Source organism: Salvelinus namaycush, chromosome 10 (assembly GCF_016432855.1).
Source record: "Salvelinus namaycush isolate Seneca chromosome 10, SaNama_1.0, whole genome shotgun sequence".
In the NCBI taxonomy this organism is placed as follows: domain Eukaryota; kingdom Metazoa; phylum Chordata; class Actinopteri; order Salmoniformes; family Salmonidae; genus Salvelinus; species Salvelinus namaycush.
Genome location: NC_052316.1, coordinates 17461024 through 17533112, shown reverse-complemented (window position 1 = coordinate 17533112; position 72089 = coordinate 17461024). Strand labels below are relative to the sequence as shown.

Genomic DNA, 72089 nt, shown 5'->3' with positions numbered 1-72089 from the left:
TCATTCATTACTAATTTGTAAAAATTTCAAAAACTAAATTCCACTTCGACATTGTGGGATATTGTGTGTAGGACAGTGACACAAAATCTTAATTTGATTAATTTTAAATTCAGGATCTAACACAACAAGATGTGGAAAAAGTCAAGGGTTGTGAATACTTTCTGAAGGCACTGTCCACTTGTATAATTCACTTAGCTGGGGCTTTGTTGAGAAACTGTGTATCCTCTATGGGCATTATACAGAATCCATGTTAGCGCATCTAAATGCCACGGCTGTCCGGTTGGATCTGTCCCTACTGTCTCGAGCAGAGCAGGAGGGCAGGAGATCCAGTGGGTTAACCACTACTAATACAGGGCTTTGCTGGCCTAGTGGCCAGAGCCAAGTTTAGCTGTGTTTTAAGCCAGGGATAAGTGACAGGCAGTATCTGACTGGGGCAGGTGTGATGATGATGTTACTGACCCAGTAAGCTCCAGCCACTATCCACCCTCTTACTGACACCCACAGGGACTGGAGAACCACAGACCAAAACAGTGCAACCTATTTCCCATGTGGTTGTCTTGCATGGTAGTTACTATGTTGCCTTGTTGAATACAGACACAGCCAGGTATCAAGGCTATTTCTCATGGTGGTCTCAATGTGTTTGTATTATTGCTGCAATTCATTTTCCAGCCCCTCGCCTTCCTCTTCCTTTTCTGTAGACTTCAGCATTATCGCTACTGAAATTCACCTCCACCTTTATTTGCTGGGTCAGCCGTTTCCCGCTAAAATTGTAGGTGATGGATGTTTCATGCTGTTGTGTGAATGTAAAGCTGCAGTCATGTTTTAGATACATAATTGAAACAAAATAATATACATGTCTGCAGTGAGGATATCCATGTCAAAATGGAAATGTGGGGAAAATCCTTTTTTTTTCTCTCTCTCCCCATTTACTCCACAGTAAATCACAGATGTGCATGTACTGTATGCGCATGTCTACACATACCCTCGTTACCAAATCATACGGATGTTAGAGTATTTTCTAATTAATTGGCATTACTTAATTATGTGCCCTTGCAGGGAAATCATCTCTAAATGAGAAATAATTTACTTATCAAGCTATGAGATGATTGATGAGTCCACATGGCGCCTCCATGCTGTTGCCAACCACTCAGACTTTAATACACTTACTCAATGGATAACACTGGCGTACGCTAGCCTACATTTACACATGAATGGGAAATCACAACAAGCTCTGAGGAAGGCAACACATACACACCACCCCCTCTGAAGCATCAACCACATATTTTACCTGTTAAGTTTCCCGAGGTGTGAAAGTTTTGTGACGCAATAACTTGTTCATCTCTTCCACACTCACTTTACATAATCCAAAATGTGTGTGCCATGTGTCCTTGCTATGGGGGCATAATGCTGCTGTCATAAGGTTGGGCCATTTGTGCATGCCTTTGACCCTCAATTGCAGGCTAGGGACTGTCTCACAAGAGCAAGCTTGACGTTATCCCAGTGTCATACACACAGAGTAGAGGAGAGAAGGTGTATTGATCTGCAGCTGCTACATGTGGACTGCTGGCAGAGAGTTGTGGTTATGTGCATGTGTAGGAATGGCCTATCTGAAGGTATTTAGGGGTTGAACAGTATATTTTGCTCTCACTGTCTTCACAAATGTAAAACTACAATTAAAATAATAAGCTACAACAAAATAGCATCTAATTGCATGCAAACCCTCATTATGAATATAAGAACATAGTCAGTATAACCTGCAGCCATTCATCCTCCCTGTGCTCCAGTTGCACTAGAAATTCAGTAATGATAGAGCTTTGCTGTTGGTAAACGGTGTGTGCAATCACATCCACACAAAGAGAGACGGTCTCCCAGTAGGGATCTGTATTTACACCAGTAAACATGTCCCCCGCCCACATAGTGCCCTCCTTCAGCGTGTAGGCCTGCGGGTACATCTAGCTAGCGTTGTCTGTCTCCCTCCACAGCACTGCCTGCTCTGCCAGTACTGGATCCACAGACCTCCCTTCCGTTCTCTCTGCAGGCTACCAGTCTCTGTGGATGCTGCAGGTTGCATAGACTCCACTATCTCCGCACAGACTATCCTCTCTATCTTCTCTCTCTTCCAGCACTCATTTCATTCAGCTTTCGATCCACCTCCCACTCTCCATATATATTTTCCTCTTTCCTTCGTCTTCCATCTTTCCCATTTTCTCTCGCATATCATCTCTCTCTCCTAGTCTCTATGGAGGCTACAGGGTACACCTACTCTTCACTCCCTCCCTCCCCCTCACAGACCACAGGGTCTCCAGCATCAGCTCAGGCCAGTGTGAGTCACCACCTCCATGTCCGGGCCCAGGGGCACAGGAGGCTCTGGAGCCCTCTCTTTCACACATCGCCACCATGTGACGCACACACACACACACACTCACCCTCCACTGGCACGTTTGTCACCATGACTCTGCACACCATTCTCCATGGTGACGTCATGCAGTATTCTGCAGCAGAGGTGCAGCAGAGGAAGTCACAGATGTGTGAACTGGGAGCATTTGAGAGTCAAGGAGCTATAGACATGCATTTAATCATAAGTCATCATTCATCACCAGGTCCAGAGCACCTACAGGGGAGGTTTGTGGTTGAGCAGACACAAATGTGTTCAGTATAATATGAGTTCATGCATGAGGCAGGGGACAACGGCAATTCACAGGTGTGGGATACTGCACCTCTCTGCTCTAAACATTTGAATGGTTGTCTTGGCACACATGTGTCTCTCTGACCTGATAATGACCTTCTTTCTCATAGTGAGAATCATCTCCTCCAACACTGCCTGATGTGGCAGTGTTGGACTATCACATAAACACTAGTGGATAACAGCATTCACCCAGCTCCCCAGTCCTGTGAGTGTGTTGCTGTGTGCCGCTGCAGGTCGGCGCGGTCCGCAGGGCGTGAGAGAGCAGCAGGATTTCTCAGCCCAAGTCACAGCTGCAGTGAGGCCGCAAAAGCGGTTTACCACCCCAGCACAGCAGCACCGTCCCTAGGGTAGACATATAGATGAGCACAGCAGTACCGTCCCTAGGGTAGACATATAGATGAGCACAGCAGTACCGTCCCTAGGGTAGACATACAGATGTGCACAGCAGCACCGTCCCTAGGGTAGACATACAGATGAGCACAGCAGCACCGTCCCTAGGGTAGACATATAGATGAGCACAGCAGCACCGTCCCTAGGGTAGACATACAGATGTGCACAGCAGCACCGTCCCTAGGGTAGACATACAGATGTGCACAGCAGCACCGTCCCTAGGGTAGACATACAGATGAGCACAGCAGCACCGTCCCTAGGGTAGACATACAGATGAGCACAGCAGCACCGTCCCTAGGGTAGACATACAGATGATCACAGCAGTCTCACTGTTTTGGCTAACGTGCGCACACACACACGGGCACATACAAATTCCAGTGCATCTTAATATAAAAGCTGCACTTATCTGTGATTACAGGGGCATCTGGGTGCAATACACCATCATTCATACCCACCACTTTTGATGTCTGGTTAGCAGAATTTCCATTTAGGCTATTTCTGATGTTTTTTGTGCACTAGGTCTATCTGTCTTATACAGTCCCATGAGTTTTCTCAGTTTATTAAACACTCCTCTCACACCAGTCTCTCATCTTTTTCTCTCAGTCTTTTGTATTTGGTGTGGGAGGATGTTTTTGAGTGAGTGTACTTAAAGTTGCTCAAGGCCAGTAGATGGACTATTACAAAATAATGAGTGGGTGGGCATGAACATACCGCAAGCATCTGTATGTGCTTGTTGACTGAATTGATTAGAAACCTTCACTCAAGGTGAAATGTGCTTGTATGCCCATTAATTATTAGCACCCTTGATAAAGATGTGCAAAAAGGACTGTATAAAATAAAATGATACAAATACTGAGCTGTATTGTATGCCCCCCAAAAATTGAAATTATTATTTTATAATAATGCAGAGAAAGAGATGTAGGGTAAGGATAAAGTTCAAAATTATTGCCACCCATTTTCAGTACTCCAGCATCCTACCCTTGCGAGGATAAACACACTGAGCCTTTTTCTTAAATGTTTTAACACATTGGGAGGGATCATAGACCATTCCTCCATACATAATCTTTCAAGATCCTTGATATCCTTTGTCTGTGCTTATGGACGGCCCTCTTCAATTTAAACCACAGGTTGTAAATGGGTTTCATGTCCGGAGACTGAGATGAACATTTCCAGTGTCAGCCTCCTGGCAGAGGCAACCAGGTTTTTGGCTAAAATGTCATGGTACTTGATAAAGTTTATGATACCACTGACCTTAAAAAGGGTCACAGGACCAGTGGAAGCAAAATAGCCCCATCAAAGATGCATCGCCATATTTTAATGTAATTGAGGTACTGTCTTGCATATGCTTCCGTTCTTCGACGCCAAACCCTCCACTGGTGTGCGTGGCCAAAGAGCTATTTTTGCAACTCAGTGAAGTGTATTCATGGATGCCAAGAGAAGCAAGGCTTCTCCCAAAAATGTATTATAAGAACATAAAAAGAAAATGTATCCTTCATGTCTGTGTTTCATAAATTTCCTTCAATTTGCACAAGGCTGAATGTACTGTATCTGATGCTGTATGGTCATAAAGAGTATGATATTGTTGCTGCCCGTAGTATTGAATGCAAGGGAAGCCAGCAAGCATTTGTCCTCCCTTGATGAAAAAGAATAGCCAATCAGCGTTGAGCTAAACTGAGTGAGCTCAGCTGTGAATGGTCCTGGCACACCAAAAAAAGTGTCAAGGATGCCAGTTTGGATTTGGCTTCAGACCAATCATATCACAAGCCAAACGTCATTATCGACAGAAAAAAACTTGAATTGTTACATCTCGTTGTGTTGTTGTCCTCCAGTGGCTAGCTAGCTAAAATTAGCCCTTTCCTAAATTAGCCATGGATGGAAATAAGGGTTTGGACTTGTGATTTTACTTAATTCTCCATACTGGCCAATGATTATAATGGTAATTCTGATCCAACCATAAATTCATACATTGCCCTAAGAGGATGGAAGTTTAACATGTAGATAGATCTGGTATGCTAATCTTAACTAGCTGGCCTGGCGCATCGTTTCCCACGAAAGGAAGATATGCTAGCAAGAAAGTATTTTAGCCATGCAGCCTAGGCCAAAAAACTAAAAGTGTGTACTGTATGTCAGAGTCATAGACCGTTTAGGCAAAATAAAAGAGGAGGATGGCATTAGCATTTCTCTACAAATAGGGTGAGGCAACAATTGTTTTGCACACACACACACACCACACACAAATCAGTGCTATGGGCAGGCACATCATATTTTGCTTACGTTAATTGGACTAAATAGTTGTTGGTATCTTTTAGTTGTTAGACTAAGCATAGGTGATCAGATGATGTTGAAGTTGAAATGGTGCTGGAATAGTGGAGGCAGCTCCTCTTTTCTTTGCGACTTGCGGTAACTCTCCGTAGTTCTAAATCAATAGTTGTTTAGTAGTAAAAAAATGTTGTAAACATTACCTTCCTTGACCATGCTGTAGGTCATGTAACTGTTTGTTACAGGCAATATGCTTTGTGGACTTCACAGGACAGATTTGCTCTCCGGTTTTGTAATGATACAAAGGGGTGGTTGAATTTATTCTGCCACTGTGTCTTTTTATTGTCTCTGCTTTAGGCCTATATATCGCGGTGTCAAGGCATATGAGCTAACAGATTATAGAGCAAACATCGCAATTATCACCACACAGGTTATAATATGCCTTTTTTTCTGGATTGGCTTCCCCGGGTGATTTTACCCACGCATGGCTACTGCGCACACTTGCTTGGTATAGGAGTGAAAATGGGCTTCCATAAAGTTGGTGCATAGTTCTAATGCATACAACAAACGTTTAACATGATGGCTGTGACAAGTGTATGGTGAGTAGCTAGCTAGCTAGCCATGATACTGTGATGTAACTAGCTAAATACACGTCCTCTCCCTAATGTGTAATGTCATAGAGAGGAAGATTTGCATAGCTAACGTTGCACCTGACGATAAGGTTTGATAGTATGTCACTTTAGCCAGCTTGCTGAGAAGATCCCTATTCTAGCTAATGAATGCTAGCCAATTCATTTCAACTCGGACAAAGATATTGTTAACTTAACCGGATTTGCAAGGTAGGTAACTAGCTACTTTTATGAGAACAGGCATGCTGTTTGGGTTAGCACTTGATCTCGATAACTCAGGTCATGGCGGCATTCTGCCTTTACTGTAACGGAACTGGGAATCATGATCAAGGGCTAGGTTAGTTAGCACTAGCTAGCATTCGTGGTATTTGTCTGCTACAAGTGTTAAAACAACATGCCTGTTCTCATAAAATAGGTGTATTTTCTATGGCAAAAATACATGAACGGTGATACTTGTCTATCCTGAGTACCAGTATTTTTAGCTAACATGTCAACAAGCATTCAGCAACGTAACATTACACCGCTGGTTACATATGTTACTTTCAAGACAACTGTGAACAAGTAAGTGGCCAGGCTCCAGTCCTACTTCAGGATGTTCGGATTTGATCTGGTCATAGGTCAAAATACTATCACTTGTCTGTCCTGGCATTCACCTAACAACCACTGATAATGTAATCAGTGCTGTCTGTATCAACTCTACCCTGTTTTTCTACAGATGGAGGACAGGAGAGATGGTTTGTCAAGGAGTCCCCAGACTAAAAGACAGGCTGATACAGCTGGAGGACAGGAGAGATGGTTTGTCAAGGAGTCCCCGGACTAAAAGACAGGCTGATACAGCTGGAGGACAGGAGAGATGGTTTGTCAAGGAGTCCCCGGACTAAAAGACAGGCTGATACAGCTGGAGGACAGGAGAGATGGTTTGTCAAGGAGTCCCCAGACTAAAAGACAGGCTGATACAGCTGGAGGACAGGAGAGATGGTTTGTCAAGGAGTCCCCAGACTAAAAGACAGGCTGATACAGCTGGAGGACAGGAGAGATGGTTTGTCAAGGAGTCCCCTGAATAAAAGACAGGCTGATACAGCTGGAGGACAGGAGAGATGGTTTGTCAAGGAGTCCCCGGACTAAAAGACAGGCTGATACAGCTGGAGGACAGGAGAGATGGTTTGTCAAGGAGTCCCCTGAATAAAAGACAGGCTGATACAGCTGGAGGACAGGAGAGATGGTTTGTCAAGGAGTCCCCGGACTAAAAGACAGGCTGATACAGCTGGAGGACAGGAGAGATGGTTTGTCAAGGAGTCCCCGGACTAAAAGACAGGCTGATACAGCTGGAGGACAGGAGAGATGGTTTGTCAAGGAGTCCCCGGACTAAAAGACAGGCTGATACAGCTGGAGGACAGGAGAGATGGTTTGTCAAGGAGTCCCCGGACTAAAAGACAGGCTGATACAGCTGGAGGACAGGAGAGATGGTTTGTCAAGGAGTCCCCGGACTAAAAGACAGGCTGATACAGCTGGAGGACAGGAGAGATGGTTTGTCAAGGAGTCCCCGGACTAAAAGACAGGCTGATACAGCTGGAGGACAGGAGAGATGGTTTGTCAAGGAGTCCCCAGACTAAAAGACAGGCTGATACAGCTGGAGGACAGGAGAGATGGTTTGTCAAGGAGTCCCCTGAATAAAAGACAGGCTGATACAGATGTCTGAACTGAGAGAGACCTTGCACTCAGCTTTAAAATTATATAGATCCATAGATGGGACTTCATCACCCACTGGAGACTGGAAGACAGAACCTCACCCAGAGAGCTGTGCATGTCAGTGTGTAGTTAGACAGCCAAACCCATAGAATAGACCTTAGAAATAGAATGTCATGTTCGTTCTGGGACAGTTGAAGTTGTACCAAAGATGTTTGTGCTCCTTGTTCTATCTGTGGTTCTTTTCATTTGCTCGGTGAAGTGTAGGCATATTGTCTTTATAAGCATATCAATATAATAGCCTATTTACAGTAGAAAATGTTTTGTCTTTGTAACACAAACACACCCATGGATTTTTGTTGTTGATAAATGTATCTACACATAACCCTGATAAGTCAGAATTGTAATAATTATTTTTCGCAAAATGAGTGCACTGGGCCTTTTATTAGTTCTGTATGAGCGGACAAAAATAGCCGTCAGGAGCACTGGGAGAAAATATTCTCTCATACCCCATTCATTGTAGTCATTGTGATCTGTAGAGTTGCTAATTTCTTGAGTTTTTTTCGTGTCAATTAACTCGTGACATTCCTGGATTACTCATCATATTACTAGTCAGATGTAATCAACAAATATGATAGACAGTAGAAAAAATGTTAAGGGTACGAGACTGTCCATATCTGGATGTGTTGGCAAAATCACTACAAGTGGGGAAAGGTTGCCCATTGTCACAGTTCCAAGACCAGTCAGAAACGCCCAGCTAACCCTACGTCAATGATGCCGGTGGATCTGAAAACTGAACTTAGATCTGCGTTAGCAATGATATCCTTTACCACCGTCATCTTACGACAGATATCTCAAACCTATTCAACAAAACAATACATCATTTTGAAGTTTCTTTACAGAGAATTTCTTAGTTACGTGATTGTATTATTAGGAGTTTTGAAGTTGAAGCTGCTGTATTTATGAAGTTTGACAATGATTACGAAAACTAGCATAGTTCAGCTAGCCTGCTAGTTTAGCCAGGGAAAACCGTGGAAAACTAGCTTGGATCTAGAGCATATGTGCGCCAGCTGGGTAATTCAGGAGTCGGATTGTAGTTTTTATGCCCTGATATCAGTAGCTGCCGGTGAAAAGTTTGATTGGAAAACTCAGAGACTGAAACATATAAATCAGATGACTTATATTTAAGGACAGAAAATCGATATACAATCCCGAAATCAGCAGTACTGTCAATAGTAAAACAAAGCTTAAAACGATGTTTGAGTGAACCCTGAATACAGAACATTTGTGGTGAATTCACTTCCAGACACGGTAGACACCTCCTCACCACTCTATTGAGGAGCATGTACAGGACAAAAGAGGAAAGGCCCACCCCCCCACTTGTACCATGTCATGAGGATACCTGGACCTCCTATTGAGATGTACCTTTTGTTAAGTAAATCAGGTGAAAGAAGTAGACTGGAGTGCGAAATTTAAACTCTGTTAGGGATCAGTTGTAAATCCTCAGTCCATAAAACAGCAGAACAATATAGGAGATTTTAACAGATAAAAATATGATAATATTATAATGTAGGCTGAAATATGATTATGAACATGTAGGTGGGCAACTACATTCCAAAACTTTAAGTAGAAGTGGTGCTAGTACAGAAAAGCAATATCACCTCTTCCATATTATCATTGGGTGGTTCCTTACATAATATAACTGTGTTTGCATTTGCTACATTTTGCATAGAGATTCTCCATCAGTGCACATGAAGTGCTCTCTCTAAGTGACAATAAAGGGACAATAAGTCAGCCAGCAGTAGAGGGTGAAATTGGGTACAGTCTGTGTTCACCTGAATATGACACTCCTGCAATGCCTCAGGCTCCAATTTACTCTGTGATTAAACAGCATGGCTTAAGTATAAAATATCTGTGTGAAATGCCTGAAGGTAAAGCAAAGTTATCTCCTCATTCTCAGCTTCAGAGCTTACTGGGGGGGGGCTTCGTGGATGAGCTAAACCCTTGACTCCTGTTCTCTAGACTTTTGAGAGGATCCCTAAGCAGTTTATTGACCATCCGAGTAAGTTGTGAAGCTAAACAGCCAGTGAAGTGGAGCGGCAGCAACAGTGCATAATGAGTTCCACTGAACCGCAGCAGCCATAGCGGCAGTAGCTCTCCCTTACACACACATTTACTCGCATGCTCCCGTAGTGAAAGAGCACACCGCCACCAGTCCAGGCTTTCACTGTGGCAGAGCTCCATCCTCCCCTAGACACAAAGCCCTGTGCCTACTGGGATCCAGGGGCTGGGTCTGGAACACAAAGAACAGAGAGAGGAGAGAGACTTCAGTTGCCTTTTTATCTGCAGAGGAAGAGGGAGTTAGTAGATGCTCGATAGATAGGGAGGTAGCGCGGTGGGAGAAGGGGAACGAAGTGATTTGCAGTCAAGCTCAGCTGCTGATGCTACAAGCTGGAGGCTCACTGACTGCTATAGGAAGCTGGAGTAGCAACATCACAGTACAGCACACACACACTCTCCGGACGGACAGACTGCGGAACCAGAGACGCACAGACATATACACGCTGAGTGAGGAACAGGTTTGCGAATGTGGATGGACCACCAGTCAAGTTCCAGTCCTGGGTAAGCCAACTTCCTCTGATACACAAGCCACACACACACAGGCATGCACCCAGTATAGACACCGAACAGAGAGAACTAAGAATGGGTACTCTGACACTGACACCCACCTGTAATTGACTGAAGGCATAAAAGCATTATTTAATTAGGTTCTCAAACCACAGATTAGGTCATAGATACGTGAATGGATACTGTCTCTTCATCCTGTTTTGACTCCCTGCCTTGTGGACTTTTGTGCAGTTTCCTATCACATCAGTGTCATCCCAACCCTTCTGTTATTTCTCTCAGAGGCTCTGTTTGTTGTTTCTACATCAGCCTCAGGTCAAATTAGGTTTGGGGGTTATGGAGTCATAACAGATAATCAAATCACATTTTATTGGTCACATACACATATTTAGCAGATGTTATTGTGGGTGTAGAGAAATGCTTGTGTTCCTAGCTCCAGCAGTGGAGTAGTATCTAACAATTCACAACAATACACACTAATCTAAAAGAATGGAATTAAGAAATATATAAATATTAGATTGAGCAATGTCGGAGTGGCATTGCCTAGAATACAGTAGAATAGAATACAGTATATACATATGAGATGAGAAAAGCAGTATGTGAACATTATGAAAGGGACTAGTGTTCCATTATTAAAGTAGCTAGTGATTCCAAGTCTATGTGTATAGGGCAGCAGCCTCTAAGGTGCAAGGTTGAGTAACTGGGTGGAAGCCGGCTAGTGATAGCAATAGATTGTCTAGCTCCTTTGAAAACAGACATCCGATCGTGTTTTCTCTGTAGGTGGGTATTCTCTCCTTGTCCCTAAAACGTGTCTTCTTTGTTTGCTTCCTCCGTGCCGCCCTGCTCGGCCTGTGTCTTTGCTCATCCTCACACAATTAGATCTTAATTACCAGGACATGGGGCTGAGAGAAGGTTGCACCCCAGGATCGATCCTGCAGGCGTATCACGGTGAGGGGGACGTGTTGTCTGACTCCCTGTCCTGCCACAGTCAGACTGACTGGCTTAGTGGGACTGACTGACTGTGGATCTCCTCTAGGGCTTCCAGCCTCCCTAGACACGCAGACCGAGAGAGAGAGAGAGACAGGCAGGCAGACAGACAGACAAGCGAAACAATAACTGCTGGTGGAACTCAGTTCAGTTCTCCTATCCAATTCGCCTGCCTATATGCCTGAAGTTATTTCTGATGATGCCTGTCTTTATTGGTTTTCCTGATGTTTTTTACGTGATAGATAAGATGAGATGAGATTATACTTGGTCTATTATGTGATATTGGATGGGATATTGGATGGGATATTGGTTCTTCAGAAACAGAAGGGCACTGGTAGCTATTGGACTTATACAGCTCAGTCAATTGTGTTTAACAGCACCTAGCCACAGTATAACCCTGTCCATCCATAACTGTCCATCCATAAATGTCCTAATGAATGTTTATGGCAATCAGAATGCATCAGAGTGCAATGTATCCATTATGCCTACGGCCCTTTGCCATCTCCTGCTGTTGCATATAAAGCTGTCCACTGTGCTCAAATGTGACATTACATCTCCTCAGCACTGGCAGTGCCGAGCTTCATTGTGTTCCATCATGGCTTTACGAGGCCAGTAAAACCCATGCATCCCCTGTCATCAGGCCACCTCCCGGGTGGCGCAGTGGTCTAGGGCACTGCATCGCAGTGCTAGCTGCGCCACCAGAGTCTCTGGGTTCACACCCAGGCTCTGTCGCAGCCGGCCGCAACCGGGAGGTCCGTGGGGCGACGCACAATTGGCATAGCGTCGTCCGGGTTAGGGAGGGTTTGGCCGGTAGGGATATCCTTGTCTCAGTATGTAAATGTAATAAAAATGTATGCACTCTACTGTAAGGATAAGAGCGTGTATGCACTCTACTGTCTGGATAAGAGCGTCTGCTAAATGACTAAAATGTAAATGTAAAATGCTTAGTGCACTGCTACTATCACAGTCTGCCGTAGAGAATGAGGGAACAAGTAGAGGTGTGGTGGAGGACAACCCAGGGGCTACTAGTGGCATGTCAGTGGCCACAGTGAAAATGTCCAGCTGGACAGTTCACTCTTGAAATATACCTCCCACTCACTCAGTTGCATAATGAATGTTCAGAATGACCTGTCCTTGCCAAACTGCAGCGCTGTCCCTTGGCAACATCAATCGTACCTTAAGAACATCAAACCTGGATCACAGCTTATAGAAGTAATTGAAGAGACAGATTGACAACATTGAAAAGAGCCTGTCTTACACGTTTGTGTGAGGGCTTTCATTTACTACATTGCCTTGTTATGAAGGTGTAATACGTACAATAGAGGTATAGTGATTGGAATTAGCACCATTATGTAACTTGATTCAGTATTGTACTATGATGTCTACCTGCTGGTGACCAAAGCTAATAAGTAAGATTATTCTGCAATAATAGGCAATATTCCTCAGTTCAATCAGAGGTGGACCTATCATCAATCCTATCATCATATCACACCTATCCAATTGTTTCCCCGGTCCCCTTGTTGAGCGGAGCCCTTGAACCCGCCATGTAGTTACATTTGGCATCTGAGCTAATGAGTTTGCCTGTATCCCCTTTGTAGCACCCAGAGCATCTGCCAGTGCAGATACTGAAATAGCAGGGCAGAACAGAGGAGAGGCGGAAACAGGGATTTGTATTACTTTGTATGTCTTTTGGGTTTCGGCATGAAAGAGAATGAACAAGTCATGTCTATACAAGGGTGCTGAGAGAGAACACTCTCATTAGTAGCGGTATGTGTGCTGTAGCTGGTTATCATTTCTATATGCTATTTCTGTAGCATGGTCAATGTGATCTGCCACAGCCTGGAATCTATTGAGGAGTGAACAAGTCATTTTGTTCAGGTTTTTAGTTGTTGGTTTTCCATCACATTTCATATCAATTATTGATCAACAATATATTTGCTATCGTTTTTCTAAAAGGCACTCAAGTATTTTTTCACATCGTCCACTTCCCAAACAGCCCTATAAAACACTTAGATCCTGTTATTTTCAGAAGGTCAACAAAATGGCAGAAGATAGAGGTATGAGGCTTGCAGTTAAAAACATGAACCTTTAGGTGTAACTGAGTGTGGCCGCAGAGCCGCTAAATCACCTAGTGGGCAGTTTTACGAGGAGGGGGCTGTGAGTTTATATACTTGTCAGTCTCCACCTCATTTGATTTGATGTATTTTCTGGGCCTGGCAGCTCCACTTGAAATAGTGTAACTTTCTGGCCATAAAACAGATCTCTCTCCAGTATGGTACATGAGTGGGTTGTGAGGGCAGCAAGGTGAGTTATACAGGCTCTATACTACAGTAGCTGTATCACTCATAGGCCATAGCCTCTCTGGCATTCCTGTTTTATCACACCTATTTGCTTGGGCCTTTGGGGACGATGGTTCAGGTTCCTCTCTCTCTCTGTGTGGACCTATTGTTTGGGTCAGCTCTTTAATTATGTAATTAGATTAATAATCATGTAGTCATCAAACAAGCCACAAGCTGGTTGTACCAATGTGCCATAATGTGATTGATGTGAGTCCACATGGTGTTTGATTACCCCGCCCAGGGTCTGCCCACCACTTGCCAGCAGGTGGCTTTAATTTGATTGATTTATAAGTGTTTGCCCAAAATAGCTGTTATATTGTATAAATGTTCCCACACACAGCCCCGACCCTGGCTATAAGTCATAATAGAACCCTATTGTCTTGTGTAACCAGCGTTAAACCGATTGCTGCTCTGTGCAAATGGGAGTATTTAACATTAGATTGATCAATCGGTTTTCACATGGAGCATTTAACGCACGTTAGTTAGTAGTTTACAGGGCTGACTGAGCTTGGAACTGGCAACGTTCAGCAGGGGAGTGAGTGACAGGTGAAGATGGGTGATCAGTCACATTGTGCTGGAGCTCAGTCATCCACCCGCACTCTCCTCAATCAGCCTCTCTGTCTATTGCAGGGGATCATGGTATCAGTTCAGAAGCATGCTATATTTTAGCTGTTCAGCATGAAATAATAATGTGTCAGTTCATCAAATCATCTTATGAGGAGGCAGAGGATACAGCAGCAGAAGGAGAGCAGAGCAGAGCAGACACTGCTATCCAGCAGCAGGGTGTCGGGTAAATTATATTTGATTTCTGAGAGCTGTGGCAAAGTGTGGCAGCGAGGGGAGCTAATGATGAAAACTGTAAACCCAGTTGTTTCCTTCATTATGCAGGGTTAATGTGTATGTGATGTGAAGAGCCGAAGGCAAGAGGAAGAGAAGAAAGGCGGCCTCCTCCTCTCCCAAAGCATCCCAGGATTTGGAGTGTATTTTTAGGTCATTTGCTACTCTTTAAAAAAAAAACATTTGCAGGGGAAGGGACCTATTCCATTTTTATCTGGATGTTTGGAACGAAGATATTGAATGTCTGTACATGTTGGTGACAGTTGATGGTGAGATCTTTCAGCTTCACTGTCAGAGCAAGTTTGATCAGAAATACAGTGATGAGAATCCAGGCTTTGAACTACTTGAAAGATATGGTTAGGATTTTTCTTTGTATTGAGGCCTGCAATGGAATCTATGAAATGCTGTGCACACACTGCATATTTATGTCAACTCACATGAGAATTTGAGTTCACTGGCTGCTTATACATTAGCTTTATTGTCATTTAGCACACTCTTATCCAGAGCAATTTATAGGAGCAAATAGTTTTAAGTGCCTTGCTCAAGGGCACATGGGCATATTTTTCATCTAACCGGCTCGGGGATATTCGAACCAGCAACCTTTTGATCCCTGGCCCAACACCCTTAACTGCTAGCTTAACTGCCGTATACAGACAGAGTGAGGGGAATACTTTGTTGGTGAGTGTGTGTGTATGTGTCGCCTCTCAGAGCTTTTTCGAGCAGGGCTGAAGAACATTTGGTTTGCATTGTGGGTGTGTTTCTGGATGGCATTCACTGTTCTCTCTATTTGACAGGTATACTCATCTCTCTGCACTGGGTTGCTACAGGTTAAGAGGACGGCGCGCCTTTGGTTCATGAATTCATCATGGGAGTTAAAATGGATGCAACAGCATCGATGCCTCTCTCCACTCCAGCATGTATTTGGCTGAAATGAATTATTCAGCTTTCTTAGAAATAAATACACAACCATCACAGATTCACAGATTGGCCAGTTGTATGGCAGTAAACTGTCAGAACCGATCTCCCTCTCCAATCCTCTATCTAGCATGTCTTCCCTGCCCCTCTCCCTGTCTCATCGCTCGCTCTCATCTCAGACCAATCAATCTCTCATACTTCAGATGAGGAGCGGCCTTTCTTCCTTCATGGTGTGGTGAAGGCTGATTGGTGGATGTGTCTGGGTTAACATTGTCTAAGGGGCCTATTATCTGTGTGTCGGCACGGAGTTTGTTGTTTGTTTGTGTGCTTGGCTGTGCTGTTTCTTTGAGACTAACTGCCTGCATGCGTTTATACAGCATGCTGTTTTATCCCAGCTCCAGTGAAGCCAGTGAGTTCCTGTGTGGTGTCAGAAGAGATCTGCGTTTGATGTGCAGCACCCAATTACCCAGGGACCTCATTGTACAGAGCAGACCATGGCATGCTGCCTACCCAAGCCTGTGGGAAGCTATGAAGTGAATATGGGACCTTTATGTTAGCATCTGCCCAAATCCAGGGTCAGTAAAATTACAATTAATTCTGATTTCAATTGACAGGTTTAGTGTGACTCAATATTGTTGATTATCATGACGCTAGACATGCTACAGACTGTCGCCATTGTAATTTGAGACTCAATTGTTGGCCTTTTGGTGGCATTTTCTATAAGGCAAATAATCAATAATTCATGATCTATATTGTAGATTCAAATGACATGTGATTGTAAAAACGTATGATACATCTCACATAGTACTATTCCTGTTGGGAGGCCGGCCCAGCTTGCAGGGGTAGGAATCACATACTGGGAGAGAGAGCAAGCAGCTGAGTCCTCCTTCCCCTCCTCTTAAGTCCCTCTTCATCCCTCTCTCCTTCCCTTTCTCCCATAAGCTCTAAAAAAGAGCAGCTGAGTCCCCTGCTATCTTTCCCTCCTCTCCAATCCTTCCACATTCCTCCCCTCTCTTTTTTCATTCTAAGCTTTCATCAGGGAGAACTCAGAACCTCTGCCATTTGCACGGTTCAGTGTGAACTGACTTTAGCAAGGCCACTGCACAGTGGGGTAGGATTTCTTTAACGCTGAGATTTACACCGGAGAGACAGGAGAGAGCACCTGTCAAATACCCATCCAATCACACACGTCTGCACTCTCCGCAACGCCTCAACTTCGGCAAAACCCTTTTTTCTGCTCTCTCTTCTTCCCTAGTTCTGTCAAATTGTATAATCCCTCATCACCTTCCCTGAAACCCTCTCTCTCCTCTACTCTGTTTCTTGTGATTAGTTTTTTTTTTCAAATTCTTTCCTTCGTCAGGAAATAATGTTTTTTTCACTTCCTCTTCATCAATTTGTAATTTCTGCCATATCATCCTGCAGACCTCTTTTTATCCTTAACTGTAATTTAAATTATTCTCCCCTGCTTTTGACTTTCCTTCATCAACTGTTTACTCTTCATGGTCACTCGGTCTCTCCACACCTCTATTTTCTTCCCTCTCTCTCCCTCTGTAACAAGAGGCTGTCAGATCGTGTTAGATTGATTTCTCTGTACACATGGCTCTGTAGTTTGTCCCGAAAAAAGTTTCTCCCAAGTGTATGTGACGCCTACTCCCGTTGTCTGCTACACTGACTCTGAAGTTATGGCTAGCCCCAAGTCGTTATATTTTTTTATTGTGCTTTATGCCATTTGCCTCATGACTCCTGCGTGCTTTGTTGACTATGAACTTGCTTGTTTACCCAACTGTGGGACAGACTATGTTCGTTCCCACACTCGGAACTCTGACTCTCTATTGGTTACACGGACTCTTGTCTCCCATCCTATTCTAACCACCTCTCGCCGGTTTTGTATTCATGTTACCTGATGAAATCGCGTTACAATATGATCTTGTTGCCACCTAATGCACATTCAGATGAGGACAGCTCTCCCTGTCCTCTGCCGTGCCCTGATTGTATTAATGCTGCTGATATCTAGAAATGTGCATGTACACCCTGGACCATCTACTGTTGCTAGCCCCAATTCTGACTCTGATATCTGCTTCACTGATTTATGCCCTCATAAAAGCCTTGGTTTTCTGCACGTTAACACTAGAAGCTTATTACCTAAAATGTATCAATTGAAAGCTTGGGTTCACAGCTCCAATCCAGATGTGTTGGTCATTACTGAGACGTGGTTAAGAAAGAGTGTTTTGAACACTGATGTTAGCCTTTATGGTTTTAACCTTTTTCGGCTAGACAGATGTTCCAAAGGTGGTTGAGTGACAATCTTTACCAAGGAACACCTTCAGTGCTTGGTTGCTAGGTGTCCTAAACTGGGACATGCTTAAACCACCTGACCAAGTCCTAAAGCAATGGGACTCCCTAAATCTTTCTCAGATTATTACCAATCCCACAAGGTATGACTCCAAACACCCAGAAAATACCCAGAAAAGGCTACTCTCCTTAATGTTATCCTCACAAATAATCCTGATAGATATCAGTCAGGTGTTTTCTGTAATGACCTTAGGGATCACTGTTTTACAGCCTATGTTTGTAATGGCTGCTCAGTGAAACGACCTGCCCTGATTCATAGACGCTTGCTAAAACACTTGAATGAGCAAGCCTTCCTTCATGTTGAAGATGCTTGGCCCTTCTTTTGAACTATTTTCAGTGGTATTGTTAACAAACATGCCCCCATAAAGAAAATGAGAATTAAAAACCGGTTCAGCCCCTGGTTCGACCCTGATCTGACAGAGTTACTCCACCTCAAGAATTCCATTTGGCAAAAGGCTCGGCATACTCAGCCTGACTGGCTCTCGTTCAGGCAAATGAGAAATATGTGTACACAGGCTATGCGGAAGGTCAAAGTTAGTTACTTTATTAAGGAACACCCTCTCTCTGGGTCTAATCCCAAGAAGTTCTGGAAAATGGTTAAATACCTGGAGAATAAACCCTCCTCCTCACAGCTGCCCATGTCCTTTTATTTTGATGATGTGGTTGTTATTGACAAGGAGCGTATGTCTGAGCTCTTTAATCACCACTTCATTAAGTCAGAATTCCTATTTGACTCAGCCATGCCTCCTTGTCCGTCCAACATTTCCTTATCTCCCACCCCTTCTAATACGACTAGCCCTGATGCTCCTCCCTCTTTTCCCCCCGCCCCGCTACAAAGTTTCTCCGTGCAGGTGGTCACTGAGTCAGAGGTACTAAAGGAGCTCTTTAAACCTGACCACAAAAACAATCTGGGTCAGATGGTTTAGACCCTTTCTTCTTTAAGGTTGATGCCCCTATCATCGCCAAGCCTATCTCTGACCTTTTTAACCTGTCTCTCCTCTCTGGGGAGGTTCCCATTGCTTGGAGGGCAGTCCCGGTGCATCTTTTATTTAAAGCTGATTCTAACTGTTAAAGGCCAATTTCTATTTTGCCCTGTTGGAAAACAAAAAAAAAAGTGTTGGAAAACTTGTCAATAATCGGCTACACGTGCCTCTCCCTAATGTCAATATGTCTTGTCTATTGCTGTTTTGGTTTTAATTTTTGTCTTATTTCACTGTAGAGCCTCCAGCCCTGCTAAATATGCCTTAGCTAGCCCTTTTGTTCCACCCCCACACATTCGGTGACCGCACCTGGCTTAAATGGTGCCTCTAGAGACAAAACCTCTCTCATCGTCACTCAATGCCTAGGCTTACCTCCACTGTACTCACATCCTACCTTACCCTTGCCTGTACATTATGCCTTGAATCTATTCTTCCGCGCCCAGAAACCTGCTCATTTTACTTTCTGTTCCGAACGCACTAGACAACCAGTTCTTTTAGCCTTTAGCCGTATTCTTATCCTACTCCTCCTCTGTTCCTCTGGTGATCTAGAGGTTAACCCAGGCCCTGCAGCCCCCAGTATCACTCCCATTCCCCAGGCGCTCTCATTTGATGCATGTTAACATTAGAAGCCTCCTCCCTAAATTTATTTTATTCACTGCTTTAGCACACCAACCCGGATGTCCTAGCCATGTCTGAATCCTAGCTTAGGAAGGCCACCAAAAATCCTATAAATATCTATAAAAAAAATTGACAAGATAGAACTGTCAAAGGGGGCGGAGTTGCAATCTACTGCAGAGATAGCCTGCAGAGTTCTGTCATACTATCCAGGTCTGTGCCCAAACAATTCGAGCTTCTACTTTTAAAAATCCATCTTTCCAGAAACAAGTCTCTGACCGTTGCTGCTTGTTATAGACCCCCTTCAGCCGCCAGTTGTGCCCTGGACACCATATGTGAATTGATCGCCCCCCATCTATCTTCAGAGTTTATATGGTTAGGTGACCTAAACTGGGACATGCTTAACACCCCGGCCGTTCTACAATCTAACCTAGATGCCCTCAATCTCACACAAATTATCAAGGAACCTACCAGGTACAACCCTAAATCCGTAACCATGTGGGCACCCTCTTAGATATCATCCTGACCAACTTTCCCTCTAAATACACCTCTGCTGTCTTTAACCAGAATATCAGCGATCACTGCCGCATTGTCTGCGTGCGTAATGGGTCTGCGGTCAACCGACCACCCCTCATCACTTTCAAACGCTCCCTAAAACACTTCAGCGAGCAGGCCTTTCTAATCGACCTGGTCCGGGTATCCTGGAAGGATATTGACCTCATCCCGTCAGTAGAGGATGCCTGTTTGCTCTTCAAAATGCTTTCCTCTCCATCTTAAATAAGCATGCCCCATTCAAAAAATGTAGAACTAAGAACAGATATAGCCCTTGGTTCACCCCAGACTTGACTGCCCTTGACCAGCACAAAAACATCCTGTGGCGTTCTGCATTAGCATCGAATAGCCCCTGCGATATGCAACTTTTCAGGGAAGTCAGGAACCAATATACTTAGTCAGTTAGGAAAGCTAAGGCTAGCTTTTTCAAACAGATATTTGCTTCCTGTAGCACTAATTCCAAATGCACTGAGGATAGGAAACACTGTCACCACCGATAAATCTACGATAATCGATCATTTCAATAAGCATTTTTCCACGGCTGGCCATGCTTTCCACCTGGCTACCCCTACCCCGGGCCAACATCTCAGCACCCCCTGCAGCAACCCCCCCCCCCCCCCCCCCCCCCGCTTCTCCTTCACCCAAATCCAGACAGCTGATGTTCTGAAAGGGCTGCAAAATCTGGATCCCTACAAATCAGCTGGGCTAGACAATCTGTCAATCACTGCATTCTTATCGGCAGACTCAATAGCCTTGGCTTCTCAAATGACTGCCTCGCCTGGTTCACCAACTACTTCTCAGAGTTCAGTGTGTCAAATCGGAGGGCCTGTTGTCCAGACCTCTGGCAATCTCTATGGGAGTGCCACAGGGTTCAATTCTCGGGCCGACTCTTTTCTCTGTATATATCAATGATGTCGCTCTTGCTGCTGGTGATTCTCTGATCCACCTCTACGCAGATGACACCATTCTGTATACATCTGGCCCTTCTTTGGACACTGTGCAAACAAACCTCCAAACGAGCTTCAACGCCATACAACACTCCTTCCGTGGCCTCCAACTGCTTTTAAATGCTAGTAAAACTAAGTGCATGCTCTTCAACCGATTGCTGCCCGCACCCTCCCACCCGACTAGCATCACTAGTCTGGACGGTTCTGACCTAGAATATGTGGACAACTACAAATACCTAGGTGTCTGGTTAGACTGTAAACTCTCCTTCTAGACTCACATTAAGCATCTCCAATCCAAAATTAAATCTAGAATCGGCTTCCTATTTCGCAACAAAGCCTCCTTCCCTCATGCTGCCAAACATACCCTTGTAAAACTGACTATCCTACCGATCCTTGACTTCGGCGATGTCATTTACAAAATAGCCCCCAACACTCTACTCAGAGCATGCGCTCCAGCAGGTATATTTCACTGGTTATCCCCAAAACCAACACTTCCTTTGGCCGCCTTTCCTTCCAGTTCTCTGCTCCCAATGACTGGAACGAATTGCAAAAATCACTGAAGCTGGAGTCTTATATCTCCCTCTCTAACTTTAAGCATCAGCTGTTAGAGCAGCTTACCGATCACTGTACCTGTACACAGCCAATCTGTAAATAGCACACCCAACTACCTCATCCCCATATTATTACTTACCCTCTTGCTCTTTTGCACCCCAGTATCTCTACTTGCACATCATCATCTGCACATCTATCACTCCAGTATTAATGCGAAATTGTAATTATATTCGCCTCTATGGCCTATTTATTGCCTACCTCCCTACTCTTCTACATTTGCACACACTGAACATAGATTTTTCTATTTTTCTATTTTGTTATTGACTGTACGTTTGTTTGTGTGTAACTCTGTGTTGTTGTTTTTGTCACCCTGCTCTGCTTAATCTTGGCCAGGTCGCAGTTGTAAATGAGAACTTTTTCTCAACTGCCTACCTGGTTAAATAAAGGTTAAATAAATAAATTAATTCAAATTAAAATAATCAACTGACTGGCTTTCTTGATGTCTATAGTATTCTCTCTGGTATGCAATCTGGTTTCCGCTCAGGTTATGGATGTGTCACTGCAAGGTCCTAAATGATGTCACCATTGCCCTTGATTCTAAACTATGTTGTGCTGCTATTTTTATTGACTTGGCCAAAGCTTTTGATATGGTAGACCATTTCATTCTTGTGGGCCAGCTAAGAAGTATTGGTGTCTCTGAGGGGTCTTTGGCCTGGTTTGCTAATTAACTCTCTCAAAGATTGCAGTGTATACAGTAAGAACATCTGCTTTCTCAGCCACTGCCTGTCACCAAGGGAGTACCCCAAGGCTCAATCCTAGGCCCCACACTCTTCTCAATTTACATCAACATAGCTCAGGCAGTAGGAAGCTCTCTCATCCATTTCTATGCAGATGATAGTCTTATACTCAGCTGGCCCCTCCCCGGATGTTGTTTTAAACGCTCTACAACAAAGCTTTGTTAGTGTCCAACAAGCTTTCTCTGCCCTTAACCTTGTCCTGAACACCTCATAAACAAAGGTAATGTGGTTTGGTAAGAAGAATGCCCCTCTTCCCACAGGTGTGATTACTACCTCTGAGGGTTTAGAGCTTGAGGTAGTCAACTCATACTAGTACTTGGGAGTATGGCTAGACGGTACACTGTCCTTCTCTCAGCACATCTCAAAGCTGCAGGCTAAGGTTAAATCTGGAGTTGGTTTCCTCCATCGTTAATCGCTACTCTTTCACCCCAGCTGCCAAACTAACCCTGATTCAGATGACCATCCTACCAATACTAGATTACGGAGACGTAATTTATAGATCGGCAGGGGAAGGTGCTCTTGAGCGGCTAGATGTGCTTTACTATTCGGCCATCAGGCTTGCCACAAACGCACTTATAGGACACACCACTGCACTCTATACTCCTCTGTAAACTGGCCATCTCTTAGGCCTCACTCCCCCCTATCGGAGATACCTACTGCAGCCCTCATTCTCCACATACAACACCCGCCAGTCACATTCTGTTAAAGGTCCCCAAAGCGCACCCATCCCTGGGTCTCTGCTCTTTTCAGTTCGCTGCAGCTAGCGACTGGAACGAGCTGCAAAAAACACTCACACTGGACAGTTTTATCTCCATCTCTTCATTCAAAGACTCAATCATGGACACTCTTACTGACAGTTGTGGCTGCTTCACGTGATGTATTGTTGTCTCTACCTTCTTGCCCTTTGTGCTGTTGTATGTGCCCAATAATGTTTGTACCATGTTTTGTGCTGCTGCCATGTTGTGTTGCTACCATGCTGTGTTGTCATGTGTTAGGGTTAGGGTATGTTTTTGTCTTAGGTCTCTCTTTATGTAGTGTCGTGGTGTCTCTCTTGTTGTGATGTGTGTTTTGTCCTATATTTAAAAAATATATTTTTAATCCCAGCCCCCGTCCCCGCAGGAAGCCTTTTGCCTTTTGGTAGGCCGTCATTGTAAATAAGAATTTGTTCTTCAGTGACTTGCCTACTTAAATAAATGTTAAATAAATAAAATACTTCATTTTGAATTCAAAAAAATAATGTTTCTATGGATCACATTTTTATCTGAAGAGCAAAGACAAAGCTAAAAAAAGATGTTGTACGTCCATAAAATCCTCAATAAGGAATCATTGTTGTGCAACAAAATAACAAACAAAAATCTAATATATACTAAAATAGCCTTCTGTATCTCATGCTGTTGCCCTGTCATGCTGTTAACAAGCATTAGGCTACTGCATGAGGGGAATCAGGTGACCTATTCTGCTTTGCTTTTTGAGCCTTACTGCACCAGCAGCTTGTGAGAGACCTTTTCAGGTGGGTGAGGGCTGGAGTATCGGGTGTTCTCTATGTTGTTGGTGATGAGAGCCCAGGGTTAGCCCAAGTCTTAAAGCCACTCTGGTACAGTGGTGACCCCTGGGCCATGTCCACCTCCTGTTGGCCTCTACTCCCGCTCTCCTGTCCCTACTATTGCCCTTTACTCCTCCACTCTGCACTTCTGCCACCTTCTACCCCTTCCTCCTTCTCTCCCCCTCCTCACCCAAGGTCAGGGCTGCAGGTGGCCAGTCTGCTGCAGGACCACTGTGTCCCACAAACCACTCAATCTTGACAACCAAAGTCCCCTCCCCAAGATGTGCCATCATTGGACAAGATGTTGATTTCACATCACTCCGGTTTTCTTTAGAAAGTATGTTTTTGACATAGTTTGCTTGAAATTGTTTTGAATTGACCTTGATACCAATCAGACATATGGTCCTCTACGGAGACTAAACCTCTCTGCCAGTTGGAAATAGAGCAGTGAAAGACCATTCACTTCAAAGGTACTTCGATTCTCTCAATTAATGGCTTTTTAATTCAGTAGAGATATATAAGAATCTATGTGGAAGGCTGTTGTGAGTGAGATCGTATTGTATATTGTTTATTTTGAAGTGTTACAGTATGTATTTCCCTTATGTGCCATGAGTTTGTGTTTTACAACTTCTGTGTTTAATTCATCCGAGTGAAATCCTGTGTCACTTCAGAGGGAAATGCGTCATCAGTCATATTTCACATACATTATTTGAATTTCATACTCTGAGAGCCTACCTGATCAGGTTGGGTTACCATAGTAAATGCCAGGTTAGCTTTTTCTTGGCGGTCCCCTTGAGGCTTCATTATAAGGACTAAATCACTCCCCTCTTATAATAGGCTATTACAATGTTGGAATGCATTGTATGTACAAGTAGCACTGGAATACAGATCTTACTGAGAATAAATAATTATCCCTCAGAGCTCAGTTGAGCTTAAGTTTGATAATTGTACTTGTGTTATATACAGTTTACATACACTTAGGTTGGAGTCATTAAAAATTGTTTTTCAACCACTCCACAAATTTCTTGTTAACAAACTATAGTTTTGGCAAGTCGGTTAGGACATGTACTTTGTGCATAACACAATTAATTCTTCCAACAATTGTTTACAGACAGATTATTTCACTTATAATTCACTGTATCGCAATTCCAGTGGGTCTGAAGTTTACATACATGTCAAACTCATTCCATGGAGGGCCTAGTGTCTGCGAGTTTTCGGTTTTTCCTTTCATTTAAGACCTAGACAACCAGGCGAGGGGAGTTCTTTACTAATTAGTGACCTTAATTGTTCAATCAAGTACAAGGGAGGAGTGAAAACCCGCAGACACTCGGCACACATGGAATGAGTAGGGGGTTAGTGGTTAAGGTTAGGATTAAGGTTAGGGTTAGCTAAAAGGGTTGGGGAAAGGGTTAGCTAACATGCTAAGTAGTCGCAAAGTACCCGAAAAGTAGTATGTAGTTGCTAATTATCTGAAATGCTGAAGTTGTCCGTGATGAGATTTGAACATGCAGCTAGACGTTTGCGTTATACGCCCACCCATCTACCCCAACCAACCACCCTCCTTTAGTTTTAGCCTTAAGTAACCGTCTATCTTATGTAACCATACCCAAGTGGAACATATCATACTACACTGAACAAAAATATGAATGCAACATGCAACAATTTCAAAGATTTGACTGAGTTACAGTTCAGTTAAAATAAATTCATTAGGTCCTAATCTATGGATTTCACATGACTGGGAATACAGATATGTATCTGTTGGTCACAGATACCTTAATAAAAAAGTAGGGGCGTAGATCAGAAAACCAGTCAGTTTGACCACCATTTGCCTCATGCAGCCCGAGACATCTCCTTCACATAGAGTTGATCAGGCTGTTGATTGTGGCCTGTGGAAGGTTCAATGGCTGTGCGAAGTTTCTGGATATTGGCAGGAACTAGAACAGTCGGTTATGACGCCGAACTGCAGTCAGGTCAACAGCCTGGTTGTGGTGGCTTTTCTCAAACGATCCCGCAAATGAAGAAGCCAGATGTAGAGGTCCTGAGCTGGCGTGGTTACAGGTGGTCTGTAGTTGTGAGGCCGGTTGGACGAACTGCCAAATTCTCTAAAACTAAGTTGGGGGCGGCTTAAAGTAGAGAAATTAACATTACATTCTCTGGCAACAGCTCTAGTGGACATTCCTGCCAATTGCACGCAGGTGGTTGGATTATATTGGCAAAGGAGAAATGCTCACTAACAGGGATGTGATCTTTTATTTCATCTCAGGAAATATGGGACCAACACTTTACATGTTGCATTTATATTTTTGTTCAGTGTAATTTGAGTGTCCCGGATTTACGTTTACTATGCTACGTCTAGTCTATGAGACCAGTCTGCTGTGTTAGATAGTCTTCTCCTACACAGCACGGATGGCTGAGCTTGATAAAGCTAATGGATGAGCAGCAGACATATTTCTACACTGTCTTAGCTGTCTCCTTGTCTCATTGTAACTACCTACCTCAGCATTCTCTCTATTCTCACTTCAACATCTAATTGGACCTTCTCTTCTGGAGATGTCATGGCCTATTAAACTTCCCCACTGCTTCTGAGTGATGAATGAGTTTGAATCCATTTGGCCGGGCAAGAGGAAAGGGATTACTTTCAATTTACACACCGCTCCCTCTTGCAGAGCACTTCCTCAAGGAGTTTTGATTTTGAATGCAGTATTGGATGGCCTGAAACACTAGCCTGCCAATCATCATAGACGTTTGAGAAATGTGCATGTAGCTACTAGCTCATGTTACTGACTCTCTGTTTGACTCCTCACCATCTGACTCACAGTTCTCACTTTACTGACAGAAGCTAAAGGAAGAACCATCCGTAACCTTCTCGGATGCTCATTGACTCCTGTAAATTGTGCTTAATTGCCCTGGTTGATTTGCTAGCAGTGAAAGCAATAGACTGAAGGACGGAGAGTCAGAGAAACCCTAATGGAGGTGATGAGAAGGACACAGAACGCCTGTGGGTCCCATCCGGATTACACAGCCTGTTACGTGTCACTGCACTGCCTGTTGCACCAATCAGAGCACAGGAAACACAGAGGGAGTGTTCTGTGGCGTTCTGGGATTCCAGAGACCTTCATTAGCACAACATGGATGTGTTTGCAAATAAAGACTCTTCCTTTGACCCTATGTGTTCTTTCTCTGCCTACAGACACTGACCTTTAGAGGGAACAGTCACAGTCACGCTGACTGCACAGGAGATGGAGGCATAGGGAAATACAGTGTGGGTGTATGTGTGTCATAAGGGTGCGTACGAATGTGAGTGACTGTGCATTTGTGCATGAGTGTGAATGTGAGTGCGAGTGTTGGTGGGACCGATAGTCTGTGAATGTGTGTAATCGAGTGTTAGAGTGGCCTCATATGCCCCATCTCTGCATCTACGCCAAGTGAATCCCACAGGCAATGCCCGACCCGGGTGAAGGGATGGATCTTGACAGGGCAGTGAGGCCAGCCAAGGAAGGGTGGATGCCAAGCAAGATGGCAGCCCACACTCACCTTCACTCTGTGGCAGCCACTTCACCATCCTGCCTCCAAGCAATATATACAGTCCTGCACTGTACAGTGCACTCTGGCCCCCTGATAGAAATCAATTGACAGCCTTATGCAGTTATAAAGCTCCTCTTCTTCATCCTCAATGTCATCATGTCTTTTTCTGGCTAAAGATTTAGCTACCTGGAATAATTAGCAATTATTCTGCCACACGTAATAAGCGATTAAATATATTTTTGTTTATAATTCCTCAACAGGAAATAGAATTAAGGTATTTCAGCGTGGTTGAACGGATGCCATGAATACTTAAACAATCAGCGTCCTTGACAAAAAGCCACTTGCTATGATCATAAAGGGACATGGAGTAATGGATGTTTCAAAGTCATTACATTTGATACTTGATGAAAGTGCTTTTCAATGACAGAGTACCAGACAACCGTACACTATATACAGTTGAAGTCAGAAGTTTACATACACTTAGGTTGGAGACATTAAAATTCGTTTTTCAACCACTCCACAAATTTCTTGTTAACAAACTATAGTTTTGGCAAGCCGGTTAGGACATCTACTTTGTGCATGACACAAGTCATTTTTCCAACAATTGTTTACAGACAGATTATTTCACAATTCCAGTGGGTCAGAAGTTCACATACACTAAGTTGACTGTGCCTTTAAACAGCTTGGACAATTTCAATAAATTATGTCATGGCTTTAGAAGCTTCTGGTAGGCTAATTTACATAATTTGAGTCAATTGGAGGTGTATCTGTGGATGTATTTCAATGCCTACCTTGTAACTCTGAGCCTCGTTGCTTGACATCATGGGAAAATCAAAAGAAATCAGCCAAGACCTCAGATTTTTTTTTTTTTAGACCTCCATAAGTCTGGTTCATTCTTGGGAGCGATTTCCAAATGCCAGAAGGTACCACGTTCATCTGTTCAAACAATAGTACGCAAGTATAAACACCATGGGACCACGCAGCTGACATACTGCTCAGGAAGGAGATGCGTTCTGTCTCCTAGAGATGAACGTACTTTGGTGCGAAAAGTGCAAATCAATCCCAGAACAACAGCAAAGGACCTTGTGAAGATGCTGGAGGAAACAGGTACAAAAGTATCTATATCCACAGTAAAACGAGTCCTATATAGACATAACCTGAAAGGCCGCTCAACAAGGAAGAAGCCACTGCTCCAAAACCGCCATAAAAAAGCCAGACTATGGTTTGCAACTGCACACGGGGACAAAGATCATACTTTTTGAAGAAATGTCCTCTGGTCTGATGAAACAAAAATAGAACTGTTTGGCCATAATGACCACTGTTATGTTTGGAGGAAAAAGGGGGAGGCTTGCAAGCCGAAGAACACCATCCCAACCGTGAAGCACGGGCATGGGAGCATCATGTTGTGGGGGTGCTTTGCAGCAGGAGGGACTGGTGCACTTCACAAAATATATGGAATCATGAGGCAGGAAAATTATGTGGATATATTGAAGCAACATCTCAAGACATCAGTCAGGAAGTTAAAGCTTGGACGCAAATGGGACAATGACCCAAAGCATACTTCCAAAGTTGTGGCAAAATGGCTTAAGGATAAGAAAGTCAAGGTATTGGAGTGGCCATCACAAAGCCTTGACCTCAATCCCATAGAAAATATGTGGGCAGAACTGAAAAAGTGTGTGCGAGCAAGGAGGCCTACAAACCTGACTCAGTTATTCCAGCTCTGTCAGGAGGAATGGGCCAAAATTCACCCAAATTATTGTGGGAAGCTTGTGGAAGGCTACCTGAAACATTTGACCCAAGTGAAACAATTTAAAGGCAATGCTACCAAATACTAATTGAGTGTATGTAAACTTCTGACCCACTGGGAATGTGATGACAGAAATAAAAGCTGAAATAAATAATTATCTCTACTATTATTCTGACAGTACACATTCTAAAAATAAAGTGATGATCCTAACTGACTTAAGACAGGGAATTTTTACTAGGATTAAATGTCAGGAATTGTGAAAAACTGAATTTGAATGTATTTGGCTAAGGTGTATGTAAACTTCCGACTTCAACTGTAGCTACACACACACTTACAGTGGGGAGAACAAGTATTTGATACAATGCCGATTTTGCAGGTTTTCCTATTTAAAAAGCATGTAGAGGTCTGTAATTTTTATCATAGGTACACTTCAACTGTGAGAGACGGAATCTAAAACAAAAATCCAGAAAATCACATTGTAGGATTTTTAAGTAATTAATTTGCATTTTATTGCGTGACATAAGTATTTGATCACCTACCAACCAGTAAGATTTCCGGCTCTCACAGACCTGTTAGTTTTTCTTTAAGAAGCCCTCCTGTTCTCCACTCATTACCTGTATTAACTGCACCTGTTTGAACTCGTTACCTGTATAAAAGACACCTGTCCACACACTCAATCAAACAGACTCCAACCTCTCCACAATGGCCAAGACCAGAGAGCTGTGTAAGGACATCAGGGATAAAATTGTAGACCTGCACAAGGCTGGGATGGGCTACAGGACAATAGGCAAGCAGCTTGGTGAGAAGGCAACAACTGTTGGCGCAATTATTAGAAAATGGAAGAAGTTCAAGATGACGGTCAATCACCCTCGGTCTGGGGCTCCATGCAAGATCTCACCTCGTGGGGCATCAATGATCATGAGGAAGGTGAAGGATCAGCCCAGAACTACACGGCAGGACCTGGTCAATGACCTGAAGAGAGCTGGGACCACAGTCTCAAAGAAAACCATTAGTAACACACTACGCCGTCATGGATTAAAATCCTGCAGTGCACGCAAGGTCCCCCTGCTCAAGCCAGCGCATGTCCAGGCCCGTCTGAAGTTTGCCAATGACCATCTGGATGATCCAGAGGAGGAATGGGAGAAGGTCATGTGGTCTGATGAGACAAAAATAGAGCTTTTTGGTCTAATCTCCACTCGCCGTGTTTGGAGGAAGAAGAACGGTGAGTACAACCCCAAGAACACCATCCCAACCGTGAAGCATGGAGGTGGAAACATCATTTTTTGGGGATGCTTTTCTGCAAAGGGGACAGGACGACTGCACCGTATTGAGGGGTTGATGGATGGGGCCATGTATCGCGAGATCTTGGCCAACAACCTCCTTCCCTCAGTAAGAGCATTGAAGATGGGTCGTGGCTGGGTCTTCCAGCATGACAACGACCCAAAACACATAGCCAGGGCAACTAAGGAGTGGCTCCGTAAGAAGCATCTCAAGGTCCTGGAGTGGCCTAGCCAGTCTCCAGACCTGAACCCAATAGAACATCTTTGGAGGGAAATGAAAGTCCGTATTGCCCAGCGACAGCCCCGAAACCTGAAGGATCTGGAGAAGGTCTGTATGGAGGAGTGGGCCAAAATCCCTGCTGCAGTGTGTGCAAACCTGGTCAAGAACTACAGGAAACGTTGCTTATCAGCAGTTTGTTAATCAGCAGCTTCCGGCGCCGACCGAGATGGCCGCCTCGCTTCGCGTTCCTAGGAAACTATGCAGTATTTTGTTGTTTTATGTGTTATTCCTTACATTGGTACCCCAGGTAATCTTAGGTTTCATTACATACAGTCGGGAGGAACTACTGAATATAAGAGCAACGTCAACTCACCATCGTTACAACCAGGAATATGACTCTCCCGAAGCGGATCCTGTGTTTTGCCTTCCACCCAATACAATGGATCTGATCCCAGCCGGTGACCCTTAACAACGACGCCGTAAAAGGGGCAAACGAGGCGGTCTCCTGGTCAGGCTTCGGAGACGGGCACATCGCGCTCCACTCCCTAGCATACTACTCGCCAATGTCCAGTCTCTTGACAATAAGGTTGATGAAATCCGAGCACGGGTAACATTCCCGAGAGACATCAGGGATTGTAACGTTCTTTGCTTCACGGAAACATGGCTCACTCGAGAGACGCTAACGGAGTCGGTGCAGCCAGCTGGTTTCTTCACGCATCGCGCCGACAGAAACAAACATCTTTCTGGTAAGAAGAGGGGCGGGGGTATATGCCTTATGATCAACGAGACGTGGTGTGATCATAACAACATACAGGAACTCAAGTCATTCTGTTCACCAGATTTAGAATTCCTCACAATCAAATGTCGACCGCATTATCTACCAAGGGAATTCTCTTCGATTATAATCACAGCCGTATATATTCCCCCCCAAGCAGACACATCGATGGCCCTGGCCCTGAACGAACTTTATCTGACTCTTTGTAAACTGGAAACCACACACCCTGAGGCTGCATTCATCGTAGCTGGGGATTTTAACAAGGCTAATCTGAAAACAAAACTCCCTAAATTCTATCAGCATATCGATTGTGCTACCAGGGCTGGTAAAACCTTGGATCATTGTTATACTAACTTCCGCGACGCATATAAGGCCCTCCCCCGCCCTCCTTTCGGAAAAGCTGACCACGACTCCATTTTGTTGCTTCCAGCCTACAAACAGAAACTAAAACAGCAAGCTCCCGAGCTTAGGTCTGTTCAACGCTGGTCCGACCATTCTGATTGCACGCTTCAAGACTGCTTCGATCACGTGGATTGGGATATGTTCCGCATTGCGTCCAACAACAACATTGACGAATATGCTGATTCGGTGAGCGAGTTCACTAGAAAGTGCATTGACGATGTCGTACCCACAGCAACGATTAAAACATTCCCAAACCAGAAACCGTGGATTGATGGCAGCATTCGCGTGAAACTGAAACCGCGAACCACTGCTTTTAACCAGGGCAAGGTGACCGGAAACATGACCGAATACAAACAGTGTAGCTATTCCCTCCGCAAGGCAATCAAACAAGCTAAGTCCCAGTATAGAGACAAAGTAGAGTCGCAATTCAACAGCTCAGACACAAGAGGTATGTGGCAGGGTCTACAGTCAATCACGGATTACAAAAAGAAAACCAGCCCCGTCGCGGACCAGGATGTCTTGCTCCCAGACAGACTAAATAACTTTTTTGCTCGCTTTGAGGACAATACAGTGCCACTGACACGGCCCGCTACCAAAACCTGCGGGCTCTCCTTCACTGCAGCCGAGGTGAGTAAAACATTTAAACGTGTTAACCCTCGCAAGGCTGCAGGCCCAGACGGCATTCCCAGCCGCGTCCTCAGAGCATGCGCAGACCAGCTGGCTGGTGTGTTTAAGGACATATTCAATCAATCCTTATCCCAGTCTGCTGTTTCCACATGCTTCAAGAGGGCCACCATTGTTCCTGTTCGCAAGAAAGCTAAGGTAACTGAGCTAAACGACTACCGCCCCGTAGCACTCACTTCCGTCATCATGAAGTGCTTTGAGAGACTAGTCAAGGACCATATCACCTCCACCCTACCTGACACCCTAGACCCACTCCAATTTGCTTACCGACCCAATAGGTCCACAGACGACGCAATCGCAACCACACTGCACACTGCCCTAACCCATCTGGACAAGAGGAATACCTATGTGAGAATGCTGTTCATCGACTACAGCTCAGCATTTAACACCATAGTACCCTCCAAACTCGTCATCAAGCTCGAGACCCTGGGTCTCGACCCCGCCCTGTGCAACTGGGTCCTGGACTTCCTGACGGGGCGCCCCCAGGTGGTGAGGGTAGGTAACAACATCTCCACCCCGCTGATCCTCAACACCGGGGCCCCACAAGGGTGCGTTCTGAGCCCTCTCCTGTACTCCCTGTTCACCCACGACTGCGTGGCCATGCACGCCTCCAACTCAATCATCAAGTTTGCGGACGACACTACAGTGGTAGGCTTGATTACCAACAACGACGAGACGGCCTACAGGGAGGAGGTGAGGGCCCTCGGAGTGTGGTGTCAGGAAAATAACCTCACACTCAACATCAACAAAACAAAGGAGATGATTGTGGACTTCAGGAAACAGCAGAGGGAGCACCCCCCTATCCACATCGACGGGACAGTAGTGGAGAAGGTGGAAAGTTTTAAGTTCCTCGGTGTACACATCACAGACAAACTGAATTGGTCCACCCACACAGATAGCGTTGTGAAGAAGGCGCAGCAGCGCCTCTTCAACCTCAGGAGGCTGAAGAAATTCGGCTTGTCACCAAAAGCACTCACAAACTTTTACAGATGCACAATCGAGAGCATCCTGTCGGGCTGTATCACCGCCTGGTACGGCAACTGCTCCGCCCACAACCGTAAGGTTCTCCAGAGGGTAGTGAGGTCTGCACAACGCATCACCGGGGGCAAACTACCTGCCCTCCAGGACACCTACACCACCCGATGTCACAGGAAGGCCATAAAGATCATCAAGGACAACAACCACCCAAGCCACTGCCTGTTCACCCCGCTATCATCCAGAAGGCGAGGTCAGTACAGGTGCATCAAAGCAGGGACCGAGAGACTGAAAAACAGCTTCTATCTCAAGGCCATCAGACTGTTAAACAGCCACCACTAACATTTAGTGGCCGCTGCCAACATACTGACTCAACTCCAGCCACTTTAATAATGGGAATTGATGGAAATTATGTAAAAATGTACCACTAGCCACTTTAAACAATGCCACTTAATATAATGTTTACATACCCTACATTACTCATCTCATATGTACATGTATATACTGTACTCTATATCATCTACTGCATCTTGCCATCTTTATGTAATACATGTATCACTAGCCACTTTAAACTATGCCACTTTATGTTTACATACCCTACATTACTCATCTCATATGTATATACTGTACTCTATACCATCTACTGCATCTTGCCTATGCCGTTCTGTACCATCACTCATTCATATATCTTTATGTACATATTCTTTATCCCTTTACACTTGTGTGTATAAGGTAGTAGTTGTGGAATTGTTAGGTTAGATTACTCGTTGGTTATTACTGCGTTGTCGGAACTAGAAGCACAAGCATTTCGCTACACTCGCATTAACATCTGCTAACCATGTGTATGTGACAAATAAAATTTGATTTGATTTTGATTTGACGTATGATCTCTGTAATTGCAAACAAAGGTTTCTGTACCAAATATTAAGTTCTGCTTTTCTGATGTATCAAATACTTATGTCATGCAATAAAATGCAAATTAATTACTTAAAAATCATACATTGTGATTTTCTGGATTTTTGTTTTAGATTCCGTCTCTCACAGTTGAAGTGTACCTATGATAAAAATTACAGACCTCTACATGCTTTGTAAGTAGGAAAACCTAAAAAATCGGCAGTGTATCAAATACTTGTTCTCCCCACTGTATATCCCCATTATTTCGTATAGTCTACTACTTGTTTTTCCTCTGATGAGGATGTATGGTTGCACTATCAGCACGTCGTCCTCCCTCCATCTCTGTATCTGTGTTGATGTTGTGTAACAGGTCTGGGCCTGTCCCCAGAGAGGGTTGACAGACTCTTGGGGCTTTAAGAAGAGGATGTTTATTTTAGAGTCCTACTGCCGGCGGCGGCGCCCACATGCCTCGGGTGCCACACATGGCTGACTTATTTACTGTACCAAAGCCCAGTCCTCTGTCTCTATACGACCCTCTGTCACTGACTGCAATGTTACTCACCCCGCCTGCCTACACCCACATCTGGAGAGCACAGCCACAAGTGTCTCAACCCTCTGAATTTATAAATGGCCCAGAGCACCCTCTGACACTATGAAGGCAATTTACGAACACACCCTTTATTGCATGAGAGAAAATGTTTATTGTTTTGAGTCATTTTGGAGTGAAATGATGTGTGACTCGAGAGGATATGTCATGTAGCATTACGGTGACGGAGTGTGGGTCATTGGAGAGTGACATTTACTGTAACTTAATGTTCTTTTGAGCAACAACTATGGTGTTAGCTCGAACTGACTTTGCTTAGAGGGATAGATTGTTTTGGAAGTGTTTGTCAAGGACCTCACGTTATCCCAGTTTTACCTCAGAGCGATACGCTGTCAATGCTGCCCTTTCAAAATGTCAGCTTACCCTTTGCCACCCAACAATGAGGTAGGCCTACTGCAACTATACCCATTTATAGTCAATGTAAACATCATCGTCTACACAATATTCTGATTGTAAATAACATTGAAATGGAGGAAAAGACTGATAAGAATATATCCATATGACACTATGGTCTAACCTCAGTCCCAGGCCTTATTGGAAAGCCAACACCTGGTTGCTGGTGAAGGGGCTGGTCTGGACCATTGTCTTGTCTATGGATCTAGTATCCATACAGTATCCATATCCACCCATCTATAATCTGTTGTGTGTCAGCGGTGGTAGTGGTGGGGGTCTATGGGGGTCTAATGAGCCAGGTAAGGTCACTGTCTCTGTGTCAGTGGGTCATGACTGGAAAGTGATTTTTTTTCAATTATTCAGCGGCTGTTTTGTGAACCCCTCACTTATAAGCCCCCACCGTTTCTTCGTCATCAAATATGCATGTTGGATAAAGTCTTACCTCCGTCCTCTGTGTGCCATTGGGTTTCTCCACATGATTGAAAGTCATCCCTGATGATTTTAATAGAAAGCTGTACCTCTATAAACCCTGAAGACACATGAACATAATGAGATGACATCCATGAGCGAGCAGACATCAGTAACACTACTTTGCATATCGCCTGAGGACAAAAACACACTTACGTGATTTTGCTATTTACCTCCACTTCCATCTTGCCCCGACCTGCCATGTCACCATACTGTCCACATTGGGCCCCCAGACCGCCCCTGGCTTGCTGTCCTCCAGTGGTGGAAGGGTGTCCTTGCCTGCTGTGGGGGGCCCAGGGCCCAGGCTGGTTGTGCAGAAGTGATCTATCATGGGGCTACGAGGTGGCATTCTGGGGAATAGAGCCCACCCGGAGAATCAATCTTCAGGCTGGCCTGTTATGCCAGGTGCCCCAGGGCTTCGCCATGCTGGCTGGGTATTACCACAAACAGAAGGGGTAACCCAGACACGTCACAGTCGCTATAAAACTGAAGCATCCATTTGGAATGTTTTCTCACCACCAAATATGCTAGTGAGAGGAAGTCCAGTCGCGGGTAGTGGGAGAGGATGGTCCTAAGTGTAACTGGGCCAACGTTCTGCTAATTTTCTCATCAATGAAACATTTGATCTCAATACATTATCTGTTCTCCAAACTAGAATCTGTTACGAACACAGTGCACAATGTTTCATAGACTTGACGCTTTGCTAAATTTTAAAATAATTGCTATGTGTCGGAGTGCAAGGTCAACTTGAGTTTGTGCACATGCACACTTCCTAGAGGGAAGTATGGAAATATGCAAATACATGTCACAATTCATCAATATGATCTCTCTAGCTCGTGCTTGGCTTTGTGCTGCCCACTATGCTTAATTTGCTCCCACTGTAAACGACACAGGTGAACTATCTTGGGTTAGTTATAAATATCTTTGGTGTTACTGCTACTGATGGTACCTCATAGATGAGTGCTGTTTCAGACTGAGGAGGACATGCTTATGTAAAGTGTGAGTGTTCATGGTGGTGGAGCTGAAATCGATGCAAGTCCATCACTTGCAGTTGAAACACTGGAGAGATTAGATGATGATGTGCTGCCTGCTGAAGAGCGCTACACACACCCACACCTCTCCCTAGCTACCGCTACGCAGCCTACACATTATCATCATCATCACTCTGGCAACTCCCCGGATTATACACACCAAGTCAATTCAACCCAGTGGCACAGTTGCTGATGTATGAGAGAGATATTCAGAGAAATAACTTTGTTTCAGGGATTGAACTACATTGATCCCATTAAACCTTGTTATGTTAGGTGTGAGATATTGAGTGGGGTGAATTTTTTTTCTGAAATAATTTCCTGTTATTTTTTCGGAATACCTACTGTAGTCAAGGATGAGAGTCCATAGTAACATAAACAACTACCTCAGTTCTCCTGTGGAGAGGTTTGATGCTGCATAACATTACATTATATTACAGTGGACTCACTGATCCATGGTGAGTAATGTGCTTGATTTGGCAGAGCTTCCGCAGTGCCCCATCTCTCTCGGATCCTCTCTTAATATCTGTCATGTTTCAAAATGTGGAGGCTTCACACTCCATAACTATGAATTGGTATCAGAAAGAAAGGACGGACAGACATTGTTTGGGAAACAGCTCGTCTAATCAGCACATTTGCTTAATTTGCCATCCATTTTGTCCACTAATAGCCATTACGCAAACACAGGTGAACAAGGAGAAGCAAAGAACTGAGGCTGAGGTGGGAACGGTGTTGGGGGCAACATCACAGTCACAGTGGGCCCTGCCCCTGCGCTACACAACCCACTCCATATTCTAAATCTGTCTCTGTTGCTAACCTGTGCTCGGTACTTTGGAGCTGAGAAGTCACACTTTGCTGGAGTCTCTCTGGGTGTTTCCAGTGGCTGCTGGGTAATTGGGCTCCGGTCAGAGAAGTGATGAGTTCAGGGTCACTGTGTCCACCCACTCCACTGTCTGTGTTTATCTGGCTGGCACTGTATAGTATGGTCCCTGTAGGAGAAATGGGAGAACTATCAGTCTTGGCCGTGTGCCCCCTATGAGTGCAATGATTTCATATCTTATTCATTAGTTTTTACATCGACCCACGTTTGGAGGATTGACATATGATATTAGACTCCCATTGTTCATACCAGTGCAGCTTAAATTTGATGAATTTGGAAACTTCAAAGGTTCTGCTCACAGAGCAAAACATATGTTCTTGGACCATGTAAATACACAGAAAGATATGCTAACAAGACAAGTACACCATAATCTTCTTTTGCTGTAAAGGACCTCATTCATTTATTAATTCACAATTACACATAGTGTATGGGCTTCCCAAGACGAGGCAGTAACATTTAAATGGCAATTGGTATGTGTTGTGTGGACAGTTGGAGAAGTTATAGCCAGTCCATTAATCACGTCCCAAGACAGCACTAACAACTCCCCCTCACTCTAACAATTGACACCTGCTCTGTAAGAGACACTTGCAGGGACCAGCCCTGACGGACACACCAGCTGACTCTCCCAGCTCAGTCCTCCTGTGTTGGAGCTAATTGTCCTGTAAGAACCCACACTCACCACCTGCTACAGAACAACAGTACAGGGTCGGTCCATGTGCTGGTCGGTGGGGGCTTGTTAGTGCCACCAGATATGGGGTCAAAGGAGGTATGATCATGTGACCTGTGAGTTTATTTACTCTTGACTTTTGGGAGGGGTGCTCTGTGGAGGGGCTCTATAGGTGGGAGAATTCTTACTCAGCTGAAATGACAATAACATATATGAGAAGTGGATTATTTTGAACCAGGGTTGAGTCCGAGCGCTTTGTTGGGATGACTTGGTTTGGGCAGCGATGTGCCTCTAAGTTCTGTTGCCGAGGAAAGAAAATCAAAGGACCTCCGAGCCTGCCAAAAATAATTTAGCCTGGCAAGATAGCATTTGCAAACTGCTGCCCTAAATATGTCCTACTATACTCATTGTTTTGTTCACATGCTTTTGAGGATTACTGTAATCTGAAACTATTTCCTGTGTCTCTTCAAAGCTATAGTCTACTGTACAAACACATTTATCCCTTTAAACCGATCAGAATAAATGATCAGTTTTAGGCTGACAGGTTGACTAATGGGTATACTTATTCTCTACGTCTTGAGATAATTTGAAATTAGAGCGTGTAAATCTTAGGAACATGAAAATAATGATTTAAGTAATCTGAAACAGCAGCTTTGTCACGCCCTGACCTTATTTTGGTTTGGTCAGGGCGTGAGTTGGGGTGGGCATTCTATGTTTTGTGTTCTATATTTTCTATTTCTGTGTGTTAGGCCGGTTGTGGTTCTCAATCAGAGGCAGCTGTCTATCGTTGTCTGTGATTGAGAACCATACTTAGGTAGCCTTTGCCCATCTGTGTTTTGTGGGTAGTTGTTTTCTGTCTTTGTGTCTGTACCAGACAGGACTGTTTCGTTTCATTCTCTTTGTTATTTTGTTTAGTGTTCTGTTTTAATAAATTAACATGAACACTTACCACGCTGCGCTTTGGTCCGACTACTCTTCATCTGACGACGAAAATCGTTACAAGCTTGTGGGAGTTGAAAATCATCAGACATTTTTTGTTTCCTCTCGAGTGTCACTGGTCCTCTCTGATCTTCTCCCTGTGGTGTGTGTGAGGGGGTTGGGTGTGTGCATATGACATTGTGTCAGAGGTGAGGAGACTCTAACTCAGTGTTAGAGTTCACTGAATTCTTACTAATAACCCCCCCCAAATGACATTACATTACACTGGAACTGTAAAAACATTTCCGTCTATAATTGATTCATACATTTATAGCACTGTGTGTTGAGTGCATATTTCATGGGTGTTGCTATGTTTAAACATACTCAGGCATACATCTGCTACTCGGTTCATTATTTCACTGTGTTCATTTATGGCCTGTAGTAAGTAGAGTATCTGTGTGCTCAGGTGACACACAGCACATGGCTCTGGGACTTCCTCATGCATAAACTAATGGGATTGACAGGTCTCATGGGTTTTTAATACATTTACTCCTCTGTAAGCCCAACATTCAATGAATATTATGTTATGGAACACGTTATCAAATCAAATCAAATGTTATTTGTTACATGCGCCAAATACAACAGGTGTTGACCTTACAGTGAAAGGCTTACTTACAAGCCCTTAACCAACAATGCAGTATTAAGAAAATACCTACAAAAAAGTAAGAGATAAGAATAACAAATGATTAAAGAGCAGCAGTAAATAACAATAGTTATTCCTGGGATGTTTCATGTCACAGGTATTGTCCTGGTAAATTGGAGAAAAGGATGTATTTAGGAAAGGATTAACGCTCTGATGGTCTGTTATATGAGATCCAGGCAGAGTTCTCTCAAGACTCAGAGAGACAATGTGGAGATGTAATGGAAGTATTATAGTGTTGTGCGCTGGGCCATAGCCTTGTATGATGTATGATCTTGCCTGAGAGCTACACTAAAGAGTCATTTTCACTCCCGGATTGAACACTAGATTTTCTGCCCAGCGGTGTGGTTGATGTTGGAGCATGACAAACAGGGCACAATAGGAGTCGGTGAGACAGACTCATGTTTAGATCACGCCAGTTTCTCACCTACTCATAATGAGTAAATTACTTCTCACTCATTATCTTCTGGGGTCGTGCCTCGAAACAGAATAATAATTTACTGGAAACTTAGGCCAGGTTTCCCATGGTGTGTAATCCTCTGAGACTCTGGCTCAGAGCACTAGCTAATTAAAGAGGTAATTAAAGTCTGTAATAGTAATTTTACTCATTTACAGTGTCTGATCACAGCTGTTGGAGGGAATAGAGATGCACTCATTTGTATCTGTCTCTCTCTCCCCTCTCTCTTTCTCTCTCCCTGTCGACAGGTGTCTGGTGCACTGATCCAGCCACAGTGGTGCGGAGGTAGAGCGGGGGCATGGCGGCCGGTCCAGGCATGGGGTGGCCTGGCCTGCTCCTGCTGCTGATGACTACTGTGGCCTCCACTCAGAGCCAAGGCTGTCCCCAGCGCTGTGAGTGCATGGCCAAGCTCAAGTCTGTGGCCTGCCAAGGCAAGCGCCTGTCTGCCCTCCCCGACAGCATCTCCTCGGACACACGCCTGCTGGACATGAGTGGGAACATGCTTCGCTGGGTGGAGCATGGCGACCTCCTCTCCTACCCTCGGCTGGAGGAGCTAGACCTGAGTGAGAACATCATCAGTGTCCTGGAGCCCAACGCCTTCTCTAGCTTGCAGAACCTGAGGGTGCTGTCGCTGAGGGGGAACCAGCTCAAACTGGTCCCCATGGGCGCCTTCTCACACCTCACAAACCTTACCACACTAGACCTGAGTGGGAACAAGATCGTCATCCTGTTGGACTTCACCTTCCAGGACCTAAAGAGCCTGAGGAACCTGGAGGTTGGCGACAACGACCTGGTCTACATCTCCAACAAGGCATTCCTGGGCCTGGTGGGTCTGAGGCAGCTCACCATTGAGAGGTGCAACCTGACCTCCATCTCCAGCCAGTCTCTCTCCTACCTTCGCAGCCTGGTCACTCTGCGCCTGCGCTACCTCAGCATCTCCTCCCTGGATGACCAGAACTTCCGTAAACTGGGGGGGCTGCGGGGTCTGGAGATCGACCATTGGCCCTTCCTGGAACACATCTCCCCCCACAGCCTCCAGGGCCTCAACCTGTCTTGGCTGTCCATCACCAACACTAACATCACCTCTGTGCCCACAGCCGCCCTACGCAGCCTGGCCCACCTCACCAGCCTCAATCTCTCCTACAATCCCATCTCAGTGCTGGAGTCCTGGGCCCTTAGGGACCTGGTCCGGCTGAAGGAGCTGCACCTGGTCAACACCAACCTGATGACGGTGCAGCCGTACGCCCTCGGCGGCCTTCGGCAGATCCGCCTGCTCAACCTGTCCACTAACGCCCTGGTAACCCTGGAGGAGGGCGCCTTCCAGTCCGTCAACACCCTGGAGACGCTGCGTGTGGATGCGAACCCTCTGTCCTGCGACTGCCGCCTGCTCTGGATCCTCCAGCGCAGGAAGACCCTCAACTTTGAAGGGAAGTCCCCAGTGTGTGCGGGACCCATGGAGGTGCAGGGCAGGGCCCTCAGCGCCTTCTCAGACTCTGCCCTCTTTGACCACTTTACCTGCCAGAAGCCCAAGATACGCAACAGGAAGCTGCAGCCTGTGACTGCCAGGGAGGGCCAGGTAGTGTCCTTTGTGTGCCGGGCGGAGGGAGAGCCCACACCTATCATCTTCTGGGTATCTCCCCAGCGCCGTCGGATCACTACCAAGAGCACTGGACGTGTCATCGTCCTACCTGAGGGAACGCTGGAGATCCGCTACGCCCAGGTGACCGACAGCGGCACCTACATCTGCATCGCCAGCAATGCCGGGGGTAACGCCACCTACTTTGCCACGCTGACCGTGAGCGCGCTGCCTCTGGACGCAGCGCTCATGGCCAACCGCACATACTACACAGGTGACCTCAACGAGACCAATCTGAATGACACCAAGGTCTTCCTCAAGTTCACCTTGGACCTCAAGACAATCCTGATATCCACAGCCATGGGGTGTTGCTTGTTCCTTGGGGTGGTGGTCTTCTGTTTCCTGATGCTGTTCGCATGGAGCCGGGGCCGGGGGCAGCACAAGAATAACTTCTCAGTAGAGTACTCCTTCAGAAAGGTAGATGGCCCTGCTGCCAGTGGCGGACAGGGAGGGGCCCGTAAGTTCAACATGAAGATGATTTGAGACAGAAAATGGGCCGCTCTGTTTACTTGTAGACTTAAACGGGGACAGAATAACTTCTGACTTTTTGATACTGATCCCTGTCAGTTCAGAAATCAACTCACTAGGTTCATCCAAGACAGATTACTAAGACTTTGTTTTTTTTATCTGTAAATGGCTGTATCAACAACAAAAAAGTAAATTGATTTGGTACAGTCCGATTTTTCTCAATTGCTATTTGTGTATTGGTCTATCTTGTGCAGAAGAGTCTGGATGATAGTTAAAGATGTCCCAAAATCCTATTGACATGACCCCTGCACAGCTCCACTGGTCTCTCTGCAGTGCACCCTCCCTCCTCACTCCTGAATACATAATCACAGGGTGCTCGCTGAATGCCAATACTCATTTAAACAGATGATATTATTTGTTTTCCCATAGGAGGACTTGTAATTTATATAATTTGAATCTATTCTCCCACTATAGTGGATTTGAGATCCAGCGACCACAATACCACACAGGTAGGGTTCTTGCATACAGTAGATAGCTGACATTGATACTCAACAGTAGTCTATACTGTATACTACACTGCCAAGCTATAACCATGGGCACCGTACTGTAGGACTTCTAATGCAAACTACGTTACAGGATACTTCCAACCTCATCTGTTATTCAAAAGCATGAAATGCTGCTACACATTTGACTAGTTCATTTTTTAAAATGGATTTGTTATGTAAAGTACCATGAATGACAAAGTGAAAAATATAGAAACCTTGTGTACAGGTGAGTGATCACTCACACAATTTCCTATGGGTTCAGATATCCTCGTTCTGGTGTATTCAGTGAATAGTATACACCTGCCCTCAGACTGCACCCCCTCTGACATGTGAAAAGGTGTACAAAATGTTTTGTATATACTGTATGGTTGTTGTTGGGTGTACAGATTTGTTGTCTCATTTTCTGAATAACTTGCTATATAATCTTTGTTAATTCGTCATTGTCTGATGACTTCATCCAAAGACAAGTGTTCATACTGTATCGATTGATAGACATATACATCAGAGGTCATACATTTTGTAATCTTTAAAAGCTATTGTGGTTGTTCATATTGTAGCAGATTTTATGTGGATTAGTCTAAGTCTAATTATCCTAACTGGTAATAGCCAGTAATTTAATTCATAGCCGACACATTTTGCCTGGCGCAGAGATTCGCCCTTTCTGTGCTCTCCAAATAATTTAGGAAGGACAAGCGTGCAGTGTATCAGATCAGTTTCCTATTTTGTGGAAGCAGTGGGAAGCTTGGTGACCAGCAGTGACAGTGTTTCTCATCAGGACCCAGTCTCAGATATGCAGGAAAATGCTAATGTAACAGAGACCTTGGATGCTAGAAGAGAGGTCACAATGGAACAGAGCCAGGATGTGCTAGAGGGCATTCATTGCCCAAATCACAAGGCTGACATCATTTGCTTTCTGCAGATAAATTAGAATAGGATCAGAAACTAAGCGAAGATTACGCTGTTCTTAAAATATTTGTAAAATGTGAATTTGATTATAACAGCAGTACATTGTATCTTTTGGAAGAGCAGTTATTGCTAAGGTTTTGTAAACTTGCTAATGGCAAAAATGATTTAATCATCATCCCTCTGCACTTTGTGCAGGTGCCTGGCACATAATTATTATTCTCGATCTGCAGCACAGGAGAAAATGCATTTAAATTCCCAGAATACACTGAGTGAACAAAACAGGAACACCTTCCTAATATTGAGTTGCTCCTTCATCTACACTGATTGAAGTGGGTTTAACAACTGACATCAATAAGGGATCATAGCTTTCACCTGGATTCACCTGGTCAGTTTATGTATGCTTGGTGTATATCCTAATATCTTATTTGGATTTAGGGTGCTAACCATGGTTTGAGTCAATTACAATTTAATAAAAAATTCAAATTAAAATATTGAATTCACTCATGAAGTGGAGGATTTAGAGTGAATTCAATTTGAATTTCAAAATCTTCAAATCATGAAATTGGAATTGAATTGAAATTGGACTGTTTGGACAATTTTAAATCGAATTGACTTAGAATTGTAAAAATATTCATTATTTGAAATTTAATTGAATTGAAATTACATTTCCCAGTTAATGAAATTGATGCACTCTGTATAAAAATGTCATGTTGTATTTCTATATTTCCAGTATAGCTAGGCTGTATGAACAGTGACATGATCAGCGATTTGGGGATCCTGAGTGGCACAGCGGTCTAAGGCACTGCATCACAGTGCTTGAGGCATCACTACAGACCCCATTCGATTCCAGGCTGTATCACAACCAGCCATGATTGGGAGTCCCATAGGGCGGTGCACAATTGGCCCAGCGTAGTCAGGATTTGGCCGGTGTAGGCCGTCATTGTAAATAAGAATTTGTTCTTAACTGACTTACTTGGTTAAATGAAGGTAACATTTTAAAAAATATCAAAAAATATCTATCTACATCTGCTTCTCTTTCTAGCTTTGGTTTGGCTGTCATTGGCGCCACAGATTGTTCCCTCACTCAATGCACCACTGCCAACAGTCCCAAATAGCTTACCTTTGCTGCCCTCTGCTGGAAGTATAGGAATCTACAGCATTGTCACAGAGAAGTTCCAGACATTTTGTATCAAATCAAATTTATTTAAATCAAATCAAATGTATTTATATAGCCCTTCTTACATCAGCTGATATATCAAAGTGGTGTACAGAAACCCAGCCTAAAACCCCAAACAGCAAGCAATGCAGGTGTAGAAGCACGCTGTTTTATATATCACAGTTTTATATATATATATATATACAGTACCAATAACTGTGTGTTATTTCAGAGTTTTGATGTCTTCACTATTATTCTACAATGTAGAAAATAGTTTTTAAAAAATCAATAAACCTGGAATGAGTAGGTGTGTTCAAACTTTTGACTGGTACTATCTATATATATATATATATATAAATTTAGCAAAAAAAGAAACGTCCTCTCACTGTCAACTGCATTTATTTTCAGAAAACTTAACATGTGTAAATATTTGAATGAACATGAGATTCAACAACTGAGACATAAACTGAACAAGTTCCACAGACATGTGACTAACAGAAATGGAATAATGTGTCCCTGAACAAAGGGGGGTCAAAATCAAAAGTAACAGTCAGTATCTGGTGTGGCCACCAGCTGCATTAAGTACTGCAGTGCATCTCCTCCTCATGGACTGCACCAGATTTGCCAGTTCTTGCTGTGAGATGTTACCCCACTCTTCCACCAAGGCACCTGCAAGTTCCCGGACATTTCTGGGGGGTGGCCCTAGCCCTCACCCTCCGATCCAACAGGTCCCAGAAGTGCTCAATGGGATTGAGATCCGGGCTCTTTGCTGACAATGGCAGAACACTGACATTCCTGTCTTGCAGGAAATCACGCACAAAACGAACAGTATGGCTGGTGGCATTGTAATGCTGGAGGGTCATGTCAGGATGAGCCCGCAGGAAGGGTACCACATGAGGGAGGAGAATGTCTTCCCTGTAACGCACAGCATTGAGATTGCCTGCAATGACAACAAGCTCAGTCCGATGATGCTGTGACACACCACCCCAGACCACGACGACCCTCCACCTCCAAATCGATCCCGCTCCAGAGTACAGGCCAGGGTGTAACGCTCGTTCCTTCGACGATAAACGTGAATCCGACCATCACCCCTGGTGAGACAAAACTGCGACTCGTCAGTGAAGAGCACTTTTTGCCAGTCCTGTCTGGTCCAGCGACGGTGGGTTTGTGCCCATTGGCGACGTTGTTGCCGGTGATGTCTGGTGAGGACCTGCCTTACTATAGGCCTACAAGCCCTCAGTCCAGCCTCTCTCAGCCTATTGCGGACAGTCTGAACACTGATGGAGGGATTGTGCGTTCCTGGTGTAACTCGGGCAGTTGTTGTTGCCATCCTGTACCTGTCCCGCAGGTGTGATGTTCGGATGTACCGATCCTGTGCAGGTGTTGTTACATGTGGTCTACCACTGCGAGGACGATCAGCTCTCTGTCCTGTCTCCCTGTAGCGCTGTCTTACACGGAACCCAAACCGGCTGCGCGCGTGCGCCATCGTGCATACATTTATTTTGTCCCCCCACACCAAACGCGATCAAGACACGCAGGTTAAAATATCAAAACAAACTCTGAGCCAATTACATTCATTTGGGGACAGGTCGAAAAGCATTAAACATTTATGGCAATTTAGCTAGTTAGCTTGCACTTGCTAGCTAATTAGTCCTATTTAGCTAGCTTGCTGTTGCTAGCTAATTTGTCCTGGGATATAAACATTAGGTTGTTATTTTACCTGAAATGCACAAGATCCTCTATTCCGACAATTAATCAACACATAAAATGGTCAACCGAATCGTTTCTAGTCATCTCTCCTCCTTCCATGCTTTTTCATCGTTTAACTTATATGGGGATTGGCATCTAAACTTTCATAGTATTACCACGACAACCGGCAACAGTTCATCTTTCAATCACCCACGTGGGTATAACCAATGAGGAGATGGCACGTGGGTACCTGCTTCTGTAAACCAATGAGGAGATGGGAGAGGCAGGACTTTCAGTGCAATCTGCATCAGAAATAGGAATGACTTCTATTTTAGCCCTTGGCAACGCAGACGCTCGTTGGCGCGCGCGAGCAGTGTGGGTGCAATAATTGAATAACATAGATTTCAAAATTATTTTGCAACGCTCGCAAACGCGACGCGATCGGTGTGGTCAGCCTATTAGGCGTCCCACAATACGGACATTGCAATTTATTGCCCTGGCCACATCTGCAGTCCTCATGCCTCCTTGCAGCATGCCTAAGGCACATTCATGCAGATGAGCAGGGACCCTGGGTATCTTTCTTTTGGTGTGTTTCAGAGTCCGTAGAAAGGCCTCTTTAGTGTCCTAAGTTTTCATAGCTGTGACCTTAATTGCATACCATCTGTAAGCTGTTTGTCTTAACGACCATTCCATAGGTGCATGTTCATTAATTGTTTATGGTTCATTGAACAAGCATAGGAAACAATGTTTAAAACCTTTACAATGAAGATCTGTGAAGTTATTTGGATTTTTACAAATTATCTTTGAAAGACAGGGTCCTGAAAAAGGGATGTTTCTTTTTTTGCTGAGTTTATATATTAGCCCTATTAAATTAAGCATACTGTTTATAAAGCATGTGACTACAATATTGCCTATGGGTATTTTTCTATATTGCCTTTGTGTATTTTTCTGTATTGCCTGTGCCTCTTGAAATATTTGCCACCTATCTACATAGACGGGTTGAGGCAGAAGGCCGTGTAGTGTTATGATTCTGAACGGTCAGATAGCTCGCAACAATTTAATTTTTTTATTTTTTATTTCACCTTTATTTAACCAGGTAGGCCAGTTGAGAACAAGTTCTCATTTACAACTGCAACCTGGCCAAGATTAAGCAAAGCAGTGCGACAAAAACAACAACACAGAGATACACATAAACAAACGTACAGTCAATAACACAGTAGAAAAAATCTATGTACAGTGTGTGCAAATGTAGAAGAGTAGGGAGGTAGGCAATAAATAGGCCATAGAGCCGAAATAATTACAATTTAGCAATTAACACTGGAATGATAGATGTGCAGATGATGATGTGCAAGTAGAGATACTGGGGTGCAAAAGGGTAAGTAATACTATGGGGATGAGGTAGTCGGGTGTGCTATTTACAGTTTGGCTGTGTACAGGTACAGTTGATGCTTAAAGTTAGAGAGGGAGATATAAAACTCCAGCTTCAGTGATTTTTGCAATTCATTCCAGTCATTGGGAGCAGAGAACTGGAAGGAAAGGCGGCCAAAGTAAGTGTTGGCTTTGGGGATGACCAGTGAAATATAGCGGCTGGAGCGCGTGCTATGGGTGAGCATTGCTATGGTGACCAGTGAGCTGAGATAAGGCGGGGCTTTACCTAGCAAAGACTTATAGATGACCTGGAACCAGTAAGTTTGGCAACGAATATGTAGTGAGGTCCATTCAACAAGAGCATACAGGTCGCAGTGGTGGGTAGTATATGGGGCTTTGGTGACAAAATGGATGGCACTGTGATAGACTACATTCAGTTTTCTGAGTAAAATGTTGGAGGCTATTTTGTAAATCGCCAAAGTCAAGGATCGGTAGGATAGTCAGTTTTACGAGGGTATGTTTGGCAGCATGAGTGAAGGAGGCTTTGTTGTGAAATAGGAAGCCGATTCTAGATTTAATTTTGGATTGGAGATGCTTAATGTGAGTCTGGCATGAGAGTTTACAGTCTAACCAGACACGCAGACATGCAACATTAGCTAATGTTTCGTAGCCTAGTGGTTAGAGCGTTGGGCCAGTAACCAAAAGGTTGCTGGATCGAATCCCCGAGCTGACAAGGTAAAAATCTCTTCTGCTGCCCTAGAGCAAGGCAGTTAACCCACTGTTCCCCGGGTGCTGAAAATGTGGATGATTAAGGCAGCCCCCTGCACCGCTCTGATTCAGAGGGCTTGGGTTAAATGCGGAAGATACATTTCAGTTGAAGGCATTCAGTTGTACAACTGACTAAGTATCCCCCTTTCCCTTTCATCCCCTCTCGACTGAGGTGAATGAATTAGATACTCTAGCTAGTAGCTACCACAGCCAGGTCAGCTCCAGCCTCTAGCTATCTGTCAGATAGCAATATGAGTTGGCTATTATTACTATCTAACAGCAATTGTTTGTATGAAAATGTTTTGTAGCCTTTGTTTTGTCCCGTTTTAACAGAAGTAAATGCAATTGGCTAACTTTAGCTAGTTGATGTACCATTAGAGAGAGAGAGAGCTGGCCAAAAATTGTCTAACATTAGCTATTATTTTTTGCCTCAATCACACTAGACCTGAATCAAACGATTGAAGATTGATATTCTGACGTTCTTTTCAGTGCAATGTGAGTTTTTATTAGTCAGTATAGCAATGTAACATTATTGATCTGTCAGTTTCCCTAGCGAATTCCCTACTTTTCACACTGACACAGTAATAAACAGCTCTAAAGTTACAGGCTTCACTGTCATGGTGCACAGTTTCTTCATCCCGCTCCCGCCTTCATCCGCAGCTTTTCATATCGCATTTCATACCCCACTAAGCCCGCACCTGCTGGTTTTCTGTCTGACTCCCACCCGCTACCACACAAACTGGTCCCGAACCCAACTGCAGTCCCGCAATGTTATTTTAGGCGTATGCGACGCAGCTCACTTGTCAGCCATGGTCCCAACAATTTTGTGCCCTACAGGCAATATCAAATGCGCAAAAATAACTTAAGAAATTACCAGAGATTCTCACATGGCCCTTATATTAAGCTATATCGGCCAATATACTAGATGTAGTTTGAAGAGAGCAGAGTAGGTGAGACTTGCACTTTTTCTTGAGCTATTTTTATAGCCTACCTTTTAGGAGTGGGAAGATTTTCAGACAGAGAAACATGGGTGATCAGTTTTTAGGCTTATTTTTAGGCAATGCAGTAAAGTATTTAGGAAGTACATTTCCTTGGCAAAATAACTGCCTCGTGCCTCTGCGCCCATGCATAAGCTATAGCCTACTCTATTTAACTGAGACCACACACTCACCTGACCCCCCATGTATGGCTACTGAACTTGAAGAAGCAAGAATGATGACAGAGACACTTGCTACAATTTGCATAGGCCTATAGGATATAGCCTACCTTTTAGGAGGACGATTTGCAGGAAGAAACAAATAAATGGGTTATCAATAGGGTACTAGGTGGTAACTATCCCCTCTAAGAACAATGTCTAATTGCTGACACAAAAAAAAGCAACATTTGGAGAAAAAAGATGTATGTGTTGAAGGTCATTCTTAGGCGAATAAACTATAAAGGGAAATATATGGCTACAGTTTACACTTTTTGAGTTATTTCATGAAATGTTGTTTTTATAAAAGTGGCCTTTTTTATGTACCGGGGTAACTTCCCCCCCTACCCACCCCCATGGGGTAACTTCACTTCATTGAAGATTTTTCGATGTCTAGCTGTCTTCTGGATTGCTTTGAGTTCAGCGACAGACACACCTCAGAGAACTTGGCAGAGGAACTGTTGAGTGGCCAGAGAATGGCAAGTAGATGGGGAAAGTGGTTACTACATCATCATTTAATCCAGTATTATATATGTATATGAGCAGTAGATGAGAATGTAGTATCAGTAGACAAAACATGAACCTGAACTAATAAGTTACTATTCTCTCTTTTCAGCTATGTGACAGCCTCAAAAATGATACTCCTGTGTAAGGTTCTGCAGCGAAACACAGCCAAAGAGAAGCAAATGTAACCACAGGACATGTGACAGAGTTGATGGACACCCTATTTTCATCAATGGACAGAAAGTTCCACAGAATGGAATATAATCACGTGCTATCAGAAACTGCTGCGCTTGACCCCAGGTTTAAGAAGTTAGCCTTCAGTGATGCCAGAGCGATTGATGAGGCTCTTCAAAGAATAACCTCAGCAGCAGGGAGGGACAGCCCCAGCAGTCAGCTGGCTCAGGCACCAGGGCAACAGGAAGAAGAGGGATCAGATGGAGCAGAAACACCAGCAGTAGTGCCACAAACGTCTGCTGTTTGGATGCTGTTTGACGAGAGCAACTGGGGATGCAGCATGAAGGAATCCCTCAGCAGATGCCATAACGGAGGTCCGATCCTATTTGGAGGAGCCCATGCAGATCCTCTGAGCTGGTGGAAGAACAAGACCTATGTCTACCCACAGCTTACTAAAGTCATGACAGGTAGACTCTGCATAGTGACCACATCCGTTCCCTCTGAGAGGGTCTTCTCGAAAACGGGACACATAATTACTGAGAGAAGAAACCGCATCAGCCCCTCGAAAGTGAGGTAGCTTGCATTTCTGAATGCAAATCTCTCATTGTAGTATCCTTAAAGGCTTCTTAGAGTTAGGACTCATGAGACTTAAGTTTGGTTTAGTATTTAATTGTAACTTAGAATTACATTCTCTAATGCACCTGGCTTAAACTACCTGAAGCTTTCTTAATCATGGTTATATAGGCAGACATAGGAAATAGCTACGGATAGCGGGAAGCAAACCCCCGTCTTGAGTCAATACTGTCATCTATTGGTAAACATAAACATACCAGGTTACTACACTCATAAAAGCAAAATATGGTCAGCATTGCTGTGTGCTGCTGGTTCTAACATGGCAATAAAGAAGAGAGAGAAAAGAGGGACCAGTTTAATGTTTTAAGTGGGATGCTGCAGTTTTGCATATTATTATTTATGTTTCTTTGATATGGTGCAATATTCTATTATGCTGTTCTAATTGTATTCGTTTTGAATGGTTAGATTTATATGCACTTTGTTTATGTACATTAAAAAGTTATACTTTAAATGCAAATGTTTAATAGCATTCTTTTTCATAAACAAACCAATGCATTGTTAAATACATTGTGGTTAAGGTACAGTATGATTTCATTTAACAATTTAATTAGAGTTGTTTTAACACCAAACTATCGCAAACTGTTTGACTTGAAAAAATACAAAACATATTTTTTTAAAGAGCCGTTTGGGAGCCAAAAGAGCCGGCTCTTTTTGGTGAGCTGAGCCGAATGAGCCGGCTCACTGAAAAGAACCGGAATGCCCATCACTAGCTGACGGGCCAGGGGGGAAACTTTGTTGACGTGTTTTTGGATTGGGCCATTTTCCACGGTAAGAGTGCCGTAATTGGTCAAAATTGCGAGCTCTCGCATAATATGCGCTGATTGGTTGATTTTGCGTTGAATTATGCGATCGCAGAATCGGGGAATCCTGGGGGGACTGCTTTTAGCTATTTTACATAGCATTTCATGTCATATAGCTAGATAGCTAGCTACGTTTTTAAGAGAGAGCTTTCAATTGGCATCTCTCCCCCTGTTTTCAGTCACAGGTGGGGACTGGATTAGGCGTGAGCAGTGCAGGTGTGCTCATGAGTTGTCCTCCGATTTTCCTGGGGATAGCCTTATTTGTGACCTATGTATAAATTAGAATCATGTAATAGCAGAGCTTAAGAGAGTTGCCACATTTACATTTACATTTAAGTCATTTAGCAGACGCTCTTATCCAGAGCGACTTACAAATTTACACCTTATGATATCCAGTGGAACAGCCACTTTACAATAGTGCATCTAAATCTTTTAAGGGGGGGGGGGGGGGGGGTTAGAAGGATTACTTTATCCTATCCTAGGTATTCCTTAAAGAGGTGGGGTTTCAGGTGTCTCCGGAAGGTGGTGATTGACTCCGCTGACCTGGCGTCGTGAGGGAGTTTGTTCCACCATTGGGGTGCCAGAGCAGCGAACAGTTTTGACTGGGCTGAGCGGGAACTGTACTTCCTCAGAGGTAGGGAGGCGAGCAGGCCAGAGGTGGATGAACGCAGTGCCCTTGTTTGGGTGTAGGGCCTGATCAGAGCCTGAAGGTACGGAGGTGCCGTTCCCCTCACAGCTCCGTAGGCAAGCACCATGGTCTTGTAGTGGATGCGAGCTTCAACTGGAAGCCAGTGGAGAGAGCGGAGGAGCGGGGTGACGTGAGAGAACTTGGGAAGGTTGAACACCAGACGGGCTGCGGCGTTCTGGATGAGTTGTAGGGGTTTAATGGCACAGGCAGGGAGCCCAGCCAACAGCGAGTTGCAGTAATCCAGACGGGAGATGACAAGTGCCTGGATTAGGACCTGCGCCGCTTCCTGTGTGAGGCAGGGTCGTACTCTGCGAATGTTGTAGAGCATGAACCTACAGGAACGGGCCACCGCCTTGATGTTAGTTGAGAACGACAGGGTGTTGTCCAGGATCACGCCAAGGTTGTTAGCGCTCTGGGAGGAGGACACAATGGAGTTGTCAACCGTGATGGCGAGATCATGGAACGGGCAGTCCTTCCCCGGGAGGAAGAGCAGCTCCGTCTTGCCGAGGTTCAGCTTGAGGTGGTGATCCGTCATCCACACTGATATGTCTGCCAGACATGCAGAGATGCGATTCGCCACCTGGTTATCAGAAGGGGGAAAGGAGAAGATTAATTGTGTGTCGTCTGCATAGCAATGATAGGAGAGACCATGTGAGGTTATGACAGAGCCAAGTGACTTGGTGTATAGCGAGAATAGGAGAGGGCCTAGAACAGAGCCCTGGGGGACACCAGTGGTGAGAGCACGTGGTGCGGAGACAGATTCTCGCCACGCCACCTGGTAGGAGCGACCTGTCAGGTAGGACGCAATCCAAGCGTGGGCCGCGCCGGAGATGCCCAACTCGGAGAGGGTGGAGAGGAGGATCTGATGGTTCACAGTATCAAAGGCAGCCGATAGGTCTAGAAGGATGAGAGCAGAGGAGAGAGAGTTAGCTTTAGTAGTGCGGAGCGCCTCCGTGACACAGAGAAGAGCAGTCTCAGTTGAATGACTAGTCTTGAAACCTGACTGATTTGGATCAAGAAGGTCATTCTGAGAGAGATAGCAGGAGAGCTGGCCAAGGACGGCACGTTCAAGAGTTTTGGAGAGAAAAGAAAGAAGGGATACTGGTCTGTAGTTGTTGACATCGGAGGGATCGAGTGTAGGTTTTTTCAGAAGGGGTGCAACTCTCGCTCTCTTGAAGACGGAAGGGACGTAGCCAGCGGTCAAGGATGAGTTGATGAGCGAGGTGAGGTAAGGGAGAAGGTCTCCGGAAATGGTCTGGAGAAGAGAGGAGGGGATAGGGTCAAGCGGGCAGGTTGTTGGGCGGCCGGCCGTCACAAGACGCGAGATTTCATCTGGGGAGAGAGGGGAGAAAGAGGTCAAAGCACAGGGTAGGGCAGTGTGAGCAGAACCAGCGGTGTCGTTTGACTTAGCAAACGAGGATCGGATGTCAATGTTACACTAAAGTTACACATCAATGTTACACTAAATTAATTAGTTAAATTATTGTTATTAAATGTTCAAATGTTCAATTCCAATGTTATAATTTATATTCAATTCCAATATTATATTCCAATGAATATTTTTTTGAAAACCTTTTGCTCCTGAATGTCATTTGAAAGATTTCTGGGTTTTAAAATCTTGCATTAATCAAATCATATTTAGTGCAATTGTACATTAGTCTGGTACGTTTAAAAAACTCCCCTTTTCTAAAAACAACATTTAATGAAATAACAAAACAAGTGTAAACTGTAGCCATTTATGCCACATACAATTTTTTTCTCCAAGCATTTCTTTTTTTATGTCAGTAATTAGACACTACTAGCTGCATTTGAACTCTCACGCCCAACTAGGAGAGGTAGGCTACTAAAGTTGAAGCAGCAAATTGTGTGGATAATGCAAAAAATATGTGCTTTTAATACAATAGGTAGGCTAACACATACAAAGCAAAAAGAGGACTGTTTCCAAATAATCTATGAGAAAACAAAAATATTTTAATCCCGAAGTCGTCTGTCTGACCGCTCGCAGCATGAAAAATGCTGACCGTGGGAATGCAGCCCTCTAGTGCACAGTCAGTACACAACACTGCTCATCATGCCTTAGCAGGATCAGTTGGTGACAGGGTTCCAGCAGGGTCAGACAGCCAGGGAAGACCAATCTATGATTGTCAGGTGAATTTTGCAGTATATTAACAATATCAGTGAATGATACAAAGTTCCATGTTGAGGTGAAGGGTAGACCTACAGTACAGGACAGCGGTTTAAAGGTACAGTCTGGGATCTGGGAATAATGGTACATTTATTGAACCATTGATTCTATTCTTGGATAATATAAAGTACACATGTACACCAAGGTAATTCTTTGTCATGCCTCATTTTAGGAGGATCAGATGGTGAAAGGGGTCTCAGCAGGGTCAGGTAGCCAGGGAAAACCAGTCTATGATGGAGCTGAGGTGGATTTTTGCAGATAAAACACTTTATTCTCTCTGTGCAGAAAACACTGAACAAGCCAGATGCTATTTTAAGGCAGTCTGACAAACCTCCAAAGTTGATTTCCAAACTGTATTAAGGGTTGATAGAGGCTTTTCCCGATGACACAAACCATGTAAAACAAAAATGTGAGGAAGACCTGGGAGACGCTATTGATGATGATGAATGGATACAGATATGTTAGATAAGTTAGAATGCCCATAAATGACTGCAGTTTAAGACCATCCATAGAACGTTACTATATGCCAGTGAAACTGAATTACATGCACTCAAAAATGTAAATATCTTCTGGAGGTGTAAAACACAAAAGAGGACATATTTGCATATGTTATGGTCTTGTGAAGGCTGGCTGAATTCTGGCAAAGAGTATGTTATTTTATCTCAGCATGTCTACAGATTCTCCCTTCTCCCTGTTTTTGTTTGCTTGGAAATGTTGATACTGGAGACTGTTCTCTGAAGAAACTGTGTAACCAAGCATTTGAAGTGGCTAAGAAATGCATTGCCATTCATTGGAAGGTTGGTTATCTTGGTTATCTAGATTTAATGTATTACAAGATTAAGGGTATACTGGGCAACTTTCATAAGGTCTGGATGCCTTATACCTGTATGGTCTGTATTGAAAACATGCCCACGTCAGGGGAGATACCTATTTAGGCAATCCTTAGCTGCTGGGCTGCTCAGTCCTGGCCCTTGGGGTCTGCTGTCCTGTGGGATGTCACTCTATCTTTGGCCTAACATACCCAAAACCAATCAAATGAATATTTCAGTAAGATCCTAAAGCTGAGTGAGGTGTGTTGGGTTGGGGCGCTGCAGGGTGGTGGACCCCTAGGGACAGGGTTGAACTCCGTCAAGACTGTTAGTAAAGCATTCCAGGTGAAGCTGGTTGAGAGAATAATAGAGTGTGCAAAGCTGTCATCAAAGCAAAGGTTCGCTACTTTGAAGAATCTCAATATAAAATATATTTTGATTTGTTTAACACTTTTTTGGTTACTACATGATTCCATATGTGTTATTTCATAGTTTTGATGTCTTCACTATTACGCTACAATGTAGAAAATAGTAAAAATATAGAAAACCCCTGGAATGAGTAGGTGTGTCCAAACTTTTAACTGGTACTGTATATATAATATATTTTGTGCTGTTTTGCATGTTATTTTGGTATTAATACGTGTCACATATTTGCATACAATGTAAAAAAAAAACAACAACATTGAGTTAATAAAGCTGCATACTAACATGGTCTCTTTTTTGTTTTCTTGAGTAAGGCAGCTCCAAAATGCAGGTGTTTCAGCCTAGCTCAGTGTTTTCTATGATGGTGGAGCAGCCAGCCAAAAATAGGGAGCGTAGGGGTTGGTAATGTTCTCTAGTTGCGCCGTGATTGGCTCAGTGTTCTGTCACTCGTGGGGACACTACGTCACCACAAAATCTACGGGGTGAGCTCTAAAATTGAAGCCGCTTGGGTGCTGCCATAGATTTACATTAGAAATGCATATCGAAGGATTCTCAAAGGTCAATGGCCAAAGATAAAATGAAGTCAAATCACGTTATATCTACCGTAGCTTTGATTGGACTAATCATGTCAACATCATACTTTCAAAATCTTAGCTAGCAGTCATTATCATGAATCAAGTCGACAATCTAGTGGCAAATCATTTTCATGAAATTATAGATAAAGGTATCGGTGCTCATCGGCCATTGGAAATCGCAAATTCAATAATGACTGGTTTGGAAGGAATCAGTGGCTAACTGCAAGCGTTGCAAAGCAATCACTAGCCTGCTATTCAGTGGTGTGGGTGTGTGGTCCAAGTCTGTGTTTAAGGGTCTCTTACCAAGCTTAAAAGGATAAACATTCACATATAACACCATGGGCCAGAAAAGGTTGAATACATTGGCCATGCTGTCAATCCAGCATGACTTCTGCCACATTCAAAACAACTGGAAACTCGGAACTGGGAAATCTCAGACTTCAGTGAGTTCAAGACAACTGGGAACTCTGACGTCTTTCTAGAGCTCCGACCTGAAGATCACTGACGTCATGATTCGACCTTGTTTTTTTCCAGAGTTCCCAGTTGTCTTCAAAGCACCATAAATCCTTAGAAGACTTTGATGACTAAATTTGATGACAAAATTAGCCTACAAGAAGGACTGTCGCGTCACCTTCCTGTTCAAGTGACTACAGAACAACAAGGCCAGTCCAAAAATATCTTGTATGCTGTAATTATGTAATATGCCAGGGAGATATGTATAATGTAGCTAAGAAAGTAATACTAAGTGTATGTTGTGTAGAAAGCTGTTAGTAGCCTATGCGCCTCACCCAAATTATTTGGTCCCTTTTCCCCTCTTAACTTAGCGTACTGTTCTGACTTGGTGGTGCACTTGTAAACTATATTCCGTTTTAGAGAAATGTAATCATTGAATGTTGTAAGAGCTTTCATTTTCTGTGTATATGCCCCCTTGATTTATCCTACGGTTCTGACTTGGTGTACATTGAGAATACTGTAAGAACAGCCCATGTTCTGAATTCTGTCGCTGTACATTTCAAAAGTGCTGAACAAATAGTTATATTGACTACGTCCGTCCTAGCTCGCTCATTAATGTCTTAATCGAAATTACGGATTGCCTCTTCTCCGCTTGTCGTTCCTTTATGACATAGTTTGTACATCTCAATTGTCAGTAGAAACCACATTTGTTTAAGCAAGTCAGCCATATCAGCTATGAGGCTGAATTAACTGTTTCACTGCCAGACAAGGCTCCGCTGATAGTCAGGTGTAACAGTGGTAAGGATTCACTCCATGGTGCTGAAAAGAAAGCTCTGCTGTTGGGACAGCTTTATGTAGGCCCTAACAGTTTGTGGGCACCATTTGTCACCATTATAGTGCAATTAATGTATTGTTTAGTGTTGTGTTGTGTAGTGGCTTTGCTGGCATGCATCTAAAACATTTTTGTGGAGTTTGCCCCACCAAGATTTACATGCTAAAATCACCCCTACTTGTCTCAAGGAATCTGGCTCCTTCTCCGGCTACTTTACCTGGCAGTTGAGCGTAAAGTACAAGATGGGTAATTACCGGACTAAGCTTAGAGGCTTTGTTGTGCCTGAAGTTGAATGTAATATGCCAGCAAAAAAAAGGAAAAGCCAAAAAGAGCAGAAGTGACCTCCCTCCCCCTTTACCGAGCTGGAGAGAACGCAGACAGTCTGGAACAAGAGAGAATAGAAATAGTAACAGAGGCAAAAAAGATGGACAACACAAGGGTGATCAATGAAAAGATGACCAAAGCATTTGCACCCCGAAGACAGGAAGTCATCAACCAGTGTCCCAGTGTTAAAGACATGAAAGGCAGATGGCCTGCTCTGTTTGAAACCTCTTAAGTTGGTCAGCAGTCAAAAAATACAATATCAAATGAAATAGCTTCACTATCAAAAACCTCTTTTGAGCCTTGCTTGACGATATTTCAGTATTTGTCTTTCAGATAAATGAAGAATATCAGAGGATCACCACAAAGAATCTTCAGCCAAGGTTTATGGCCATGTTGGACCAGTACACCGCTAAGCTGCTGTCCTTATTCCATTCACAGGGAGGAGCACTTGGACACAGATTGCAGGTCATGCTGCATGTCCTACTCCAAGTAAAGTATTTTCAGGAAAAATGCACTGTTTTATATTTATCTCGCTGATGTTTGGTGCTGCAATTTAAGCCACAGGCCCTGCTTTGCTACCTAAGCACTGTACGCCTTGTAGTAATATTGGATACTTGGATCGGTGAATGCATAGATTTCACTCCTTCACATGCACAGATTCAATCCAATGAGAATAGTTATTTTATTCTATATCAGGGTTATCCCAACATTGAAAGAATGTGTCTGTATTTTTGTGTTGTTTTTTTACAGGAAGCTGAAGGGGGTGATGTCCTGCAGGACCTTGCACAACATGTAATGAAAATCTCTGTGATCAAGAAGGAGGGTGCCATGGCGAGTGATGGTCCAGAGGAGATGGGTCCTAGAGGGTGTCCTGGTGATCACCGGTCTGGGCAGTGTCGCACAGGCTTGTGCCATTCTTCTTGGCATGACATATGCTCTGAATCTCAGCTACCCCAAAAAGCTGAAGTACACATTCAAGGCATTCCAGAAACTGTTTGTGGAGCTGGACTGATCAAAGCTCACAGTCAAGATGATAGCCAAGAACAAATTCCTTTCTTAAGCAGAATGACAGCCCAGAGGACAATTGTCATAGACTGAATGTCAGGGTTACTTTGTAACACCTTCGTAGTTAAACACTGAGGAGCCTCTGAAACTCTTCTCTCCCTTCATTTGTTCTGGTAGCAGGTCAGGAACAGTGTCCTCTACCACAGGCCTCTTGTTGTTGTTGAAGCCGCCTGGGGCACAGAATCTGTGCTGGGACCAGCCTCTGCCTACCGGGGGATGATCACCGAGAGGCGGGGCTCGAGCACATAGGCTAAAAGTTAAGAGGTTAAGGAAGACACGTTTATTCTTCAAAGTGTGATTTAAAGGTTCACTGACACAGTATTTAGTGTTGTGTTTTGTATACAAAGATACAAAATAGGTGTTTTTAATTAAAACCTCTACTTCATCACCCTACCGGATCCGGGATCCTCCTCATCAAAAAAGCTGACTAGCATAGCCTAGCCTAGCCTAACGGGACAGGGATATCATATAATATAATTTTCATGAAATCACAAGTCCAATACAGCAAATGAAAGATAAACATCTTGTGAATCCAGCCATCATTTCCGATTTTTAAAATGTTTTACAGCGAAAACACAATATGTATTTCTATTAGCTAACCACAATAGCCAAACACACAACGGCATGTTTTCACCATGTTTCCACCGCATAGGTAGCTTTCACAAAACCGACAAAATAGAGATAAAATTAGTCACTAACCAAGAAACAACTTCATCAGATGACAGTCTTATAACATGTTATACAATACATTTATGTTTTGTTCGAAAATGTGCATATTTGAGGTATAAATCATAGTTTTACATTGCAGCCACCATCAAAAATAGAACCAAAGCAGCCAGAATAATTACAGAGAGCAACGTGAAATACATAAATACTCATCATAAAACATTTATGAAAAATACATGGTGTACAGCAAATGAAAGATAAACATCTTGTGAATCCAGCCAATATTTCCGATTTTTTAAGTGTTTTACAGCGAAAACACAATATAGAATTATATTAGCTTACCACAATAGCCAAACACACAAACGCATTTATTCACCGCAAAGGTAGCTTTCGCAAAAACCAGCAAAAGATATAAAATTAATCACTAACCTTTGGACAACTTCATCAGATGACAGTCTTATAACATCATGTTATACAATACATTTATGTTTTGTTCGAAAATGTGCATATTTATAGCTACAAATCCTGTTTAAACATTGTGAATACGTAGCAACGATTCACCAGAATCTCCGGAGATATTTTGGACACTCACCTAATCTGACCAAAGAACTCATCATAAACTTTACATAAAAATACTTGTTGTATGGCAAATGAAAGATACACTGGTTCTTAATGCAACCGCTGTGTTAGATTTTAAAAAATAACTTTACCACAACATACAGCTTGGGTTATTGTGAGACAGTGCTCACCAACACGGCGGAGAATAGACATCAACATATTACACAGAAATACGAAATAACATCATAAATGTTGTCTTACTTTTGCTGAGCTTCCATCAGAATGTTGTACAAGGAGTCCTATTTCCAGAATAAATCGTTGTTTGGTTTTAGAATGTCCATTTCTTCTGTCGAATTCGCGCCACAATGCTAGCCAAGGTTGCTAACATTCCCATCCTCTCTTGGCGCAAAGAACGGAAAACTCCAAAAGTCCCAATAAACGTTGAATAAACTGATAAAACTAGGTTGAAAAAAACTACTTTATGATGTTATTATCATATGTATCAAATAAAATCAGAGCCGGAGATATTCGCCGTGTATACCGAACGCTTTTCAGAAGACAATGTCGAGGTCCCTCGCGCGCCGTCGAAGACAAAGAAAATACCGGACCTGTCACTCCAAAAGCTCTTGTTCGGCCTCAGATCAAGCTAGACACCCCATTCCACCTTCCACTGCCTGTTGACATCTAGTGGAAGGCGTATGAAGTGCATGCATATCGATAAATAAAAGCCAGTTGAATAGGCAGGCCCTGAAACAGAGCCTCGTTTTCAGATTTTTCACTTCCTGTATGGAAGTTTGCTGCCAAATGAGTTCTGTTTTACTCACAGAAATAATTCAAACAGTTTTAGAAACTTGAGAGTGTTTTCTATCCAATAGTAATAATAATATGCATATTGTATGATCTAGAACAGAGTACGAGGCCGTTTCATTTGGGCACGATTTTTTCCAAAGTGAAAACAGCGCCCCCGTATTGACAAGAAGTTTTAAGGATATCATTGTAAAATGTCATGTCAATTTTGTTCCCATGCGGTTGATGTTTGAAATACTGACATATGAATCAGTTTTACAATTTTTTTACCACATGTATTTTGAAAATTCTACCAGGGTCTGTCTACACCAGGGGTGGGCAATTCCAGTCCCCGAGGGCCTGATTGGTGTCACAGTTTTGCCCCAGCCACATCTAACACACCTGACTCCAATAATCACCTAATCATGATCTTCAGTTTTATTAATCAGCTGTGTTTGCTAGGGATGGAGAAAAGTGTGACACCAATCAGGCTCTTATAATGTCACAATTCTACCTACATCACTGAAATCTACCTGCAAAGCATTGTAGTTTATTTTTAACGGATTTCTACTGGGAACTTTTATGTGAAAAAAGCTTCTAAACTAAATAATTTATGGTTTAAAAAATATATTACAAAAGTAATATAGGTGGCATCCATCGGCAGCATTTGTGAATAGAGAAATGTTATAGGAAGAAACTAGTAAAAGTGTTTAGATTACATGATTATTGGGGTTGTCATCTCTTTTTCTTTCATTCTTTTTGCCCTGTAGGCAACATTTTATTTTGAAAAATACCTCACAGTGCAAACACGAGCTATTTGAGCCTCCATGAGCCCCCATGTTTGTAGTTAGCCATGGTTACTATGAGAATATTTTGGTCCTTATGAAGTCTGCGGAGTTACATTCTATCTCTTCTAATTCGATGGTTCTGCCATCAGAGATCCTATTATTGCTAGTGTACTAGTTCCTAATGCTACGGTTTTGTCTACCTGCAGCAATCAGGACCTACCTGAAATGTTCATTGCAATTATTGATTGAAATAATTTGTCAACTAATAATTTGAGAATCATAGCTGCTGTTTTTGTACTGCTTTTGTACTGTTTAATAAGAACTGTTTTGCAAACCGTTGATGTTTAAATAAATGGTTTTCAAGGATTCCTGGTGTCCTGATACCTTTTCTCTTAGGTGATCTGATCGAGTAAAACCAAAGTAAAAATGTGAACCAATATGAGTTGGTCTAAATGAATATATCATATGATTAATCATTCAGTTAAAATAACACCATTTCATAAATCTATTTGACTTCAATCAACTTAATATAATATTTGTATTTATATAATCTTCACTCAATTTATTTGACCACATCCAAACAGCTCACTCCAGCTTATCTACTCATAAAAACAAGCGAAAATATCTACTCAATAATATTAGTTGTAATTTTGTTGCCTAATATTTTGAGTAGATTCAACAAATCATTTTTTACAGTGTAGCTCAAATCACCCATGCCTACATAGAACAGCTTCCATGACCCTGGCCACAGCTAAGTTTGATACTAGCCTATGTGAGATTTCATAACTTTTAAAACCATGACCAGCGAGTGACTGTCAAAGAATACAGCAAAGAGATGATGAGTGAGTTAATATCTACGTTTTGTTCAACACTGTTTTTTATTAAACACTATTACAAAACATAAAACGCGCTTCTCTCTACTTCTACTCGCGCTGCAGCTGCAATGAATGAGTAGCCGAGTGTATCGATAGCCCTGTGTTTTTATTATTATTAACAGCTCGTGTATATTTTAATATCGAGGAGTATTTCACTTTCTCTGGTCATATGAACAACATGAATTTGTGCCTGCAGATGCAGTGCGAGTCGACTTTTGCCATAAGGTGTATCCCCTCTCTCTGGTCAGTCTCACCGGAAAAAAGGAAGGAGGGAGCGAGTATCATGAGACGCGGACCGTCTGCTGCTCTCTTCCCTCCCTCCACTGAGACTAATGCCGTGTTCAAAACAACTGGGAACTGCGAATTTGGAAATCCCTGACTTCAGTGCGTTCAACACAACTGGGAATTCGGAAGAAACGAGATCCGACGGGGAAAATCGCTTTGAACTGTAATCCAACTCGGAAACTCGGGTATGTTTCTAGAGCTCCTACTTTCCGAGCTGAAGTTCACTGACGTCATGATTTGACCTCATTTTTTCCCCAGTTGTCGTGAAAGCACCATGACCATCAGACTCAGGTACCATCAGTCCAGTAAAATAAAAAAGCGAATTATTTGCAAATTATTTCAATTTAGGCTCAGCTATGCCTCGCAAGTGCTACACCAACTGATCTATTTTGTTATCAAAGCTCGAGTTTTTAAATATAATATGGTATGAGAAGAACAGTATTGACAGGCCAGGTATATAGACAATATGCTGTGATAATGTATTAGGTCTACTGCACAAACCTCATCCTGACCAAAAAATAAAGTAATGTTTTTAAAAAATGGAGGGGTAGTTCTCGGCTTGCTTTTTGACTGTGAAAGTGATATTTTTCAGGGGGATATATAGTGACAAGAAAACCCTTTGGAATTACCTGGATTTCTGCATAAATTGGTCATACAATTTGATCTGATCTTCATCTAAGTGACAACAATAGACAAACAGTCTGCTTAAACTAATAACAAACAATTATACGTTTTCATGTCTCTATTGAACACACTGTAAACATTCACAGTGCAGGGTGGGAAAAGTATGTGAACCCTTGGATTTAATAACTGGTTGACCCTCCTTTGGCAGCAACAACCTCAACGAAATGCTTTCTGTAGTTTCGAATCAGACCTGCACAATGGTCAGCAGGAATTGTGGACCATTCATCTTTACAAAACTGTTTTAGTTCAGCAATATTCTTGGGATGTCTGGTGTGAACTGCTCTCGAGGTCATACCACAGCATCTCAAATTGGGTTGAGGTTAGGACTCTGACTGGGCCACTCCAGAAGGCGTATTTTCTTCTGTTGAAGCCATTCTGTTGTTGATTTACTTTTGTGTTTTGGGTCATTGTCCTGTTGCGTCACCCAACTTCTGTTGAGCTTCAATTGGCAGACAGACAGCCTTTTATTCTCCTGCAAAATGTCTTGATAAACTTGGGAATTCATTTTTCCGTCGATGATAGCAAGCTGTCCAGGCCCTGAGGCAGCAAAGCAGCCCCAAACCATGATGCTCCCTCCACCATACTTTACAGTTGGGATGAGGTTTTGATGTTTTTCTCCACACATAGTGTTATGTGTTCCTTCCAAACAACTCAACTGTAGTTTAATCTGTCCACAGAATATTTAGCCAGTAGGCTGTGGAACATCCAGGTGCACTTTTGCAAACTTCAGACGTGCAGCACTGTTTTCTTTAAACAGCAGTGGCTTCTTCCGTGGTGTCCTCCTATGAACACCATTCTTGTTAAGTGTTTTACGTATCGTAGACTCATCAACAGAGATGTTAGCATGTTCCAGAGATTTCTGTAAATCTTCAGCTGACACTAGGATTCTTCTTAACCTCATTGAGCATTCTGCGCTGTGCCTCCTCTCCGCACTCGCCCTGAGGAGCGTGTCATCAGCCCGGTCCCACCGGTGCCGGTCCCACGCATCAAGCCTCCAGTGCGCCTGCACACACCAGAGCTTCCGGCGACAGTTTCCAGTCCAGAGCGTCCGGCGACAGTTCCCAGTCCAGAGCTTCCGGCGACAATTCCCAAAACAGGTGAGCTATGAAGATGCAGCTACTGAAATGCACACTATTTGCAATAATAGTGTTGAACATGATTTTTAAATGACTACCCCATCTCTGTACACAGTGGTTGTATTTAAATAAGGTTAGGCCACATTGATTGGAAATTTGTTCTCATCTGTTGCTTAAGGGAGCTTTTGACTGAAAATGCATTGGGACAAAAACAACTACATAAGAAGATTTATAAGGTTGATTTCGACGGTCTTAAAATACAAATAAGTTGTCCCGAGACAAATAAATTGGTCCGTGACTGCTCGTCACTGTTCGTCATTTGCACCATAGATACCCCATTCCGTTAAGTGCATTTGTGGTGGTTATAACAGGTACAAGTAACTAACCACTAAGTTCTCACACCTAATATTATACACAGAATATGTCACTAGTTATGTTGAAATTCATCTCCTTTCATGTCATGTCTGGTATTTTCCCCTCATCTCAACTTCAAGACCTCAGTGCTTGCTCTACCAGGCAGCCAACATAACATAAACATTACCCACGCGGTAGCCTACACATTGCAGCACACACACACACACACACACACACACACACACACACACACACACACACACACACACACACACACACACACACACACACACACACACACACACACACACACACACACACACACACACTGTTTGTGTGCTAATCAGTAAAGAGTGAACAATAAGAGGAATTTATTAATTTGAAAAGATAAATTCCATCCATTCCAAAAAGTTAAAAACAATTATTATATTGGCTGCCCATATTGAGTTTTACATACATACTGTAAGTGAACTGGAGTCTCTCAGTTCTATAAAACACTTAATCCCCAAGTCCGGCTAATTAAGCAGGATTTACAGTAAAGTATGCTATAATGGATTTTATCCAGTTAACTTGGACACTAAAGAAGCATGGCAGAGAAGCAAAAACAAACAAAGAAATCTAACAAATGTCTGTTTTAAGTTGTACATAACGTCTTTGCTGTAACTTTGGTGTCAATGTTACAGCGCTGTGGTTGGTCTGCTCTGTGCTCCTGTGCAGTGTGGTCAGTCAGATACATAAAGCGGGAGTGGGGGGGAGGCCCTATCTCTGACATCCCTAAGGACAGTAGAAGCTCTGGGGGTCTTCAGCCTCAGCTTGTGCGGTATTGCAGCACTGGAGGAGGCTGCTGGGACCTGCTGTTCCCCCTCCTCATCTGAACACCTTCTCTTAGGGGTGGGCCTCAGCAGGGGAACTCCCGGCCAGGACGATAGGGCAGGGGGGAGAAGCGGGGGCAGGAGAAGGGAGGATGAGTTTGCAGGGTGGAGGACACTGGGCATGTCTAAGATGTATGGATATCCCCTTCTGGTTGGTAGAGCTTGTGGATGGATTAGGGCAGGGGAAGGTTGCCCAGTCAGGACGGAGGGTCGGTGGTGGTAAGTGGGCAGGGTGGAGGGGTCTCTGTAGCTGGGCCTGCTGCCCCAGTAGACATCTCTGTCCAGGGACTGGGTTGAGCTGCTGGGTGGCGGGGACTGGGGGCTGTAGGTGTTCGCATGGCGGAGCCGTAGCAGGCTGTTCTGGTGGGCAGCGTAGGCCGCAGGGCTCACCAGGCCAAAGTGGAGTTTGAGGGCCAGCAGTTCTGTGTTCAACCGGGCGTTCTCTTCACTCATGGCCACCAGGCGGCTCTCCAGCACATAATCGTTCACCCTCCTCTTCTCCCGCGACCGCTTGGCCGCCTCGTTGTTCTTGCGACGCTTCTCCCAGTAGGTGGCGTCCTTCTTCTCATTTGGGATAAACTCTCTCTTGCGCCGCAGGCCCTTGGGTGCCAGCTCCCACTCTAGGTAGGCTATGTGACCGTCCTCCATTTCCTCGATGCTCCCATTTGGAGATAGCGACATGGGTTCCATCTGGTCTCAGTATAGAAAGTAGGATGGCTGTTTCTTTGTTGGGCAGGTAAAAGGAAGATAAGTAACTTCTCATGCACTTCTTTCAGGTTGGTTTTCTAGGATGTCACCTGTGAAGGGCAAGTTAATTATTAGTAAAGTATTTGTCAAATCGTATGTATAGGCTATACATTTCCACATTTCTGCTATACAGTATGTCTAAGTGCCTGGGTCACAGATCAGAACATTTATTGATTTCTGTGTTTGACCGTTGACAGTTTTGAATGAAATGCTGTTATAGAGCCACAAAGCCCACTCCTATCCCACTGTCAGCCCACTGCCCAGCCCTCAGTCTGTCTTTGAGACCAGACACCTCCACGTCTAGACAAGCTGAATAAAACAGTGGTGGAAAGGATGGAAAGGCAGAGAGGATGAGTTGTCTGAGGTGTAACCAGACCCTCTAGTGTGACTAAAATAATCTTTATGTCTGAAAGACTTCCGGAGTGTGCAAGAAAATTGAATTGGTGATTAATATAGTATGTAAGATGGACATGAGGTAGTATGCATGACCTTCAAGTTAAAATGTTGGACAGTTAGTATGATAAGGTATTACGTGGCTGGTCTCTGCTCTACCAGCTCTTATGTCATTCACACAAACAATTTCTAGATTTGACACAGGAACTTCTCTGTACCTGCCTCTTCTTTCAACTTGACTAATCAACTCATATTCTTCTCCTAGCTTAGACACTGAATACACATAGTTGAGAAAATAGCTGTTTTTGTGGACTTTTAATGATTTGCAAAGTTAAGATATGAGCTACATGTCATTTGTGACATACTGATTCGTGGCATGAATAATGTTGGCTGATAGAGAGGACAAGTCAAGTGATTGAGAGTGACAAACACACTCAATCTGCTCAGTGCAGAGCAGGCTCGTTTTAGATACAAGGTTTTGCTTTCACAATGCTGCTCTCTCGCTTTCTCTCTCTCTCTCTTTTTTTCTCTCTCTCACATACACACACACTCATTTTTTTCTGATGGTGCACTCACTTGTCCACCCACAGCTACTGATTGTCTGCAATGTGCCCACCGCTTGCTCCATATCTTCTACCTCCCTTTCATTTTCTGGCCCTCGCCCCTTACATGCAGATGAGAGGGGGGTCAGTTAGGAATGAGACTACATGTGCCCTAGCTAGAGGACAATACGTACAAACAGGAACATAGAAACCCTAAAATGAAAAAGCACTACAATGGAGCCCTGCTCATCTGTTGCAGGGGATTGCAGGGGAGGGTGAGTGGGTGGGTGAGTGGGTGCGTTTGGTGGGAAGCTGTGCAGGAGGAACAAAGCTATGTTAGATTTGCTTAACCACAGCTATGAGACTACGCGGCCTGTGTGTGTAGTGTGTGAAGTGAATACACAGATGCACTCTCTCACACACATATGCAGAAAGATCAGACTGAGATATTCTTAATCAATCTGGGAACATCTGAAACAGAATTCCTACAGTTACATGTTATCAAGCTATTATTCATGTTCATCTGTTTAGCCAGTGTGAAGCCACTCCTGAACCGTTACAGGCTTATTAATAAGAGCACCATGTCCCAATGTGAACTCTGATCTGTATGAATTTCAGTGTTATGCAACTCAATAGTTTGATTGATTGGTTTGGATTTCAATGTTGGCTGCTGATTGATGTTGTTTGGCCACCATGTTTTCCTACAGCAGAGAGAGCTGAGACCATTCTGTACCAGCTGTCAGCCCCGTGATGCCAGCATCATAACCACCAGAGCAACATAATAACTACTAGAATCCTCCGAAGGTGACCAGATGAATGTAGCTCTATAGGCTGAAGTAGTTATAGACAGGGTATGCAGGGACAAGCTAAGGTCCTGTAGTGGTGTGTTGCAATTGAGATAAGTACATGTGTAACATAGACAAAAATACACTAGAGATTTGCACTACAGATCCACAGATGACGCATTCTCTGTTGCACTCCTCACTGCCCTTTCCCACACGACAAAAAGAACATCTACAGTATGTGAGAATGCTGTTCATTCACTGCAGCTCAGCATTCAACACCATAGTGCCCTCCAAGCTAAGGACCCTGTAAAGTCTACGGCAGTTGTGTTCGGCGCATGTGACAAATAACATTTAATTTGATTTGAGGACGCTGGGATTAAACACCTTCCTCTGCAACTCTATCATGGATTTCCTGACTGGCTCCACAGGTAGTGAGGGTAGGCAACAACACATCCACCACGCTAACCCTCAACACGGGGGCCCCTCAGGGGTGCATGTTTAGTCCCTTCCAGTACTCCCTATTCACCCACCACTCCAACACCGTCATTAAGTTTGCCGACAACACGACGGTGGTAGGCCTGATCACCGACGACAATGAGACAGCCTACAGGGAGGAAGTCAAAGACCTGACATGGTGGTGCCAGGACAACAACCGCTCCCTCAACGTCAGCAAGACAAAGGAGCTGATCGTAGACCACAGGAAACAGATGGCGAGCACGCCCACATTCACATCGACAGGGCTGTAGTGGATCGGGTCGAGAGTTCCTCGGTGTCCACAGCACTGAGGACCTATCATGGTCCAAACACACCAACAGAGTCCCCTCAGGAGGCTGAAAAGATTTAGCATGGCCTCTCAGATCCTCAAAAGGTTCTCCAGCTGCACCATTGAGAGCATCTTGACTGGCTGCATCACCGCTTGGTATGACAACTGCTTGGCATCCGACCGCAAGGCACTACTGTACTGGGCAGTAGTGCGTACTGCCCAGTACATCACTGGGGCCAAGCTTCCTGCCATCCAGGACCTCTATACAAGTTAGTGTCAGGGCCCTAAAAATCATCAAAGACTCCAAGTCTGGGACCAAAGGGATCCTGAACAGCTTCTACCCGCAAGCCTTACGACTGCTGAACAGTTAATCAAATGGCTACCCGGACTATTTACATTGATCCCCTTCTTTTTGCACTAACTCTCTTGCGTTGGCTGTATGCACACTCACTGGACTTTACTCACATATACTACACTGACACTCCAACACACACATACAGTGCCTTCAGAAAGTATACACACACCTAGACCTTTTCTAAATGTCATTGTGTTACAGCCTGGTGTTACAGCCTGGATTTAAAACTGTCACTGGCCTACACACAATACCCCATAATGTCAAAGAGGAATTATGTTTTTAGAAGTTGTTACAATTTAATTAATAATGAAAAGCTGAAAAGTTTTGAGTCAATACGTATTCAAGTCCTTTGCTATGGCAAGCCAAAATAAGTTCCGGAGTAAAAATTTGCTTAACAAGTCACATAATAAGTTGAATGGACTCGCTCTGTGTGCAATAATAGTGTTTAACATGATTTTTGAATGTCTATCTCATCTCTGTACCCCACATATACAATTATCGTTAAGGTCCCTCAATCGAGCAGTGCATTTAAAACACAGATTCAACCACAAAGATCAGGGAGGATTTCCAATGCTTTAAACATCCCAGAAATGACTGTGCACTTGGGTGACACTACTTACTCATATGTTTTATCAAAGTCTGATCACAATCACAATTGTGCATAATACAGTGTGTCCATCCTAAACTGGTGTAATTATACTGGCAGGTACATCATCTGAAGATAACTAATGAAATGAGAATGATTACAGATGCTATCACACAGGTATCCTTATCTAGATGTGTAAGATATCCTGTGTTTGATGACAACATGGCTCTCTCTGTGCACTTTTGATATTTGGTCTGTATTTCAAAGCAAAAAACTACATCTGTGTGTTTTACAAAATTCCCCAAAGGTCAAAATAACAATGACTTGTTAATTTCTATGCGTCAGAGGGGTTGCCAGTGTCATGATATTCAGAAGTATCATGGTAAGCAAATAAAACATGAAGCGCACTACATTTCTTGAGAATAACCATTGTAATATTGGAAATAAACAAACAGCCTTATGTTGTCATTCAGAGTCACGTTTTCATTTTCCAAGCTATAGCACACAATATTTTACCTAAAGCAGGTTTTTAAAGAGTTGAGTCTGCTTCGTGTTTTCCTTTTTGCCACATAACATAGCTATTATAGCTTCTTATAATGTTACCTCGACTTATCGTGAAATGTCCTGCAAGTTCTCTTTTTTATTAATACTTTGCGAGAAGTCTGTCCTATCCTTCTATTAGATTCTGTCACGGCTGTTGTAAGAAGAGGACCAAGGTGCAGCGTGGTGAGCGTACATACTTTTAATAGTAGATGTCGCCAACAAAACAATAAACAATACCAAAACAAACCGTGAAGCTTAAGGCTATGTGCCATCAAACAAAGTTAACTTCCCACAAAGACAGGTGGAAAAAAGGGGTCCCTAAGTATGGTTCTCAATCATAGACAACGATAGACAGCTGCCTCTGATTGAGAACCACACCCGGCCAAACACAAAGAAATAGAAAACATAGAAATAAAGAAACTAGAATGCTCACCCTAGTCACACCCTGGCCTAACCAAAATAGAGAATAAAAGCCTCTCTATGGCCAGGGCATGACAGATTCATTATGTAGATCTTGGCATAGCCTGAAGCAAAAATGCAATATTATGATTACTAACAATATTGAAAAGGAACATGTTGCAAGTACGAGAATCCCAGAAAATACAGCTTTGTGATAAAAATATTATTTCTTCTTCAAGTTTACAGTAGACCAACTCTGTTGTGCTTTGCTGCTATACTTAGTCTTTGAAGTGGCAGTCAGAGCGAAGGGCATCAAAATGTACCCAAAGACTGAGGTGAGAGACAGAGAGTAAAGCTCTGCCTTGTGGTGGAGAGTACATGCACCTTGAGGTTGAAAATGCACTGTCTGCCCAATCCCCTGCACTAAATATACTGTAGATGGACCTCTGTCCAAGGCTTGTGGGCAAACTTCTCAAGGTTTCCCATGCTTATACCCTGATGAAGACAGCTTGGCTGTCGAAACGTTGGACA

At 43.7% G+C, this 72089-nt stretch overlaps 2 protein-coding genes across 2 annotated transcripts; one reads left to right on the top strand and one right to left on the bottom strand.

Moving 5' to 3' along the window:
- Positions 1–40606: 40606 nt before the first annotated feature.
- Positions 40607–42427, top strand: LOC120055197 (leucine-rich repeat and immunoglobulin-like domain-containing nogo receptor-interacting protein 3). The gene has a single exon (XM_039003119.1). The coding sequence runs from the start codon at positions 40607–40609 to the stop codon at positions 42425–42427; it is 1821 nt and encodes a 606-aa protein (XP_038859047.1).
- Positions 42428–66295: 23868 nt separating this feature from the next.
- Positions 66296–67135, bottom strand: nfil3-4 (nuclear factor, interleukin 3 regulated, member 4). Its single transcript, XM_039003118.1, has one exon. It carries the CDS (start codon positions 67133–67135, stop codon positions 66296–66298), a length of 840 nt encoding a protein of 279 aa, XP_038859046.1.
- Positions 67136–72089: the final 4954 nt, after the last annotated feature.

Bases quoted from the DNA above. Each gene is read 5' to 3' on its own strand.
- LOC120055197 (XM_039003119.1), top strand. From the start codon at position 40,607: ATGGCGGCCGGTCCAGGCATGGGGTGGCCTGGCCTGCTCCTGCTGCTG.
- nfil3-4 (XM_039003118.1), bottom strand. From the start codon at position 67,135: ATGGAACCCATGTCGCTATCTCCAAATGGGAGCATCGAGGAAATGGAG.